Source organism: Apium graveolens, chromosome 2 (assembly GCF_009905375.1).
Source record: "Apium graveolens cultivar Ventura chromosome 2, ASM990537v1, whole genome shotgun sequence".
Classification (NCBI taxonomy): Eukaryota; Viridiplantae; Streptophyta; class Magnoliopsida; order Apiales; family Apiaceae; genus Apium; species Apium graveolens.
In genome coordinates, this window is record NC_133648.1 from 207215907 (window position 1) to 207287995 (window position 72089).

General features: G+C 33.4%; 1 protein-coding gene across 2 annotated transcripts; it reads left to right on the plus strand.

The window, feature by feature from the left end:
- Positions 1 to 13103: 13103 nt before the first annotated feature.
- On the plus strand, positions 13104 to 31825 carry LOC141708088 (uncharacterized). 2 transcript variants are annotated; one of them, XM_074511566.1, is made up of 19 exons: positions 13104 to 13706; positions 14658 to 14789; positions 16001 to 16072; positions 17810 to 17880; positions 18001 to 18100; positions 18227 to 18325; positions 19649 to 19775; positions 22000 to 22133; positions 22219 to 22278; positions 22557 to 22792; positions 24593 to 25022; positions 25469 to 25792; positions 25914 to 26480; positions 26579 to 26752; positions 29295 to 29525; positions 29606 to 29889; positions 30316 to 30567; positions 30906 to 31028; positions 31280 to 31419. In XM_074511566.1, the coding sequence occupies exons 1-19, from the start codon at positions 13557 to 13559 to the stop codon at positions 31311 to 31313; spliced, it is 3600 nt and encodes a 1199-aa protein (XP_074367667.1). In that variant the 5' UTR covers positions 13104 to 13556; the 3' UTR covers positions 31314 to 31419. The 2 variants fall into 2 exon arrangements, with proteins under 2 accessions (XP_074367667.1, XP_074367666.1); XM_074511565.1 differs by lacking the exon at positions 31280 to 31419 and adding an exon at positions 31434 to 31825 and having other exon boundaries at positions 13106 to 13706.
- Positions 31826 to 72089: the final 40264 nt, after the last annotated feature.

A 72089-nucleotide genomic window follows, 5' to 3' on the forward strand; every position in this document is an offset into this window, starting at 1 on the left:
AAGTTCATCACATAGATGAGACTACAAGATATGATTTGAATAGATTCAATCCTTGAAATATCATTCAAAAGAAATGAAGTTACGAGATACTTCATTAAGTCCCGATATATATATCCATATATATCCATATATATATATATATATCTCATACATTTCCTGAAAACCTCTGTCATGTAAAGTATGAACAGAGTTGTAATATCCAATGAATTTGGAAAGAAAAGAATTTTGGCATAAACCCGATATCTTGCTGATCAGGCAAAGATACCAATAAGTAACCTTTTTTGTTGTAGATGGATGAAATCCTCGCCGGTCATCACCCAGGCCGCATTAGGACCTCGCGCTAGACCGTTCCCCGGCCACTCACGCGTGGATGGACTGTCACCCAGCTTCTTACACCTTCATAGACCGTACCCCGGCCTGTCGCTTATGCCGACTCAATCAGATGGACTTACTTCCTGAACATTGGGCAAGTAATCGAATTGTTGTCTCAAAACAGCAATCACGTTGTGAATATAAAATACACCACAGAGCCGGATCCCTCGGGTTTTGAGCGAGTATTTAAATCCCCTTTGAAAGAAGATCTTAAATATAAAATGAGTTTTGGGATCCGCTCTAACTTTTAAAATCATTTTGAAGACTCGAAAACATTTTTAAGAATGTTTGGAGAAATGCTGATTTAATGAAATAAATCAGTCCCGATATATTAGAAAATATCTGAATATTATTATTGAAATAATATTCCCATAAGAATAATCTTTATAAAAATAATTGAAGTAAAAGTTTTAAAACTTATACTTGAAATTAATAATAAATAACCAAAGATATACTTATACGAAAGTACGATCTTTATTTGAATAATCGAAAATAAGTTTGATTATCGGAACATTATTCTTTAATAAAATAAAGAATATTATTTAATAAATAAGCGGAGTCATAAGTCCTCAAAAGAATATTCAAAATAATATTCATTAAATAAAATAAACGGAGTCTTAAGTCCTCAAATGAATATTCAAAATAATATTCATTAAATAAAATAAACGGAGTCTTAAGTCCTCGAATGAATATTCAAAATAATATTCATTAACTAAAATAAAGTTATCGAATAAACCTTATTCGATTAATAGTTTTGAAACTATATCAATATATATAAATATATAAATATATATATATATATATTATACTCGGGAACATCGACTCCCGGTTTAGAAATATGTTCACCTTTGGGTCCCCTATACTAAGGGTATACGCAACTACTGTTTATCTCTAGCATAGGTATTATGCAACTTATAAGCAATTGAATCAACAATATATAACAAGATTACGAAACAGACATGCATATATACCATATCACATGCTCCAATATATCGCAAGATTTGCTAATAACAAACATGCACTTATCACAAGATAATGCATATACATATATTTACATCACAATAACAGTGTAACGGGTAGAAAACTTGCCTGAGTGTTCCCGGATATACTTAAGCTTAGAGTGGGTCCGATAACCTATGAACAACAACATAAGTCGGAATTAAACCCCGGTCGCTTAAGAAACTAGACTTTAACCAATTAGACCCCTAACGCTCGCTTATGCGCTTAACGATTCACTTAAGTCGCTCGAGTACCCTCGGCTCCACCATTTTTAATAAATTAACCATTAAGAATTTTAAAGCGATTCTTTCACGAGTACCTTACCAACTGCCTAATCCACTTAACATAATTGTTTCATATCCCAATTAGTCATTTAAGGTCCTCTACCAAGGTTTCAAAGTAAGGCGAGGGGAAGTGTTTCGTTCGCGAAACGCCGTTACTTAAAACGGTCGTTTCTCCTAAACCGTACATCGAAATCAAACGAACCACATATCAAAACGAAGCTCGTAACATGAACTATTTAAAAATGGCAATGGTCAAAACATAACAGTGATTTCAAGGGTTCTGATGTTAAGAACAAAAACAGTCTAAGGTAAATCGGGCATTACGACGGCTATGTTTACGTGATTACCCAAATTTATACCACTCCAAATCAACCCACAATCAACCCACAATCAACATCACAACCAAACTCCATCCATACTTCACCATAACAGCCCCAACAACTCAATATTATCAACTTATACTACTTCCCAATCATGAACTAAAAGCTTACTTAAGTTCTTCAACTAATTATCAAGATTTACAACTCCAAACACATCATAACACCAACCCATCTCTAAATACACAATAACCAAGCATATTATGAACCATACAAAACACAAAACTCTAAATATACAAAAGTAGGGCTAGGGTATGAGGTTATACCTTCCTTGGTGAGTAAAAGTAACTAAGGAGCTTGGAATCACCCTTGAATGTCCTTACCAAAGCTTAATCTAAACAAAAACTTAAGAACAAAATTTTAAGTTCTTGAAAAACACTATTCACCCTCTTCTTCCATGATTTTTAGGAAGAGATTATGAAGGAAATTGAAGCTTAAACTTATAGGATATCTATATCTATACACAAGGAACCTTAGATAATTACCTTGCTAATTAACAAAGCTTGGATCTAGGATTTTGACTTTTTCTTTCTTTGAAGAAGAAGAAAGCCGAGAGCTTTGATGAAGAAAGTGAAATAAACTTTGTGTTTTTGTGTTTTGTGATTTGTTTGCTTGGTTGCTAGCTTTTGTTTTTGATTAATTACCTTTTTAACCATGAAAAATTGTGTGGTTATTAATCAACCACACCTCCTTCCCTTATGTCATGCTTAGGTCATCATGTGATGTCACCCTCCCACACTTGTCCTCTTCTTGTTGGTTTGATGACATCATCATCCCTAACCTCCTTGATTAACTCTTAATTGCTTGCCTAATGACCGCTGATCTGTTATACGGTTCGCTTAACTTTCATTCTCGTTTATCGTTTGAGGGATTATACCCGGGATCTTATTACTTGGGTTCCCTTAACCTTTCTCAATACATTATATTCCTTTTATGATCCTCTCTTAAAATCCTTGAATTTAAATCCTTTTTATCCTGTTACCTTATACTAAATTCTTTCGGTATCTGGTGGATTTTCGGGAAAAATCAAAGTGTTCGGATTTGGATTCTGACGATCTTTACATACACTTATATACCATATAGAGTACTAATAAAATCTCAGAATATCAATCAAAGAACCCCTACATAGTGTGGCAAGAAAAGTTTTCTTATTCAGCATAATCAGCAAAATCACTATTCATAAGGGTTACAAAAAGTTCAAAAATTTTGGGGTTATTACATTGTGGATTCTGACAGATTGCATGGAAAGTCAAGTTATGTCCCTTGTATTCTTGTAAAAAGCTCTTGTTGGATCCAAAGGACTCAAACTTGCCATTCTTTTCCTTCTGGAGTTCATATGAGTCTTCTTGTACGTCAGTTAGATACAAAGTAGGGACCACCCTTTGGTAGTCTGTTAGTTTCAATAATGCACAGAGGATGTTAAAGATATATAAGCATTGTATAAAACATTTGGTCACAGTACATCCAGCAGAATTGTTGTCTTTATATCAATTTAATGTAAGTTCATTAACTCTGAAAATTCTGCATAAAACATACAGTTTTAATTTCTGATTTTGCAAACATTTCTTCGAAGTATAAATCAGAAGTTACTAAGTAACACAAAATGGTAGATATGGCAGAGTACAATAAGACTGAATCTGACAAAATACGACTGACTCTTATACTAGCAGTTTTATTTCAATAAGACTAGAGAAACATGATAGTGTAAATATTGTTCCTGCATAGGATAGATGAAGACAGATTTGCAACAAAAAAAGTCATGATATATTACCAAAAGTGTTCTCAATAATCAGTGTGGTTCACTGATTATTTAGAACAAAATCCTGAACCTGTTTTAAGTTATTACAAACCAGAGAAGTGCATTCACTTCTGAAATTCAAAGATCAACAAGGTTTAAATATTACATACCCCAACACAGAATCCTTGCAAAGTACAAATACATCAGAAAATAGCAAAATAGGTACATAACAGCAAGTACCAGTACAACATCACATATCAGACTTCATCAAATAGCAGAATCAAGCAAACTTAACCAATCACATTTCCATCAGCATCATAGATATGAACCAAATCTGGAAAATTATCAATCAGTTGACCTTTAGCACCCATATTAACTTCTTCTAACTCATGAATCATAGCAGTGTTATCATGCATAGGGACTTGAAAGGAAGAGACAATGTCATGATCATTCATGCAAGGAGTTCCTAGAGTAGATGCAACCAAATGCTCTAAATATGCAATCCTATATTTGCAAGAGGCAGTGAAACTCTCTAGTGCTCCTACTTTTTCTTTAATCTTATTATTTTCTTCCTTAACCCTCTTAAGTTCAAGTTTTAGTTCATGAAACATGGTTTTGACAGACTCAAACTTAGACAGAAACACATCTTCCTCTCTAATGAATTGAGGAATAACTATGAGAGTTGCCTCTTGAGGCTCACAGTGCATCAGGGGTACCTGTGGCCTAATGTGTTCATTAGTGATTTGAGAATCAGCAAGATTAGAAAATGATTCAGGCATGTTAATGTTGCAAAGTGCAAAGAAAGATGAGATTAGCATACCATAAGGCATATAATCTACAAGATGTGCATTGATCATGTTTAGAAGAATGACATAAGATATGCTGAAATGGATTTTGTTTGTGCATAAAAGATACATGATTTTCATATCAAAGAAATCAAAGTACTTACTTTTATTTGGTTTTGGCATAACATTTTCCCTAATGATTAGAGCAATATGCTGAAAAGTGCCAGTGAAGTGTTTGAAATGAATACCACAGTTAACATCACATAAACCATCAGGAATGTCAGATTTACAAAAAGTGCCAAGCATTAGTTCAAATTTAGATTTGTTAAAAACAAAGAGAGAGAAGATATCTTCACAAGGCAAATCACACAAATGCAAAGGTAAATGTAGTGCCCTATTAATGCTTTTGTTATCAACACAAATGACCTTTTTGTTGACTGATGTAGTGAAATGTAATTTGCCATCTACCCTTTTTATGATATTCATGTTACAGTAGAACTCTCCCATGAGGTGTGTGCAGTAGTGCTTACCTAAGTTATACATGAGACCATCCCACCTAGCCCTTATAATTATGAACTCTACTTCACCCTTCACATCAACACAAGTGCCAGGTTGGACATTTTTGACAAGTTCAAGAAATTTTTTGGAGTTTGAAGGGTTTGACAGTTTTGGTGGAGGGGGCTTTAGTGTGTTCATAGAGGTGTTTGTATTTTGTTTTAGGTTAGCCTTTCTGGTGTATACTTTGGCTTGCAAAGGTTTAGGAGGTCTAGGATTAGGAGATTTAGGGTTTTGATATTTTCTGCTTTGATAGAAAGGGATGGTATGGTTCTTATATCCCTTTCTGAATTATCTTGGAGGGAAGTGTCTGTTATGATCGTGTTTAGGTTGTGCGGTTTGAACAGTTTTGAAAGCAGGGGTTTTGTGGTGATGAAACTAATTTTTCTCCATATCTTCAAGAAGATATGGGTTTTCAATCAGTGGTCTTGGTTTAGGGTAAAAAGGGTTAGCATTTGGGTTCATGTTTCAAGTGAAGTGGAGTTTATGCAACTAGTGTGTGTGAATGCAGCATACAAGATATGCATATATATAACCATTTAACACAGATGCGGTAAGAAAAGATTTTAAAAATTAAGATTTTTAGAAATTGTTTACTGTTCATGAATAGTGAAAAACATTTAATGCATGCATGGTTGTGTTACATAAAAGTCCAAGTTCTTTATTAATAGATACTAGGATGATGCATATGAATGAATGATGTAATGCAACACATATACACAGATTCATAAACTATTACAGCAGAGAATAAAGAATGTATTAATTCTTTGTCTTTGTGTCTACTTTAGAAAACAGCACAGTACATAAGTACAAATTTTGGAAACTGTGTGACATAAAGTTGATATCCTAGCTTACTCTATTACACAGGAACTGTACTTTTAGTGCAGAAGCATTTAAGGATGAGCTGTGTGTGAAGTGAGTTTGAAAGAAGAACTAATTTTTAATGCAAATAAAATCTGTTACATTTATTTCTCAAGAAATTATGTTATTAATGAGATGCAACCAAAGGAATATCATGCACATTAAACACAGAAGAGGGCATAAATAATCAGTTTTTTTATTTAATTCATCAAGCATTCAAGGCAATACAACACTCAGATCATTTATATCAGATATTAAAAAATGTCACCTAATTGTTCTAAGTGGCCAATAATCACAGCAGTGATCCAGATACAGGGATGCTCAAGGCTCCCCTTCCAGGTCTTACTGTGAAGGCTGGTGTGTGAGTGTATTCTTTTATTTTTATTACACAAACCAGTCTTCAATATACCTTATCTGATTCCTTATAACTGCTTAAGCACAAACACACACAGAATGGTAAACAGTGTTGCACTATAAGTCCACAGATTATATATATTCAAGCAAACATGATGCACAGACTCAGTACACTTATCAATTAGACAAGTAGAGATTGGAGACAACAAGACATTTTTTATCCAGATTCAATGTATTCAGCTTAAGACTGCAATCAAGACAACTTGCACATTCATTTGGTCACACATTTAAACAGACTTAACATTTCAATAATCTTAGATCAATTAGGTAGATTAAAAATAGACTAATACTAAGTAGTATGATCACAGATCACAAGCACATATACTTATAGTTCTAGAAGGATTAAACAGGTACTCAAAGCACAAATATATATAATTGTTGTTTTGCAAAACTCAGTCAGATAATTAGATCATAAATACAAATAGCAAAAAAACTTAATCCAACAAGACTTATACTTAGGTAACTCCAGCATTAGATAGATCATAATTCATGAAGTACAATGAGTTATCAAGGAACTTAAAGTCAAATCAACTAGGACACTGACTTACTTGGACTTAAATGAATCAACACTTAATCTGTAATTACTGAAATCTTATACCAAAAACTCCATAAATTATCAAGAAAATGGACCTTGTTTGAAATAAATTCACAGAGATTTTGAACCAAATAGATTCACGGATTTTAATTTTAATCAAGCATGTCATATAACAATTAACTCAACAAGTTTACATTTTACACTTATATTTATAGTCCAATTAAACTTCAAAGAAAGATTGTTCTTAACTTAACCAAGTGATCATTTTAAGCAATCATTGAAATATTATCCAGATTAATCAACAAACAGTCTTGACTGAATAACACAGCTAACAGGTAATCTCCAAACCAGCAGATAATCACACATTCAAAGTTAATCCCAAGTCTACCAGATAAACATTAATCCAACAGATAATCATAAATCCACCAGATTCATTCAACAGATACTCATGAATCCAACAATCACAAATCCAACATATAACAACCTCTACAACAATAATCCGAATTTCATACTTTTAATTCGATCGGCCATAGAGCAGAATCAAATCTCAGCTTCTTTAAACAAATATCACAGAACATTTCTTCTCACAAATATAAAAATTAATCAGATAAAGTTTGATTCAACTCAAGTCAAGTTCCCTTCACCATAAATTCACTCGAATGATACTAAAGCTAGACAAATGAAATCACCTGAGCCTAGAGTCTGGCCTGACTCATAGGTCTTACCTGGTTGACTCAGTCGCGGAATGAGTCAACATTCAATCCGTCGATTCAAGCCGCATGCATCTTTGTATCTTCTTCTCCGAATCGATTTTAAATCGATTTGGTCTTCTCCTGTTGTGAAACTAAAAGAAATGTTAGGGTTTCATAAAGTTTATCAACCAAAACTGTAGATATATATATATATATATATATATATTAATCAGTTTAATGTCCGATTTGATGATTCTCGTTCGATTTATATGCAAATCGTCGATTTTTATCACCGAAAATCGATTTGATTTTACCAACCCAATCACGATTATACATTAATCGTATGTTCCTAACTACGAATAATGAAGTATAAATATTGATGAATTTCATCGAGAATCGAAGAGAAAAACGAAGAAATCACTCTAGGGTTTTTCGAAAGAGGCGGAGAGAAGACCAAGAATCTTTTATATCCGTGGTTCCTTCATAGGTTACCACTAATTTGTTCCACATTTCTTGTGCCGACTTGCAATTATTTACTCTTTTATATTCTTTTTCTGCAAGTGCACTTGTGAGAACCATTTCCGCCTTTGCGGCTATATTCATTGTGGCTTCTTCCTTTAAGTTGTATTCACTAACCTTCTTTTCGACGATGATGTCATCGATAATTTTGGTAGGAATGCGAACACCGTCTTCGATAGCCATCCAAACTTTGACTCCTTGAGATCTAGCATAAATGCGAAACCTCATTTTCCATGTTACAAAGTTGGTGCCATCAAATAGAGGAGGTCGTGAGCTAGATAGACCTTCACCACATCCAACGGGATTAATATACGCCACTCCGGATCACTTTTTGTTGTGCCTGTAAATTTGCAAATCACTTAACAAACACGTTAAAAAGCATCACTCTGATACCAATTGTAAGGTCCTGTAAGAGGGCTATTTTAAGCTAGAAGGGGGGTTGAATAGCTTAATTACCAATTTAAAAATTGTTGTGGCGTTTTAAAAATATTTTATCCCTTTTTAAAACTTTACCGAGTGGTTATGCAGTTTATATGTGCGGAAAATAAAGTGCAAGGAAAGAAAATACCACACGGTGATTTTATACTGGTTCGCGATGGCGCAACCTCTAATAGGTTCGCTCACCCCTACTCTAGTCCCCGAGCTCCTCTCCCGGACTCGGGATTTTCCCTTATAATAAACTCGCTCCTTTAGTAGGCGGAGGAGCCTTTACACTCTTTAATATTTCGGCTATTACGGCCAGATGTCCGTTACCCCACACTTCAAAACCTCCATTATTTTAACACAAATTAATAATATAATAATTATTTTTAGTTCAATAATAAAATTAATTTATTTTAGCATCAAACCCGTTATATTAACGAGCTAATTATATTTAATTTGTTTTTAATTTTATTTTAACTATTGGTGAATGTCATTTTGTTTTAAACTGAATATATAATATATTATGTTTTAGCCTAATGACATTATATGGACCAACATATTACGTTTCAAATTTTATTTTATTTTAACCATGTTCAAGAAAATATTTTTTAGCCATATCGATAGCATTTATTATTTTATTTTAGCATGAGCCATTAGATAGCAAATCTTGGTTTTAGCCTCAGACACATTATATCAACCAAATCCCGCTAATTATTTATAGTTTTTTGTTTAAATTTATTTTACCCGGGTTGAATATTATTTTGGTTTGAACGGAATGGATAATATATATAATTTTATATTAGCCTGATGACACTATATAGATTAAACGAATTTCTTTTAAAATTTTATTTTGTTTTTAGGTGATGACATTATATCTACCAAATGAATTTATTTTCAAATCTTTATTAGTCTTCATTATTTTGTTTTAGTCCGAGATTACAAATCCGACTAACTGTAAGTAATTTTTTTTATTTAAGACTGGATAAATAATATAATTTTGTTTAACTCGGCCCAGTATTTTGTTTAATCCAAAATTTTAGAAATATTATAATTATATTTGTATAAATATTTTTTTTGTGAATATTAAGCAATTTATGAGACTGTTGTATTTAAAATATTACTATAATTCCGATGACCAGACCGACTACCAATCAAACTTTCATTATTTCGTCTTTAATATAATAGTATAGATTCACGACTTTTTTTCAAGAATTATAAGGAAAAATTGTAATTATTTCATTATTTAAACCGTTTTTAAGTTTCTTTTATTACGACTCTAATATATCTTCATATAATAATTTGATAACATTTTATACTATTCTCCTAAAATTAAATATTTTTCAATTCAATAAAATTTTATAAATATCAGTTGAACTAGTTAATTCCTTTAAATTATTGAACAATATAAATTTTTTCGTTAAATAGTATAAATTGAATAAAATGCTACAATATAGTATATATTTAACTTTTATTTGAATAATTCAAAATATTAAAATAATTCAAAATATTTGTACAATATTGTCTTGATCAATGAATATTACTTATCTAAAAAATATATTTCTAAAAGCTAGTTTTTTTAAAGTGAGAAATGAAAAATAAATCGATTTAAAATATCATTGCAGTTTTAACAAATCTCGTGAGATCTCATGTCAAATTTCAAATATTTTTAAGATCGGGACAAATCCTAAAAACAATGATACGCTACCACTGAAGTTAGTAATTTTAATACAAATAATCAATTGATTTGATCCTATAAAGAGCTCAAACGCATTAATTTATATTAACATTAGATATTAAAAAAATTCACATTATTGGTAAGATATTTTTGACGATCTTGTAATTTAAATTTACTAAACGTAGAATATGACGATATTTTTCGGCCGGGTCATGTAATCAAATTTCGAGTATTTTCTGAATAATGGACCAAGTTTTAATTTCAAATTTGTAATAATTGAAATGCATTTGCTCATTATAATTCGAACTTTTCTAAACATGTAATATCAATATAGATTATTTATATATAAGTGATTCTATTTTCAATATTTTTTTAAAAAATTATATATGTACATTTGAATTAGTTTTTATAATAAAAAATATGTTAAAATATATGAGATATATTTTTAAACTAAAAAATGAATAACAAATAAGATAATAATCCATTTATGTACTATGCGTAAATTTATATCTGAAATTCAATTTTTTAAAATTAACAGTACAAATATTCAAGTAACTATATTTTTTTTACGGAATTCAAGTAACTATCTTTAAAGTTAAATAAAATATATTTTAGCACACTTGTATATTATGTGTATGATAAAAACACACGTGACAATACGGTGGAGTGGTATGAGATTGTGTAGGTGAATGAATTATCTTGAATTCAATTCCCACAAACCACTTCTTTTATATAAATAAATATTAAAAAACAGGGAACATGGGTAGTTTAGTATTTTCAATATTATTACCATGTTCTTCTATTATATATACTAGCTTAAATTACGTGCGATGATTTTATTTATTTCATCATATTATAATTTTAAAATATTTATATAAATATACAATAATAATTATAAATTTATAGTAAAAATTATAGGATAACATAAAGTTATAGTTTGTAATTTAACCATATAGTAGTTTAGCGGATATATAAGACTATTTATTTAATTTTTAATAATAGAATAAGTTGTCATCGTAGTTTAGTAGCAAAGGTAGACTATGTTAATATTATTTATTTATTTTTCTAATCAAAATTAGAGGATAACCGTTGAACCATATTTGGGAGTGCTGTGAGAAAAAATTGCTGGTGGAAAAGTGCTGTCAGGAAAATTAGATGACCGTTTGGTAATTTTTTTAAATTTATGCATATTTTGAGATATAATATATAAAAACAATTTTTTTGACAATATTTGATGGTGAAACTGACAGCTATTTCTTGTAAAAGCTTTTTTCAAAAGTACGAGGGACATACTTTTGCTAACAGCAACTTTTCGACCTAAAGCGCTTTTCCCGACAACAGCTTTTAGAATTTAACAAACACCTTTTATGACAGTTTTTCAGCAAAAAGTTGTTGTAGTTGTCTGCAACACCAATACCAAACGAAGTCTATATTTGATTCTATTTATTATAGTATGGATTTGTTTCGCACATGCTAAGAAAGTGTAATTGATCAGTTATAAAAAATTTTGTGCATGTGCAGAGGGTTCATCATCTCCTTATATATATTAAAAGAAAACTATGGGCGAGACATTTTAATGGTTGCCTAATTACAATTTTACCCTTTTATTTTGGAAGATTATAAAAATGCCATCCTCGTATTGTATCTATAAAGAATCGAACCACAAACCTCCTACTCAAACATTTTATATCACTACCATTATGCTACTTCCATTCCTGAGTTAACTTTAAAATTTTTATTAGATAAACCACATCCTGATTTTTTATTAAATTTGTTTTTATTACTTTATTTTTTGAGTAAATAAAATGTTGGTTTATATTATTTATGTGCCTCCTTTTTATATAGTTTTTGTAGTTTTATTATAAAATTTTAAAAATGACACCACATCGTAGTTATTTCACTCACCTCATATTCACTTTCAATTTGTTTCACTCTTTTCACATTTATAAATTCTCTTAATCAACCCCGATTTGTATATATATATATATCAGAATGATGTATATATTTTTTATTTATTTTATTAAATAAAATTTTATAAAAAATAATATTTAAAAATTATAATAGTTATAAAATTATCTATAATTTTATTGATCTATTTTTTTACATTATAATGTAATATATATTTTAAATTTGTCATTTATTTACATTATAAATCAGTTTTAATATGATTTGATATTAAAAATATGAGATATTATCAATGTTTTTATATATTACGAATTAGTAGATTTTTTTATTAAAAAAATATAATAAAAATACAAAATTATTATTTTTTTAATTAATCCCGCATCCCTGTGGGAATCCCCGTTCTAGCAGAGATCGTTAATGAAAAAAATTCTCGTTTCAGATTCAAGGTATGTTCGGGGATTAAGAGCGGGGATAGTAATCCCGACCCCGAAGAGACCCGATGCATATCCCTATAAACAATTTCAAATATTTTTGTTATAATGATATAGTTTTAATTTTTTTAGTAATTAGGATCATATAGCTTTTAGTAAATATCTAATCTCAAAATTCTTGAGATAAGTTAAAATCGAACTGTATGATAAAAAATAGGTTTTCACCACTAAAGTTATCTAATACTGCTCTAATAGTATGTATGAAAATAAAAAAAACAAGACAATTCGATGAAAAAATAAAATAATTATTTATTGTCTTCAAAAATTATTTATGTATAGATGAAAACTGGTTTGAGATAATATATCAATAACATGGAATCCGGTGCCTTGCACAGGATTTTAGGCTAGTTATTAATGAGTTTTCCATGATTTTTTATTAACATGTGACCAAACTAGAAAAATGCTTATAATATAGAGTATAGATTTTATATATGATTTAGTTACAAATCCAACCAATCGAGCCTAAACATTTTGGGGAGCTGAACACCGAAACAGGTCTCAGCTAATCAAACCCCTATACTGTATGTTTCTTACTGCACGCAGTCATTTCACATATACAACTGGTGTAACTGTATTCTGTATATACAAAAACTAATTACAGATAGAGAGCTGGAGAGAAATTGAGAGAGAGGAGAGAGGAGTGTATTACAATCAATTGAGCTGGTGGTACAGGGAATATCCTGTTTGAAATTGTGAGATAAGGCGTCCCCCCACCATCTCCTCATATACAAACACACCTGGTCTGTGTCGTCTTCCATTCATCATCATCATCATCATCATCGTCTTGTATCTATTTGTTAAAATTTGGGCGGAGGTGCCTGTCTGTCTTTATCTGGACCGGCATTGCCTCTCATCACTTCCTTCATCGCCCCCTTTACTACTTTTCAATTCAATACGGAGAGAAAGGACAGAGAGAGATAATATAGAGAGGATGTCAATACCGGAGGAGCCAGATCAAGTGATAAAGCAAAGAGATGGATCGGTGCTGGGAAAGAAAACAATTCTGAAAAGCGACCATTTCCCTGGATGTCATAAAAAACATCTCTCTCCTCAAATTGACGGTGCCCCCAATTTTCGACAGGTATCCATAACGTTTCCTTTTTTCTTCCTACCTTCTTTTCAGCTCCATTTTCTTATTAAATTCAAATTAATTAAGTCGTTTCAATTTGTTTCGTTTTGTTGTTGCTACAATACTATCAACTAGATTACTTTGTTATTTAGGAACCATATTCATTTTCAAATGTTTCGTATTGTTATTATTGATAATCTTCAAAGTTTTAGCCAATGCAGATATCTTCACACTTAACGTTATTGGCACTCTTTTTAATTGCTAGCTTCTTGCATTATAAGATAGGAGGAATTTGGTTGTCGAACACACTTCCTCATCACATGCTTGCACAATTCCAACTTTGTTTTTTCTTTTTATTACTTTTACTTTAACTTGGTGTTTATTTACTTCCTAAACAAAAAACAAAGTATTGACTTTAGTAAACCAAAGGAAAAAACATTGATGATAATAAATATATACATCTACAAAATTGATATTTTCACCTTAGGTTCTTGTGTTTTACATACTTGGGTAATACATTGAATTAATTTCCATTAAATTTATAGTTTTATTTATGATTTTTTTCATACACAACATAGAACATAAATTTTCAATATTCTTATAGATGCTGTCCCCCCCATCCTACGCTGGTATCCTTCTTTTAAGATTATAATTTCTTAAAAGGGTTTCTCACAAAAGAATAGGAAAAAGAAGGAGAAAGAAGGGAATTGTTCCCTTTAATTTTTTTATTTAATTTTACTGTAATATGTTGTATCACCTAATCTGATAAATAAAAGATTTCGGTAGAATCCCATAGACTGATGATGGCTGTGTAGTTTCCTACAGATGTTATGTCTATTGATATGGTAGCTTTATAATAAATTTTGCTGTTACAAGGCATGTATTCTCGGTTCGAACTGCACATATTACATTCCTCTATGTGTGACTGATTTGCTCTGCTTTTTTATACCTGAATATTAATAGGCAGAATCATTTCATGTTTATGGCGTTGCAATTCCAACAACTGATGGAATCAGAAACCTTCTTGACCATATTGGGGCTCAAAGAAATGGGAAGCAAACACAAGTTCTCTGGATTAATCTCCGCGAGGAACCGGTATAGCCCATTACTTTATCTAATGAAATTATCAAGAAAGTAAATGCTAGCCGTATGTATAGACAAGGCACACACATAAGGAATACATGTAAACTGTATCTCTCTTTTATATATATTTGGAATTGAAATCAGAACTCCCCTGTTAATGTCACAATAGCTGAACCTAAATTCTGACAAGGTGGTGCAGAAGTTAGAGCAATTATCCTTTGGTGTCTGAGAATCGCAATGCTATTCATGATAACAGGAAAATAGTCCATGCTAAAATCCCCTGGTAATACTGTGCCAACTGTTGTAGAAAACGAGAACATCTGTCTAAAGTTGGCGTAATCATTAAATTTGAAGACATTTAGCAAGCCGTTTTTCCTGTGCAGTATGAATGCCGTTAACCTTAAAACAGGGGGTTTCAGTGGTAGCAAGATATTAAAAACGTATTCTAATTATTGAGATCCTTAATTGTTATCATTAAAATGACATTTATGAATGATATTACAAATAACGTGATTGATTCCCTGTCTTTCACATTGGAGTTAGTTTTTTGCAATGACTTGAAATTTCACTGACCCTCATACTTTTTTTTTATAGTTTCAATGTGCCCAGAAGATACATATTCGTCTCATATAACATTTCAGCCTTGTTATACCCACATCAAAATGAAAAAAACTTATAGGAAGTAGCCTTGTATAATTCCCAGAGGCGATCAACAGAAAACTGTCATTATTACAAAAACCAGGCAGTAACTAAAAGTTAAGTAATGATAATAATGAAGCATTTAAAATATTTAAATTAGATCATGAGACCATATGGAGGGATATATACAAGTCAATTGTGGTACATGTCAATTTTTTTATAAATCAGAAATGCTTACAAATTTTCTATTATTTGAAACAAAGTTTTAAAAATGAATCTTATTACGTATTTTAGCATCTTGCATCTTCTTTTTGTATTTGATTTTACCAGTTCCTGGTCCAATGGAGGAAACCTGGGATCTGAGGGCTAGCTTTCTTGTTTGTTTTGGAAAGAGGCGAATGTTACACATAGGCTAATCTGTTACTACCCTCATTACCCAGCATTGGCTAAAATTGGAGTAATCATTATCTTTTGGACAACCTTAAATTTTTCAGGCTACAACTTTTTTTTAAATTGTTTTCTTCTGAGAAGCTTCGCATCCAAAATTTATATTTTTTTACTCAATATCTTCATTTATATTGCAGGTGGTGTATATTAATGGACGTCCCTTTGTATTGCGCGATGTGGAAAGACCCTTCTCCAATCTGGAACACACGGTGTGTTTAATTCTTTAGGTGTTTTTGTTAACATATAATTATTGGACACTCTATAATGTTGCATTATTTATAGCATGGTTGTCACGTCGAGGAGTCGAAGCGAGTCGATGGACCTCCCGCTAGTCGACTAGTCGATAAAAAAATAATATATTATTATAAATTATATATCTGTGATTAAATATACACACGTATATATTTGCATTATGTAATTTAGATTTCTAAGTTATAACCTCTTCCATAATGTTTTTTTAGATTCCAAGGAATGCAGTAATTGTGCAGAATGGAGATTGCATAAAAACAGAAGAAAAACATAGCAGAAAATATAATCTATAGAAAAATAAGCAGAATTATAGAACAAAAAATACATGAAAATTAAACTGCAAAATTCAGAACTCAGAATGCAGTAAACACAAAAAGAGAAACAATTAACATAACATATTCTGCAGAGAATTAAATCCTGGAAAGTGGAAACAATAGAAAGACAGCGACAAACAGAAAGTCAGATGCTCAATCTGCAGAAAACAGGGCAGATTTCGAATAGTGTGATTAAAACAAGTTTAAACTTTAAACTTATCTATTATCAGTTATCACATATGTATAGATACATATATATATATATATATAATTATACATACAATATACATACATATATTCAAATGATGGTTTGTATATATAATTATACATACAAAATACATACATATATTAGACAGAGAAGAAGAAGAAGAAGAAGGTAGAATTAAAGATTTGTAGAAGGAAGAGAAGAAGAATTAGAGAAGAAGAAGATTTCTTACCCGTTAAAGAAGTAACCGGTGTTGGAATAGAGAGGAGGCTGTGGCTGGTGGGTAATAGGGTTTTATTAGACCCGTTTCTTTTTTATTAAAGATTGACCGGGTTTTGACCGGGTTTGGACCATTTTTAGTCCGGGTTTGGACCGGGTTATAAACCAGTCGGTGATCCGAACGACTTAGCAGCCCGACTAGTCGACTAGTCGACCGCTTAGTCGACTAGGCGACCGGAATATCAACATTCACCGAGTCGAGATGTTGAGTCGATAACTATTCACTGCTTGGTCGACTAGTTGACGACTAGTCGCGACTAGTCGACCGACATGACAACAATGATTCAAAGGATTATCTGTTGAATACGTGGAATGCTTTTGTTACTTCAAAAGTTTGTTGAATCGTCTGACGTTATCAGTGTTAGTCATTTGATTGGTCTCTTCTGGTTAGTACATACGTAATGAGGCACTGAGACAGGTGTCCTGGATTTTGTTTCCAAGTAGGCAAGTGTTTAAAATCATAGGGTTTTTTTTGGAAGTAATTTGGCACCTAAAACCTTGTACATATGTTATCCCTTACTTATCAATGATGCAGATGGACAAGGGAATCAGTTACAATCATTTTTAAGTACAACATGTGGGTCGTTTTGCAATACATGATTTTTGACATAAATCTATATGATGTTAGTCATACAGTATCAGGATATTAGGTGAAAACACCTGATTTATTCCGGATGTTTATGGCAACCATAACATAGCTTACAACATAACCCATTAACCGGAAATGCAAATCCAGTTGTATGCAACTGACCTTACAGGAAATACTGTAAGCTATATTTATGTTATATTTTGCTCCATCTGTACCTTGTTCTAATATTTGGGAATTTCATTGAATTTTCCAAATTTTTGGAGTTTCCAAGTCTAGCCTTCTAAAATATTTTCAATTTCGAATTGAGTAGGGTATTAACAGGCTTAGGCTTGAACAAATGGAGGATCGTCTTAGGGAAGATATCCTGCAAGAAGCGTCAAGGTTTTTACAAGCGATCTTTCTTGTCTGTGATTTCATTGAGCTGTTCAAATTTTGTCACATCTTTAAAAATTAATTGTATATGCTTTTATTCTGTACTTGTTTTCATATTGAACTGAATAGATATGGAAATATGATACTCGTAACTGATGAGCTACCAGATGGTCAGATGGTAGATCAGTGGGAGCCTGTGACTCATGAATCTGTGAAAACACCATTGGAGGTATAATATGACATTCAATTCTCATTTTGATGGTCTGATGATGATCTCTATTAACATTTATGTTCTAATATTAAGAAATCGTTATCACACCTCTTAAATGATTAATAGTAACTATATTCAATGTAGGTCTATTTGGAACTTCAGAACAGAAGTTATATGGTCGATTATGAGCGTGTTCCTATAACAGATGAAAAATCACCAAAGGAGCAGGATTTTGATATTCTGGTGAGTTCCTTGTTCAATCTCGAGATCATTTGTTATTACATCAAATTCTAGTTATATTCTGGTGAAACTAAGGTAGGAGTGCAGTCAGTTGCTATTAAGTTAAGTTATTATTTTTGGCCAAATTATTCTATTGATTTATCAAAGAGATGAAACAAGTCTACAATAACAAATTGGAGTATTTAACATTATTGATGGATGACATTGAAGCTAATGTAGAAGTGCAGTAGCTACTCAGTCGTTGCCATTTCCTTATGATTACAGTCATGTACTTTGAATAATCACTTAGTAGTCGAGCAGCATATTCTATCTGGTTTTGATCACTTTGACAAGTCTGTGAACTTTATGGCTGATGGTATTCAATTAGTTCAAAGGGTTCAGAGTAAAACTATTTTATGGTTTTATCTAGTTAAGAAATTTATAATCTTCTACGAAAATATGGGATTGTAGTATGACCCTGGTCCAGAACGTTAGAGATGCTATTATTAAGTTCATTTCAGCACCTATTGGGGTTAGGGCCTGAAGTTAATTTAATGCAGGTGTTTAGTGATGAACAAAGAGAGAACAGACAGATATTACTAAACTGCCACACCTAATGACTTATAGAATAGCAGGCAGGGTGGGGATTTTTTTCCACCTCCTTGTAAACAGTATCGAAATCCTTTTCAGAATTAGTAACTGTGGCAGACCAAACACAAATGACAAAAACTATGCTTATTGGTTGTAGAATGTGTATTATGGAAAATACGGTTAGTAGATAAAAGAGGGAAAGAGGTTGAATAGATGTGAGAAAAATTACAGTACAGATGATCTCCTGAGACCTATTACTGTCTTACTTATACTTACTGCAACAGTTTTATTGTCCTAAGTTTTATCTTCACCTAAACTCAATTTGGTGCGATGCTGTCGTAATTTATTTCATAAAATAGCAAGCTACTATGCTAAGCTCATTTGTAAACTTCTCCTTCTTTCACTTGTGTAGTACATAAATCATACAAGTCTTTAATATATTGTTCATCATTATAAATGTTGTTTGCCCTGTTATGAGCCGTAGAACCTTTTTTTAAGAAATTTTTAGGAGCATTCATTGTAAAAACATATATGCTTCAACTAGTATTCACTCAAAGCAGGAATCTGGCAAGTTATAGGTCAAAAGCTACAATAATTTGCAAAAACTAATGTTCTTTTGCTCCTATAAAGTTAAATTTCTTATTGCGCCCATGATGATGTACATGTGATATCTCAATATTTAGCACTTGACATACTTCATCAACACGTCAGATTTTCATTATCCAGTTATCATTTCGTTTCTCTTTGTAATTTTAGGTTCATAGAATTTCTCAAGCTGATATCGAGACACAGATAATTTTTAATTGTCAAATGGGACGTGGAAGAACGACAACTGGGATGGTGATTGCTACACTGGTTTATCTTAATCGGATAGGATCTTTTGGTAGTCATCTTCTTACTTGTGCTATCTGTGTACATGTTTTTAATATGATTTCGGTTCATGCACCTTCGCAGAGCACATTCATGTTTTTCCAATAATCCTAGGTTCTTCAAACGATAATTTTTACTAATATTTAGGATCCTATTTATGCAATATGTTGAAAACCGTTTTTTGTTACAAAACTGGAAATAATAACAAATAGGTTAGGATAATAAGTAGAATATGGTGTCCACCTTTTTCCCTCATTTTGAAAGAGTGAACTGTAAAATTTTACTATAAATTTAAAAAAAATTAAATGTGAGATATTAGGTAAGAAAAAGACGCTCCAAAAGTTACGCTTTGCCAACTGTTATTTTTTTTTTCTAATTACACAATGATATCAATTATTACATAATTTCCCCATATATCCGAGATAGATTATAGTAGCCAGCAATTATCTTTTTAAGTCACTCCCTTGATCAATAAAATGACATTTTTCTGACTGTTATCTTACAATTCACATAATAATGTCCCCATTCAGTTCTTAAGTGATGTCTATTTTGCTATATTTTGCTATTTATAAATGTTGTAGCTGTATAGTTTACCTCCCTATTTGTCATGAAGTCTATTACTAAAACTAAAAGCTAGCTGCACTTTTAATTTTTTAAAATCATATAATGATAATATAAAAAGGCAATATTAATGGAAGTTTGATCTTTTGTTCATGATATATAATGACCTATGATATGGTATAAGATAGTTGAACAAGATATTTTATAATGAAAAATACTGCAAAACATATTATTTTGCGATCGTTTTATATAAATATCACTATTCAAATAAAAAACTTGCAAATCTCATATATATTTTATAAGTAGAATATGTATCTTCTGCAATGTAAAGATGTATGTTCTGTAAACTAAACATGTTTTGTGTAATAATATGTTTTGCAATTTTCTACTCATAAATTGTATGTGTTATGCATAATTTTCATTAAAATGATGATGTTATGCAAGATTATTCACAAAATAATATCTTCTGCAATATTTTACGTAATATTTTAATTGCAGAACATAAGTGGACTCCAGGACTCTACAAAAAATGAGGACTCTATAGAACTTAACTCTCTCTCTCTCTGTATATATATATTCAATATCAGTATAGTGATTCTCGTACAAGCACCTTTTATAAGCACCAATGGTAGCTGAATTGTTCTAGAAATCCAAAAATTATATTATACTAGACCGTTTAGAATAAAAAATAAAATATTTTAATAGTCACCTCACTCCTTCAGAAAACTTGGATTTAGGGGAGTTATGAAATAATTATCTCATACAACCAAATGCAAGCCTTCCCTCACAAGCTAAGCAAGTGAATTCTCACCCTGGTAACAAATTCATTTTTTTTTGGGGAACTGAATGTCATTTTTATCATTACTGTTGATATCGAAAGAGTATGAAGATCTAATCTCAACACATTTGTATATACATAAACTTAAGAGAGCAAATTGAGAAACTTAATAAATTCTATTATCTATAGCATAGTGATAACTTGATAGGATTTTGGTGAAGTCATCTAAAATAGACTGGAGTCGCAACTACTTTCCTTTTACTTCAATGAAAGAGGAGTGGTAGAAATTTTGTGCCAGTAACTGTATACATTGGACTCGGTTGATCTACCTATAAAACCCTGACGAAATGTTTGATTTAATGAAATACCAGGTGGTCTTATTTTGAATGATGTGAAAGAATAATATTTACTTTCTAAAAATAAAAAGAATCTTTTACTTTTTATGATATAATTCCATGACGAGTTCCATCAGTCGGAAAACAATAGAAAACGAATTTCATAATAGGTAGTAAAAAGTGGAAAAGTACTTGCTAGCTATGGAAATTGAAAATCTTTGCAGTAACCCTTACTTTTAAGAATATGACAAAAACCTGAACATTGGAAATGGAAAAGATTGCTCTTACATGCTGTTTCCTGCCATCTTTTATTTTTTGAGATTTTGATTACTTAGATCAATATTATGGTCGGAAATTTGTTTTTAAACCTTATTTTATAAATTCTTAGCTGTATGGACCAGTAAAAGTAAGTTGTTTATGTTATTGTGTGTGATGACCATCACGATGGAAAATTAAATAGATCACAAAAGCGATCAAAATTAAATCACTCCTTTGACATTACTGAAAAGATATAGTATTTATTAGTAAATGCCGAAGACATCTCTGATGCATTTGTTTTCAAGGTATCGAGAGGACAAGTTCGCTTGGAAAAATTTCTGAGTATGGTTCTGATGTTGCTGATAAAATGCCGAATTCAGAGGAGGCCGTATCTAGAGGGGAATATACAGTAATTAGAAGTTTAATACGGGTTTTGGAGGTTTGAAGGAGGTTTCCTTAAATTATTTAATTCAAGAATTTAGAAAACAATTCTAATTTCTGTACCGGTTTGAAATGTGTTTCAGGGTGGTGTTGAGGGAAAAAGGCAAGTGGACAAAGTCATTGACAAGTGCTCCTCTATGCAGGTTATTTACATATTTTTTATGTCTTGATCTACTTAGGTGTCACTCAAGTTCTTATGTGGTTCTTGTGCAAGTTGCCCACTTTTATTTTGTTAGAGCGCATTTTTAAGAAAGGTAGTTACGCCTACTTTCTTCTTCCTATCTCAGTTGGAGGGGTTAGTACTTCCAGAAGTGAGATTTTCTGGTGTTCATAAGTTCTACAGTTTCATCTATGTTATCAAATCATGCTGGTTTACTTTATCCGGAAATAACATAAAATCTATATTAACTGTTATCTGCAGAACTTGCGTGAAGCTATTGCTACTTATCGCAACAGCATTTTGCGTCAGTCTGATGAGATGAAGAGGGCGGCGCTCCTGTCCTTTTTTGTGGAGTACTTGGAAAGATATTATTACCTTATATGCTTTTCGGTATATCTTCATACAGAGAGAGCAGCGCTTGATCCTGAATCCTCTAGTTACTGCAGCTTTTATGAATGGATGAAATCGAGGCCAGAACTATATACCATTATTCAAAGGTAAGTAATGTATTCTATTTATTTAGCATAGTTACGGTTTCCAGTCTGAACTAGAGGTGACTTGACAAAAGTAACACATTAAATACACATAATAGTGTCAACATATTATTGTTTCAGACTGTAATTGAGAAAACTATTTGTGCATTATTCAGATGGTGTTTAAAACTTTGATGACATTACTACTTGTTATAAACTCGGAGCAGTCACCCATCTGCATGTGTGCCTTCTGCGTCTATCTTTGTGATGGCCTAATTTCCTTCGTGGTTTTATCTTTTTATTTTCCTAGTGGCTCAATTAATGACATCTGTTTTTTTAAGGAGGCCCTAGATTTTTTTTAATTGTCTAATATGGAATCTCATGTGTGCTATTCATTTGGTATCCCTTTAATAGAGTGCTATTTAAAAGTTGTCCACAAAAGTTCTCTTTAATTTTTATCTTCACTAATTTTTCCAGATGGCACCATAATTCATTTAGCAACCATTAAATCATGAGTCGGAGGACACCTGCCATCCACAAGTAACTCTTACCATAAAAATGTGAATTAAGAGAGAAACCCAAATAGTGCACAAAAATACAAGCAATTACACGTGTCCAGGCTTGTCTTCTTGCCTTCTCAATAAAACTTTTAAGCATTCCCAAAAAGTTCGTACTCGAAGATTTTAGTATAAATATTGTGAATATAGGAGGAGCAAGTCGTCCATCCAACTCATTTTCTTCTTCATCCTATCATTCTCTTTAATGTGAAACAACAAGTCGTCTTCTTTTTTTCTTTTATCCTTTTTACTTATTCTAATAATCATCGGAGTTAGAAATGGGGGTGTGCGGAGATGACGAACTATAGCGTGGCCCACAATGATCTAGTTTGAGATCGACCCACTTTCTGGAAGGAACAAATCGGTTTGGTTCCATACTGCGACCCGTTAACTTGTGAAACACTTTTTCTAAGGTATGTACAGTAGAAGCCCTCTAAATTGATCCCCTCTCTAGAGTGAAAACTTTTCTAAATTGATGAAAGATCTTGATCCCGACTTGGGAGCTAGTATTAAAATTTTGTAACCACTATATCGTTGTTGTAGTCTCTTTTTTTTTAATAAATATGTAGTGCCGAATCTCAGCCGTAACTTTCACACAAAGTGATTAATAATTGCATATATATATATAAATATGTATATATATTAATATAATAATAATAATAATTTGTGTTTGGTTTTCTTGTCTAATAACTTCTATGGTATCTATAAATTGTCTTCAGTTGTTCATCGTGGTATTTGTCATTTTGTTTTTCTAGAAAACGTTCCTAAACTTAATGAATGTTACTGAATTTAGAAGTCTTTTTTTGGGGAGAAAGTGTTAACATTCATAAATGTGAGTATATTTTATTTAAAAAAAACAAATGATATGTATATAATATGTATTGGTGGCTAAAAATTAAAATTTAATTATTTTTGAAACAAAAAAAAACCATGCTCTCTTACAGGATAACCTCTCTAAACTTAAAAAAATTTCGATTCTAAAGATATCACCCTAGAGGGTTCTACTGTACATGGCCCTAGCCAGGATATAGTCTAGTGATATATATGCACTAGATTACATTATATTTAAAAGAATTGGAACAGCTAACATGTATTAGCACCCATTATTTTGGTTGATGTTATTAGCTTATATATACTCAACCAAGAATGCAATTAAACTACATTATCCTCAGTCCTCCTGTATGTGATTTAATGCTGCTGCATTTTGTTATAATGTTTTAAGAATATTATAATAACATCCTAGAACTTATCCTTGCATCTTTTGCAGGTTGCTAAGAAGAGACCCAATGGGTGCACTTGGTTATGCAAAAATGAAAGCATCTCCTCTGAAACTTACGGAATCTGCTGAAGGCCGTCCTTCTGATATGGAAACTATTGCAGGATCGAGGCATGGAGAGGTTCTAGGAAGTCAAACAGTTCTTAAAAGTGATCACTGTCCTGGCTGTCAACATCCTCCTTTACCAGAAAGAGTAGAGGGTGCCCCTAATTTTCGAGATATTCCTGGTTTTCCAGTTTATGGTGTTGCAAATCCAACCATTGATGGCATATTATCTGTTATCCATAGGATAGGTAGCTCGAAAGGGGGCCGTACGGTTTTCTGGCATAATATGAGGGAAGAACCTGTGATATACATCAATGGGAAACCATTTGTTCTCCGTGAGGTTGAAAGACCGTATAAAAACATGCTCGAGTACCGGGTATGCATTTTGCATCCTCCGAATCCAAAAGGATATCTATAAGTCAGAGTATGACATGTATATGTCCACTTATGTGTATATTGTGTGTTTATTACGTAATATTTGACTAGCTTTATAGTTTATAGATTTTAACATTTCTTTACTTTGTTAAAATACATTAAAATTATGAAACGACAATGTTTGATATATTCAATTATATGTATTGATTTACCTGTATCAAATCTGCAACTAGAAGAAGTATATATCTGGCTTTGGAACAATTATTTCACTTGTGTGGTCTTGGGGATAAAAACAGATGACAGGATTTCTACAGTATTTGCGCATCTTGCTATTTAGCCAGCTTCCTTGATTGCTCATATGCCATATTAGCTTCTCACTTCAGTAAAGTTTGAGTACCTTTTACTTTTCCATACTTCATGTGGCTATAATAGGATATTTACTTATAGGGAATTGATCGTGATAGAGTGGAGGGAATGGAAGCTCGATTAAAGGATGATATTCTGCGAGAAGCTGAACGCTACCATGGTGCTATAATGGTCATTCATGAAAGTGATGATGGGAAAATCTTTGATGCATGGGAACATGTAAGCTCTGAAGTAGTTAAGACCCCACTTGAGGTCTTCAAAGGTTTGGAGGCTGATGGTTTTCCAATCAAATATGCTAGGGTGCCTATCACTGATGGCAAAGCTCCAAAAAGTTCCGATTTTGACACATTGGCCATGAATATAGTATCCGCTCCCAGAGATGCAGCTTTGGTCTTCAATTGTCAGGTAAAACTTCTCCTTGGCTACCAACTTGAACTATATCTATACTTTCAAAGTAGGTTTAAATATCACTGAAAAGTGAAAAAGTATTGAATTCATGTGACAAATGCTACTTAGTATCTAACAGATGGGTCACGGAAGGACAACCACTGGTACTGTTATTGCTTGCCTTCTGAAACTTCGTATTGACTATGGGAGACCAGTTAGAATACTGCTCGATGATTTGTCTAACGAAGAGGCAGATGATAATTTATCAAGTGGTGAAGAAACTGGAGGCACGCCTCGGAAAGAAGCAAGTCATACTTTCGGGATAAATGACATCCTATTGTTGTGGAAGATAACAACATTGTTTGACAATGGTGTGAAATGTCGGGAGGCCTTAGATGCTATCATTGATAGATGTTCTGCTCTTCAGAACATACGTCAAGCAGTTTTGCATTACAATAAGATATTCAATAAACAGCAGGATGAGCCAAGGGAAAGGAGAGTAGCACTGAATCGTGGTGCTGAGTACCTTGAGCGTTATTTTCGCCTAATTGCTTTTGCTGCATATCTTGGAAGTGAAGCATTTGATGGATTTTGTGAAAAAGGGAAAGCGAAAATGACATTTAAGCACTGGCTCCATCAAAAACCGGAGGTTCAGGCAATGAAATGGTCAATTAGATTGCGGCCAGGACGATTCTTTACAGTCCCCGTATGTCTTTTTCCCCCTTTTTCCCTGTCATTTATTTTAGTGTAATAGGCATTCTTTTCATGTAACTTAACTGGATGTGTGTTTTCTTTTGGCGTCAGGAAAAGCTGAGAACGCCTCATGAATTTCAGCACGGCGATGCAGTTATGGAAGCAATTGTAAAAGACCGTAAGGGTTCTGTTCTAGGAAAAGGGTCTATTCTAAAGATGTACTTCTTTCCTGGTCAAAGAACTTCCAGCTCTATACAAATTCATGGTGCGCCTCATGTCTTCAAGGTGAGTAAATCTTACATGTTGCCAAAAAAGGGTGCCTCAATTTTTTTTTCTCTTTGTCAGTCTATTCCACTTATCCAGTGCAGCAAGCATGCTTTTGCCAGTTTTGGCAGGCCCTTGTCTGGTAAGTTCTTTTTCGTTATTCCTCTTGTTGCAGGAAACAAGCAGCCCATATATTCATTTGTCATTTTACAGATACTTGGATAATTATAGTTTTTTACATCATATGAAATGAAACTGAAGCAGCAAAAGCTTCTAATTGTTATCACCTTGGTCTGAAGTTTTATTTTAGTTAAAGTGAAAATCTCAATACTATATCACATTACTGTTTAGAAAGCTCCTGAGTCCTGTCTTATAGTATATTTGGCAACCCTACCCGTGGTTTATAGTTCCCTTGGTACCCCTTGAAGAGGGTTGACAATTCGTGTCTCAGGAGAGGCATTGAGTTATATGTGGTTCGTCAAGTTGACATTGTTACTCTTTGGACCATTAACTTTTACTGAGTTTAGAATTTTGGTTTATACAATAGCAAAACGCAAGAATAATAATAGTTATCTTATTTATTAAAATCTTGAATCATGCACCCTTTTATGGAAAGTCAAGGAAGTCATTTGGTTGTTGTTACTTTAATCTAAGTGTGTATTATAGTATGTCACACATGATTCAACAGGAACGTGCTCTAGTGTGATCTTATGTCCAATGCTAAGTTGATGAAAATACGATCTTTTTAACCAAGTATACAGATCTCTTTTACGTGCCAAAGCAACACATTTAAGCTCTTTTCTTCAGTTAAAAGAGCTCACACATATTAGGATTTAAGTTTTAAACAAGGCATGCTATCTTATATATAAAATTTCTATCATATTTGCCTTTGGGGTCTCTTCATACAAACACATAGTTACATAGCTAAAGAGTTGACTTGCAATCTTCAGTCTAGCCTTGATATTACTTTTCATTTTATACTTGCTACCTGAGAAGTCTGAAATTGGGTGATGCGCCGGCTATTTTAATATATTCTAAAATGTTGGTATCTATTTCGTTGAAGATATCATAATGGGTAAAACTATGAATGATATTTATAGTAAAACTTAATTTATGGTATAATTCAGTTTATATCTCATAACATGTAGTGTTTTTACTATAATTTAGAATTGTATGCAACAGATATGGTTTTTGTGACATTGTTTTTTTTAGTAATATGTGTGTATATATATATATATGTATACCATATTAGCTTATATCATGTGCACTGGGCAGGTTATTTTTAATATTTGTTTTTAACTTTTTTTTCTTACTTAAATGTGTTAAAATTATAATTAATATGTGTGGTTTAATTAGAATAACTTTTTAAATAAGTGGACCCGTTAAAATTGGTATCTTAAAAAATTAGCTCCTAGAAATGTATTTAAAATAGAGCAGTTATATGAGTTATATTCAGAATAAGTTTTGAATATAGTTAGATCCATAAAAATAGGATTTTAATCATGAACCCGTTAACTTAGGTTGGGCCAAGAGATTTGATTAAATTACAATATTAATGTGTTTTTTTTTAAAAATAGGCCCGTTAAAATAAGTTGTTAAATTAATAGGATCGTAGACTGTTCCAGTTACCGACGAACCGAGACTTTTAATATTTCGACTTTTATACTATAGTATCTATATTTTTTCTTATCTATATTTGCTTTTCTGTTAGAGGTGCGATTTAATTAGAATAGTTTTTAAAATAATTCCGTTAAAATAGGTTTTTTAAAATAAGTAGGCTCTATAGTTGCACAGGAATTAGTTTGTCATATGAGTTATAATTAGAATAAATTTTAAATATAATTAGACCCGTTAAAGTAGTGTTCTAATAATTAGGTTCATTAAATTAGGTTTTTAAAATAGGCCGGCGTAGAGATGTGATTAAATTAGAATACATGTTAAAATATGTTTTAAGATAAATAGGCCCGTAGACTGGTCCAATTACTGATAGACTATCGAACAACCAAAACTTTTAATTCGGCTTTAATAATATAGTTCTAGATATGTTTGCGTTATAGATAAATATGTTAAGAATTGTAACTGATATGGAAACAAACATGATCCTTTGTAATTTAAAATTGCACATCGGGAAAAGTAATATCTTTCTTGTAGATTTATCGAGGAGAGGTTGTAATTTGATTTTCCTTGCATTATGATTCTTAATAGAAAGTTGATCGTGACTCCATATGAAGAAAAATGACTTTGTCAAATTTTGTTTCACATTCTTGAGCTACACAAGTATTGATCACTCCAAACTTGGATTTTACTACAATAATTTCTGGAGTAGTTAGGAGAGAGGGACTTAATAAACTTTCTAATCAATGCTAACTCAATGGATGACATTTTTTGTTTTTTATAGCTAGAGTACAATATAATTAGTTTTGGGCACTTCAGACAAATTAAGACTAAGCTAAGTTATATTGTGAAGCAAAACGAGTTCTCAATATTCTTAGATACATTAATGGGGTGATATTAGATACTGTTGTACTTGCGAGAATGTAAAAGGTCTCCCTTTTTCTTTCAGGTGGATGGACATCCAGTGTATAGCATGGCAACTCCGACAATCGCTGGCGCAAAAGAAATGTTAGCTTACTTGGGTGCCAAACCCTCTGTGAATGGAAGTAATGTGGCAAGAGTAATTCTGACCGACCTGAGAGAAGAAGCTGTTGTTTACATTAATGGCACGCCTTTTGTCCTCAGAGAACTGAATAAACCTGTTCATACTCTCAAGCATGTGGGAATCACTGGTCCCGTGGTCTGTCACAATTTATCATAGCATTCATGTTATTTGTCACGGCGGATATATTCTCAACATCTTTTGTATTTAATCTATAGGTGAAACATATGGAGGCCAGGCTAAAAGAAGATATAATATCTGAAATCAGACGTTGTGGTGGTCGTATGCTTTTACACCGTGAAGAATATAATCCCACATTAAATCAAGCCAGTGTAATAGGATATTGGGAAAATATCTTCTTAGATGACGTAAAGACACCTAGCGAGGTGTATGCTTCTCTAACAGATGATGGTTTTAATATTGCATACAAAAGAATACCATTAACTAGAGAAAGAGAAGCCTTGGCGTCTGATATTGATGCAGTGCAAGACTGTATGGACGAGTAAGTATATTGTATATCATCAATCATTTAAAAACACATGAAATAGCAACACAACTATCTTGAATTTTAGAAGCATTTATCGTAATAAATTTTTGGATGAATGCAAGTAAAGTATTAATGTTTAAAAGTTGAGAAGGATGAAAATGTTGCAGCAACCTTAGTAACATCTATTTGTTCAGAAAGCAAAAATCTGAAAGTAAGGTTGGATATGGTCTTTGAGCTAATTATTGAAGACATGATTTGGTCTCATTGTGCCCTATTGTAGCAAACATAAGCAACAAACAGCTCCAGCGTAACTGTACCATATAATTGTCTATTCTATGATTGGACACATTTAATAGTACATGTTATTTTTTCCTTTTCTTGTGCTGTCTTAAACAGAGAATTATTTCCAAATCTTAGTACTGGTACTGCCCTTTTTTGCAGCTCTGCAGAAGCCTATCTTTTTGTATCACACACAGGTTTTGGGGGTGTTGCTTATGCAATGGCCATCATATGTATAAGGCTTGAAGCTGAAGGCAAGTTAGCATATAATATTCCCAGACCACTTGTTGGAAATTCACATCTTTCTGCTGAGGAAGCACTCAGGATGGGTGATTATCGTGACATATTAAGTGTGACTAGAGTTCTGATGCATGGTCCAGAGAGCAAAGCAGATGTTGATGCTGTTATAGACAGGTATCTAACTCATTGGCCCAACCTGCTTTCTAAGTCTCACGAGAAAAATAAATAAAAGCCTGCATAAATGTGTGACTACAAATTAGTGAAAAATGTGATTCGAAGTCCAGAGATTTTGCCATCATACCCTTTTGTTATCTGTTTGGTATCTTTCCATATTAGGAGTCAAATGCTTCCGGAGATGCTATGTCTATAGTATCTTGATGCAAATTAAGTTACTATAATTAAAATTTACCGACAACTATCTGAAAACTGAACTTCTGTACAAAGAAGGACCTCCCTTTTTATGTTTGTTCTGTCAATTTAGGCAGATATTCTAAATTGGTCCCTCTCTATAGGTGTGCAGGTGCTGGGAATTTGCATGATGATATTCTCTATTATATTAAAGAACTCGAAAAGTTATCAGTGGGTGATGATGAACACAGAGCTTACCTAATGGATGAGGGTCTTAAAGCATTAAGGTTAGATTAATTTTTGGTTTTTGCGATCTGCTTGAAGTCTTAAACTGTTAAACATAGATTCCCGAGTGAATGATGAATATTGCATCAATTTTCGTATTCTCTTGATTTATATTAATTATATGTTAATTACGGGCATGTCATGCATGCATTCGTTTGAATTAGTTCTCAATAAAGTAGTGAAATTACAAAAGTTCTTACCAAGAGATTAACATATCTGACATCGTAGTCCTTGGAATGTCTCATTTGTTCAGAAAACTGCCCAAGCCAATCATATGCATGCCCTAGATCCTAATTTGACGTGACGTGTGCATAAAAAAGGAACGATTATCTGCCTTTGTTTTAGTGTAAGCCTGGGAAAAGATCCTATTCAATCATGACAATTTTTCCCACAACCTTGTTTTGCAGACGCTATTTTTTTCTTATTACGTTCAGATCCTACCTTTACTGCAATTCAGTAGCTAAGATGAGCTTCAGCACCTGGATGGATGGAAGGCCAGAACTCGGTCATCTTTGCAGTAACCTTAAAATTGTGTAGATGCTGTAAAAATGAGGTGTACAGCTTCATAGGTTTCGACTTCCTTTTGCATGAGCAAAGCCTACATCTTCTCAGGTATATGTGGCCAAATGTACAGCTGGAAAAGTTTGCACTCTCTCACAGAAACTACAGTTCAGTGTTGTAACTATATATGTAAATTCATAGTTTACATGACATGGTGATGCATGAAAGATGAAATATGTAGTAAATAAATTAGTGGCATCGAAAGTATATTAAAGTAAATTCTTTTGCCTGGGGTTTAGATTACATGTGAATAATATGATACAATCCCAACATAAATTCTGTTTTTGAAGCTTGATTTTGATAAGAAACTGATGTTATGGGATATCGAGTTTTCCAAGTTCTGAACTCTTGCCAAGTGAAAAAGAGCCTACTTGAAAACACTTTCAAGCCCGTTCAGGTGCAACTAAAAAGATTTCGTATGATTTACAGTTATTATGAAAACTATAATTTTGAATTAGTATGTTATTATCTGTAACTTATCAGTTATTAATAGTCTTAAAAATAAAAACATATCGTACCCACTAAGGACTCGTCAAAAATATAATTTTCATCCAGGCATAACTCATGCCCCAGCCAAAAAGGGTGTTCAATTCTAAAGCCTAGCAAAAAAAAGCAGTTCATTTTTTAACTGATCTTTTCTTACTTTGTGAGTTTGTGTTTGTATTACAGCCCCTCATAATTTGAACTCAGTTTTTTCCCGCCCACCCATTTCACCACCACAAAGCACCGGAAATATCATGCCTTGCCGTATATAGAGGTGGCAAAACGGGTGGGTCGGCTCGCCCCGACTCGTCTTTTTACTCGTATAAAATCGGTTCGTCTCGGGTCGGTTCGAACTCGACATAGACCGTAAAAATTAATGAGGCGTTCACGAATTCAAGTACTATGCATCGTGGATCCACGACACGACTCGAAAATTCGGCACGACACGTACTCGTCTCGACTCACATGATCAGCTCGGCACAACCCGCCTATTTCGTATGAATCTACTATCTAACTAATATAGCGTTGCCAAACTTTCTTTTCCAAAGAATATGTAATAGTAGTCCATTTGTCTAAATTTTGAAATTTCAAAGATATTTATTTTATTTTTAAAATTTTTATGTGTGGTTTTCACAAAATTATTTTTTAAAAACAACGATAAACATCTAAAAAAATTCTTTTCTGTTAAGATTTATTTTCTAAATTGATTTTTAATCCATTTTTCATAATATTTTTATTGTAATCAAATAAGAAAATACTTTTTCCAAAATAATTTTTCAACAAATAAATAAAGAAATCAAATTATTTTTTCAAATGTATACGAGTTTTTTTTTTGCTAAATAAAAGAAGCATACGTGAGTTCAAAGAAAAAAAAGCATATATTAGCATATGGAAACTCATTCAAAATTAAGAATAATCAAACAGCTCCATATTGAACTCTTTTTATTCAGGACTCGCCTCGGCCCGCTCGGCATGCGGCTCGCTCAGGCAAGTGAATTTTCACACGCGATTACATATCTGTACATTCAGCCGCCTAACTCGTATAACTCGTCCAACTCGCGGGCCGTACACGAGCTCAATTATTTTGAATCGGCATGAACTTGGCACGGCTCGCCTATTTACACGTGTCGTTCACGAGTTCTGAGGTAGCCAAACCGGCTCGCTGGCAAACCGGCACGGCTCACTGGCGAACCGACACGGCTCGCCCGACCCGTTCGTTTGGCCACTTCTAGCCATATCTATGTTGGGTTTCGAGCACATAAACGCAACGGAAACGGTAATTAAAAACGTAAAAAATCAGAATTTTCGAAACTCACCGCAGGATCCATGCGAAAAACATATATTTAATTCGTAGATCAGATTGTTTACCTTAAGAAGTTTTACCAATTGGATGACTAATGGAGATCCAAAGCTCGTTCAATCACCACGCATCCCGCTCTCGCGATCTACGCTCTATCGGTATCAACAAGAATGTTTGAACTCAAAGATTGAATGTGTACTAGCACAAACTTGTTTCTTCTTTCTCTCTCCATCTTCTCCCTTGGTGGCTAGGGTTTTAGTAAAAGTCTTGCACACAAAATCAGCCACACAAGAGATATTACATAAAGAGTAGAAAAACGAATTATAACTCTGAACTAATTAGGAGTTATTATTAATTCGAAATTTCTATTTGTATTATATAATTAAGTCTCACTTAATTATTTAACAAATAAATTTCATAATTTATATTAGTAAGTTCAAATATCAATATTTATCTAATTAATTAAGTCACACTTAATCAGTGTTCCAGAAATCGCTAGGCGTGCCAGGGCGGTGAGGTTACCTTCGAGAGATTAATCGTCAAGTCGGAGATTAATCAGACCAATTAATCAAAACATTAATCGGAAGAATATAAATATTATTTTTAATTTTTATAATTATATAATGATCAATCTGTCAAATATTTGTTTGAAAAAAGAAATTAAAATGATATTAAACAATATCTACACATTTGAGATATATTATGTACTAATTATTGAGTTTACAATATTAACTATATTTTAATTCACACTTTTAAATTAATTAAAATATGTTATTTTTATATTTTAAGTGAGAAAATAAATATATTAGATTACTTGTTACTTCTTACCAATACTTTATATTTGAAATTGACATGATATTGTGTGAAATTATGAGATTAATGAATTAAAATTATAAAAACATAAAAAATATATTTTTTTAATTATTTTCCGCCTAGACCACCTAGGACCGATTTTTGACCGCCTAGCCTGCCTAATCCCGATTTTTACCCGATTTTTTGAAAAAACGCCTAAATCACCGCCTAGGTCCGAGTCGGGGCGTTTTACAACCGCCTAGCGCCTAGGCGCCGCCTAGACCAATTTTTAGAACACTGCACTTAATTAATATTATAAATAATTTGAATTACTTTAATATAATTTAAATCCAATTTAAATTAAATAATCCTTCAAGCATTCTTAGTGTGTGACCCTATAGGTTAGTATTGCGTTGGCAACGAATTTTAAATCTAATTTAAAATCGTAAACAATGAGCGGCATCTAGTAATACATCATTGTTACCCAAGTAATAATAATTGAATCGGTGATCGATTAAACCTTTTGTGAATAATGTACAATGTAATATAATCCTTTAACCAAATATTATTGATTAAACTAGAGGCATGTAATGTGTTATACTCATCATAGTTTAATCCAAGTTTCCTTGATCAATGAGTAGACTATCATATCAAATTAACATTTGAGCGTGGCCACGCATTTCATAGTCTAGCTCACACAAGAGGCCAATAATATCACTCCTAAAATAGGAGGGTTAAATCCCATCCAGATCATTCATATTTCTCATACGATTCATAATATACCCAATATCCACTTTTATCATTACCCGGTCAAGGATAACTTTTAATGGAATCAATGTACATTAATTCTCGTATAGAAATATAATGACTTCAGGTCTAAGAACCATTACATCATTATCACTATGAGAGTTACTTATGACACAACAGACATGTAGAATCTCACATTGGGTCTGTCCAGCACCATGTACATATACATCTGCCTGTGTTTTTGACTTTAGTATCACTATACCTATGATCAATGAGATGTGATCGTCAGTCAACAAACACACCAATCTTAATGCATTATTATTGTTCATTAATAATAATACTCGACTATGGACCTTTAGGAATATTGATACTATTCTCATAATCTCAATTCTAAGTCACGTACTTAGAGATATAGAATTGCATATCATATTCCAAGGACATTTATTAATCTAACATTTATATCGCAGTAAATTAAGAATTAATAAATTATAAAGAGAATAATCGATAGAACATAAACATTAATAATCCTAATGTCTTAAACTTAAACATCATAGTGGTGTCTGTAGGGCACAAACACTAACAATCTCCCACTTGCACTAGAGCCAATCACCTATGTATCTAATACTCATGGAACTCGTATGACCATCGTACTTCTGCTGCGACAAAGCCTTAGTCAGTGGGTCTATAACACTATCATTACTATGTATTTTATATTTATATCTCCTTAATCATTAATGTAACACCCCAAATCCGGGGTCAAGATTTGGTGTCACTAAACAATCCTTACATATAATAAAGAAATAAATAAATAACCCCTTGAATCCGGATCGTTTACAGGTTATGGTATGAAACAAGAATCTAATCTTCTACAACTTACAACAACTAATATACAATTGTAAATACCTCTGAACTAATGCTCGAATCATATTCTTCTAACTTCTTCAACCTCTCGCAGCGGAGATTTCTCGATCTTCTGCTGTCTATCTAAGCTATTCATTTGTATCCTTATCTGTTTCTGGCAGAAATAAGAATTGACAAAGCAAGAGTGAGCCAAAAATGCTCAGCAAGTATATAATTTGAGTCTTAAACATTAATTTCAAAGAAAACTTTCAGACAAAATCTCGGAAATATTTTGAAGAGCGAAACACGAAATCATTTAAAGGATATACTTTATCAACTTAAAATCAATTTGATTTGCATTGCTATAAATCACATAGGACATAATGACATTTTTGTCAGAGCTTTTAGAGATCGCATGTTTTCAAAATAGCTTCTGGTATCATTTCATAATTGAGCAATGGATGCAATAACTATTCATAAAACGACGTTCAAGAAATTCATAACTATTCAGTATCCATCATTATCGACTAAGTTTCCATAGACTTAGCCTGCTAAACCAGCCTGATAAGGACGGGTTGAATAATTAAGAAGATCTCAATTCATTCGAGATCCTAACTATCACTGAACAACTAATGCTGCAGCAACAATCTGAACCTCGGATATATTTAGAAACATTGTAATTTCCCAAAACTGAGTGCTAAGAAAGAATAACTTTAACCCATAATCACATTTTATTTCAAGAGGGAATGCCATTAATGGCGATCAACAACAAATTGGACTGAACACTAGAAACCAACATATGCACTATAACCTGCTGATCAGTTAGGAGATAGTGCGGATCTATACCCAACTGCATAGACCCAACCAACATATGGGGCACCCAGGCAACTATGGCCTAAAGGGTCCGGTCCATCTCCGGCCCATAGGATCCAGCTCATCACTGGTCCTCATAATAATCGTCCAGCCCGTAGAGTATTTTGATATCAAATCATTCTGATTTCAAAACATCCCAAATTAGGGTTCGCAAATAACCCGAACGAATGGGTATTTGCTCAAAAGAGCAATTTAATTATAGGAACAAGAATTAAAAGAACTGGCATAATAAGAGTAATTGCAGCGAAATATAGAACAGTTAACTATTCTGAACTTAGAATAGGAGCGAATAAATATTTACAGTATTTAAGGAGAAAGGTTAGGAATACTTGCAGTATTTAAAAGAAACTCACGAATACTTGCATAAACAGAATTATTTAATTCAGCGATATGTTTATCGATTCTAAACTGAGAATAGGGAAAACAATACTTGCATGATAAAATTTAAAATAAATATCACTTGAACAATAAGTGATGATAGAGATACTTGCCTCAATTGAGAATCCCTCTGATCTTTAACTAGCTGCCATATCACTCAGTCATGTCGCATCTGTACTACCCTTGACGGCTACTTAACCTTTCTTATTATTTACCTTCTTAGGTTTATCTTTATTCTGAATCCACTCGTTTCAAGTCTACACGCAATCAGGCTTTACCTTCTACCATGTCTATCTGGCTTTGAACGTCTCGCACTATATGCATTTATCACAAATAATACTATTCAATGAACTGACAATATATAATTGACTAGTCTATACAATTATCCCTATCGTCTACCCGTCCGATAATAATAATATATAAGAATCACATCTCATTCAGATAACATTCAAAAGACATGCTGACTCATTATTTGCATAATACATACACATAGGGCAGTTAATCATATTATCCAGATAACACATAATCACGTAATTCACGTAACCTATAAGTTGAATCGTCAAAAGATAGGTCTCGATATGTTTAGAGTTGAAATTGGGTCAAAAAGAACATTTTATCAATCAATTATCGACTAAGGATGATTCGTGAAATAAACATCCTTTTAATACAAAAGAATTTAGGTCTCGAAAATATTTTTAATAAAAGCAGAATATTTTTCTGAGTCTAGAGGCGTTCGTTTCGTATCAAACGGACGAACGGTTGATTTATTATGAATTTTTGAACATTTTTCGGAATTAAAACGAGTCGTTGGATCAATTTCGGAATAATAAACAGGGCTCGGTTGGCCAATTCTTGCTCCGAAACATTTTTAGAATAATTATCGAGCCTTAAAAATAATTTAGAATAATATTTTAAAGCTCAAAACTATTTTTCGGAATTTTTAAATCATTTTTAAATAATTAAATCTAATTAAATAATTAATTAAAATCAATTAATAATTAAGTAAATCAATTAATCAATTAATTTTCGAATTAATTGACCAACTAAATAAAAATTAACTGAATTAATTAACTAATTAATTCAGATTTATTAAAAATAATTTTTGGAATTAAAATAAATGATTTTTAAAGTTTTAAAATAATTAAAACTATTTTCAAAAATCATTTTATAAAAAGAAATCTTGTTTTTGAAAATATTTAAAACAGAAATCCTAATTCTGAAAGTTTTGTAAACAGAAATCACATTTTTAAAACTTATAGAAAATACAGGGACTGATTTGTAAGGTTGATCAAACTACAGGGGTCAAACTGTAGTTTGACCATCTCCTTCACCAGGTCGCCGGCATCGCCATTGCCGGCGACACCGAGCTCGCCGGAAAGCTTCAATCGAGGTCAGAACTCGATCAAACTTACAGGAAACCATCTACACCTTTCCAGAAATCTATTTATGCAATCAAATCGTCCTAACGATTAACAAAACGGCCGGAAAACCAACGGGAAAAACCCGTCACCGTCGTGGCTTCAGTTTTCCGATCTGCTAAACTATGACTCCTTAAATCAATTAAAAATCATGAATCGATTCCTCTCATCACGTTAAACATACTGATAACCTTCAAATATTCCCAGAATTAACAGAATAGAAATTCCCAAATCGAGCATAAACCCTAAATTTATGAATTTAAAAATTACCAATCCTCAGTTGATTTTGATGCTAAAATCAGATAGAACAGATTGAGGGATTCACATCGGTTACAAATACTTGTGATTTGGTGTTCAATAACACCTCCAAAATTGCCTTTGATTTTCAGAATTCTCCAAGAACACCAAGAACACATATTCAAATAATTTCCAGAAAATTCAAACCTTAATTTCTATATGATATTGAACTCTATTTCTGAAGTATAATATACCAAATCGACCAGAAAAAACATGCTCTACAACATGGAAGCATCAAATCACATCAACAACATCAAAAACAAATTTTCATAATTTAATTATCAAATAATTCGAATGTAAATAAATAAATAAGAAAATTACCATGATTTCTGGGCAGAAACTGATGATTGATTCAGAAAAAAGATTTCGAGAGTTTTGTTTTGATATGCTGCACGCCCGAATCGGAGTTCGATAACGCCTTCGTTCGTGTGTTTGATTCTCGGAAACGTATCGGTTTTCTCGGGTTTTTCTCTGTATTTACGGTGTTTTAACTGGTTGCAAATGAATAAACGGAATAAACGAAATAAGAAATAGGCTATTTATATTTATGGAATATTGGATCGTTCAGGATCATTTTGGATCGTTTTGGATCGTTAAATTAGTTACTTAGCCGCTAAGTAATTGCAATAACGATCCGATTTGATATCAGTTTTGGATAATTATCCCAACTGGGCTTTTTATAAAATACTTTATACGGAAATAATGTAATAATATCCCGTCTTTTGAAAATACGGGTTTCGTTGGTTCACCGAAATGACTATCATATCGAAAATATTGCGCTGGGCCGCGCACGGGTCAAACCGTAATCCGGATCGAAAAAGTCAAAACACGGAAAATGTCCGGAATTACCAGATTAGGTTAGGAAGGAGTTTTCGGAAGAGTTTCGGGTTATAAAAACATAAAAATGATTGAAGTCGGCTGATTCCCGGCTTTATAAAATAATTTTGTAATTATTCAGAAAATAATTAATAATTTCATAAATTATTATAAAATCATCTAACACTCCAAAAATTACCAGAAAAATACCTTAATTATCTATATTTTATTCTGAACATATTAAAATTAACATACTCACATTTTATTACATACAAACATTCAAATATTATTATCAAACACCAGATAATTCACCAAAAATTCATATAATATTCACATAATAATCATATATTGATATAAATAATTATACGATATTTCCCAGATGTTACATCCTTCCCCCCTTAAAAGGATTCTGTCCTCAGAATAACGCTAAGGAATAATACCATTATTTTTCAAATATATAACTTTCATTTTCTCAGGTTAATCTCTCAACCTCATAATTTTTTTTTTATAACTTTAACGTATAACACCAACCTTTCCTTTATAGCCTCTTGCTAACATCATATTTTATTTATTGCTTGCATAACTCAATTCAACTCTCTATCTCCTATATATATTGGAGCTAACCTACTCCTTACGAATATCTACAGATAAACGCCTTATGAATACGCTGTATGGGTAACGGTGAAGCCAACTCACTTCTACTTATCATGTCTATTTACTACTTAGGAGGAGCAACATAACACATCTTAATTCTCTTTTTCTTTCTAATTCTAGTAACTCGTGCCTACATGCATTTCCCATTGTTACTCGGTGTTGAATCTCGTCCTCATATGTTTCTTCGTTCAAATAATCTAATTTGTAATCACTTCCTATCACACTGGAGGTAACCGTTCCTGTAATCTTCTTCTTCATTTGTAAATGATACACGGGAACCGGGGCGCATTGGCTTTCTGACGTTAACTATGATATTCCCCAAGTACCTTTCCTATAATTCCTCGGTCTCATTATTTTAATCACAATTTAGCGGTCTTTCACTGACATTAAATCTGTCAGTTACTCACATAACCTGAATCACCCTTCATTTTTATACGTAGGGAACGAAATTACCTTTCTCAGCCATATATATTTAAATATCTTATGAACTCGTTATGCCTATAACAAAAGGGTCAGCTCATTCGTAACCGTTCTATCTATCTCATTGTCTTGATGGATTAACTTGAGTTATACCAATCTGATTTTCTTTCTAATTTTAACAATTTGCGATTATGCACCTTCTATTTTCCTGACTGTTCAACTTTACTTCTCGCGTCTCCTTCTGTTTGGTTAATCTGGCCTATAATTGTTTTTAATCGTATTCGAGAACCTTTAGTTGGTTTCTTGTACTTTCACCCCGTGTCCGCCCGATATACTAAACTCATGGCGTTTAATGCTTAGAAATGTTTTGAATATATTAAAACTAACAATTAAAAAGGCAATCTCGACCATCGCATTTAACTCACCATTTTGTAGTATTTTTCAATTTTTTTTTTTAAAACAAATAGATTCATCAAGTGAAATCTTTTACTCTTTAAATAGAATATTAATTTGGAATAGAATGAACCATAACTTTATTCAAAACCGAACTCTTGGTACTAATACTAATTTTATTGTCATATTAAATTAGATATAAATATGAACTTTGATGCTAACAACGTTCCATACTGAAGTCAACACCAATCATCTATATTAATACCACCTTTGATATTTAACAACAAAATAAGTATCAGTATATTCCAGAAGTCGGATCAAACCTGCTCTCAATTTCTAACTTTTCATATCCCTTTATTCATTCCCCTGCTTACATGCATTCTTGGAACGAACTCCTATTTTCAACTATCGACGTTCCATCTTATTCTCTTAATAGTTCTGGCACAACCGACGTTCCCAACTTATATATTTTCTGGATTATTTTATAAAATTTCTTTATCATCCTTTTGATTTCACTTCTTGTCTTGATTAGTTCTTTGTTTTCATTATTCATTATCTTTTTTTATACATAACAAATTTCTTTTTCTTAGTAATATTACTCTGTTTATTACTGGATAGGTCATTTCTGAAGTTCACACTGGAATGAAGGCTTCTATATGTACTATTTAAATTCTTACTAATAGAATTATCGAATTTCCTCGGTAGATAATTTCTTATCCTTGCTTGGTGTATCACAAATCGCGTGTTTGACTTCTCTTCATTGACTATCATCTCTTTTCCTGAGTTCACCTACGGACTTCATCAATCTCCGTCTTTCATTGGATGCTTGAATTTGCGAGCTTTCCATTATTCTACAGCAACTTCTATTCAACCGCCGTTCAAAAGAAGTGTACATTCAAATATTTTATTAATTCGTCATTCGATATGGGTACACACCCAAGTTTTTCCTGGAACGCTATTGCATATGATATAATTTCTTGGTTTTATCTCATACCTTCCGGTCTTGAAATATTCTTCTTACTAGCATGAACCAATAACTTCCTATTCCTTTTTATTCATCAAAAAGAGCATATTCTTCTGGATCACACCTTACCCCTGATTACAATAACATCACGTTAATTGAACTAGGCCTTTTAATTTACGTTAACGCCATTACTTTCTCCAAATTTCTTATCACTCTAATTTCGGATCTGGAAATCATGTTAGAGTTTGACTCAATCTAATTGGAATCGATTTCCATTTAACTAACCATTAGTTGGCAAAGTGGATCAATCAACTCCTTTAAATGATCACTTAAACCAAGTGCTGACTAGCTAATTGGAATCAAAGACCAATTACATAAAGTCGGTTTTGGTCATAACAACTTTCTCAAGCACCGAGATTGCAATTATTTGAAGTACTGACGAGAATGATAATATATTTCTTTGTTCTTAACTATAGGATAATTTCTGAAAATTTGGGCAGCACTTCCCCAATACCATTGACTACCAGTCGGATTCAAGCCGACATCATCAATCAACCAGATCATCCACATTCATATCCACCCACTTTTATTAACCAAAATCATCAATTTTTCCACAATTCACATTTTATCATCTTGATCAGCACCTGTCTGGCATATCATATATCTTTTAAAATAAGACTTAAGGTCTTAAATCAACAAGGATTAACATAACCACTCCCTTTCCAGTTCTTTCAAAATCTTATAAAATTTTATTAGTAAACTTTAAAATTTGTCTCGTTTTTCAAAATTTTATTTCGCGAGTATCTTAACTTATTTCTTATCATTACCCATTGTGTACAGTTACTTTTAAGAATTAAGCTGCGTCATTCCATCTTGAATCTTCACGATAGGTATCTTTCAGCGACGAAGAGATGTTTCACGTCGTAATTGCATGTCTGAGTCATTGTTCAGAATTTCCTTGATTTTTTTGATCGTCGTCCCGATACTCGTTTGCTCCGTTTGACGCACACAACTTTACTTCCTTATTTTATAATTGATCTAATTATTACGGTTCACTAACGATTCGTTCCTTATCAAAATTTTCCAATTCGAAGTGTATCGCATTAACGTAATCTACCGTACTCATGAGATCCTTGTAACACGAACAACTTTCTTACTTGATATCTTTGTCATGTCCACATTTATCGGTGCATACATTTTTCCTCGTTCGCAGATGTCCACCATTCATCGATTTGCAGTCGTATCTATGTTCGTTGTATGGTTCCACGTATCACTCTATTTCATTTCTTTTGAAATCGTCAGAGAACAGACTCTACGCAAGAGGAGAGTTTGTGAATATGATTTTGATTGAAAATTGAATAAGAAATAACAATGCCACAGATAATCGGGAGAACTGGTAAATCAGAAAATTGAAAGAAGAAAAATGAGTGAAGAATGAGACAACCATATTCGTACTTAAGATGGCCAGTATTTCATACTATATGGCATGCAACACATGATTAGGTGGCGTCCCACCCGACTTTTCGTCATTTCGACAAAACGTCATATCACAGCACTGTTGTCTCAATCAGAAATCAAGGATTCGAAAAGAGAAACAATTCAGAAGGAATACAATAAATTTTCTTTCATTTTCGCCTCATATAATTTATCAACAGAAGAAACTCAGTCGTATTCACGAATCAAGAGAAACATATACTATCGTATTAGAAGAAAGAATATTAGTGTTGATCACCTTCCATGCTTCACCTATATCTGTCTTCAGGATCGTGCGAGTACAGGTTCACGATTCAAGTCACATCATTGCTTCGAAGTGCTATCTGGAAATGCCTTTACATCAAATGCTTCAATAATTTGATCTTAATCGCGTCCTCCCGAAATTTATAATCACGGCTTCAGATTTCATCTATGTCGCGTAAAATACCCATCGATCACGCAATGCCTCAATTTCGTCGATAATATACGATTCTTCTCTAATCATCTAGAAGATTCTGCCATTTCCTTCAATCATCCTCCGTCCATTCGAATCACGAATCTCGTTAAATTTTAATAATTTCATGAATTGGGGTAAATAATATTTTAATATGTTGATTTAATTATTGATTTTATTAAACAACGTTTACTTTCATTTTTCACAGCAAACCTTAAGCCTTCTCCCTGCTGGTGGGTCTACTTGGTCCTTTGAATTAACAACACTGAGTCTAATTCCATTCTTCTTTTTAGGTCATTTTCTGTTTATAATAACAAGAACATAAGCATTAATTTGACAACCAATTTGTAAAACTCATTTCATGCAAAAATCTTCTGAAAGTTGATTAAGAAAATCTTTTCTGAAATCTCATTTTAAAGTTTTGGAAATCAAATATTTGGTCGTCATTACTATATACATTACTTGCTATTTTTTTTATGGTTTACCAATGACATGTCTAATTAAAATAATGTCCATATAAGGGTCTCTTCACTTTGGTACCTCTTCTATATTTCCTCGGATTCAGCTCGCACTGATTAGTCGCCGAAACTTCATTCGCCATCGTAAATCATTGTATTCACAATTCTATCGCAACACTGACGTTTAGTACTATCTTTGACATTCCTGTCGTCGTCCTTGACGTTATGCTCACAACCACTCATGCGATTCGATGTTCTGTCTGTAGATAAGGGCGCATCTTCTTGCTAGTTGTACCTATACCTAGTAAGGTAAATATTGTTCCGTGCGCAGCTTCCGATAAGTGATAAGAATCTTCTCGCAATGGTGGTGCCTTCGAAACGCGCAATGTTGGTTCTTCATCAGCTTCCATCAACTGGTTACCTTCGGCGTGGAGCTCGTCTTACTACCTAATTCTAAGTTAAATCGTACTGAAACTCACGAAGTTCTCACAAGACTCAATCGCATTTTCCTTAAAACCACATGAAAGTAGGGTAACCTACCCAGTCTCCGTCGATCTGTCGATTTCTCATTACTATAGAATCTGAGAACTCAATATACCTATAATGTTGTGATATTCGCCTTACACTTTCTCAGCAATCCTATCTTACCATCTCCTTATTGGATCTGCTAACCCTAATTCGTACTCAACTCAATTTATCCTGAATATGCCTAGGATCTTTCCTATCTTGTACGACCTATCATTCCTATCTTACTCTAACCTATTCTTATTTCAGTGACCAATAACCTGCAGCTCTGATGCCAAACTGTAACACCCCAAATCCGGGGTCAAGATTTGGTGTCACTAAACAATCCTTACATATAATAAAGAAATAAATAAATAACCCCTTGAATCCGGATCATTTACAGGGTATGGTATGAAACAAGAATCTAATCTTCTACAACTTACAACAACTAATATACAATTGTAAATACCTCTGAACTAATGCTCGAATCATATTCTTCTAACTTCTTCAACCTCTCGCAGCGGAGATTTCTCGATCTTCTGCTGTCTATCTAAGCTATTCATTTGTATCCTTATCTATTTCTGGCAGAAATAAGAATTGACAAAGCAAGAGTGAGCCAAAAATGCCCAGCAAGTATATAATTTGAGTCTTAAACATTAATTTCAAAGAAAACTTTCAGACAACATCTCGGAAATATTTTGAAGAGCGAAACACGAAATCATTTAAAGGATATACTTTATCAACTTAAAATCAATTTGATTTGCATTGCTATAAATCACATAGGACATAATGACATTTTTGTCAGAGCTTTTAGAGATCGCGTGTTTTCAAAATAGCTTCTGGTATCATTTCATAATTGAGCAATGTATGCAATAACTATTCATAAAACGACGTTCAAGAAATTCATAACTATTCAGTATCCATCATTATCGACTAAGTTTCCATAGACTTAGCCTGCTAAACCAGCCTGATAAGGACGGGTTGAATAATTAAGAAGATCTCAATTCATTCGAGATCCTAACTATCACTGAGCAACTAATGCTGCAGCAACAATCTGAACCTCGAATATATTTAGAAACATTGTAATTTCCCAAAACTGAGTGCTAAGAAAGAATAACTTTAACCCATAATCACATTTTATTTCAAGAGGGAATGCCATTAATGGCGATCAACAACAAATTGGACTGAACACTAGAAACCAACATATGCACTATAACCTGCTGATCAGTCAGGAGATAGTGCAGATCTATACCCAACTGCATAGACCCAACCAACATATGGGGCACCCAGGCAACTATGGCCTAAAGGGTCCGGTCCATCTCCGGCCCATAGGATCCAGCTCATCACTGGTCCTCATAATAATCGTCCAGCCCGTAGAGTATTTTGATATCAAATCATTCTGATTTCAAAACATCCCAAATTAGGGTTCGCAAATAACCCGAACGAATGGGTATTTGCTCAAAAGAGCAATTTAATTATAGGAACAAGAATTAAAAGAACTGGCATAATAAGAGTAATTGCAGCGAAATATAGAACAGTTAACTATTCTGAACTTAGAATAGGAGCGAATAAATATTTGCAGTATTTAAGGAGAAAGGTTAGGAATACTTGCAGTATTTAAAAGAAACTCACGAATACTTGCATAAACAGAATTATTTAATTCAGCGATATGTTTATCGATTCTAAACTGAGAATAGGGAAAGCAATACTTGCATGATAAAATTTAAAATAAATATCACTTGAACAATAAGTGATGATAGAGATACTTGCCTCAATTGAGAATCCCTCTGATCTTTAACTAGCTGCCATATCACTCAGTCATGTCGCATCTGTACTACCCTTGACGGCTACTTAACCTTTCTTATTATTTACCTTCTTAGGTTTATCTTTATTCTGAATCCACTCGTTTCAAGTCTACACGCAATCAGGCTTTACCTTCTACCATGTCTATCTGGCTTTGAACGTCTCGCACTATATGCATTTATCACAAATAATACTATTCAATGAACTGACAGTATATAATTGACTAGTCTATACAATTATCCCTATCATCTACCCGTCCGATAATAATAATATATAAGAATCACATCTCATTCAGATAACATTCAAAAGACATGCTGACTCATTATTTGCATAATACATACACATAGGGCAGTTAATCATATTATCCAGATAACACATAATCACGTAATTCACGTAACCTATAAGTTGAATCGTCAAAAGATAGGTCTCGATATGTTTAGAGTTGAAATTGGGTCAAAAAGAACATTTTATCAATCAATTATCGACTAAAGATCATTCGTGAAACAAACATCCTTTTAATACAAAAGAATTTAGGTCTCGAAAATATTTTTAATAAAAGCAGAATATTTTTCTGAGTCTAGAGGCGTTCGTTTCGTATCAAACGGACGAACGGTTGATTTATTATGAATTTTTGAACATTTTTCGGAATTAAAACGAGTCGTTGGATCAATTTCGGAATAATAAACAGGGTTCGGTTGGCCAATTCTTGCTCCGAAACATTTTTAGAATAATTATCGAGCCTTAAAAATAATTTAGAATAATATTTTAAAGCTCAAAACTATTTTTCAGAATTTTTAAATCATTTTTAAATAATTAAATCTAATTAAATAATTAATTAAAATCAATTAATAATTAAGTAAATCAATTAATCAATTAATTTTCGAATTAATTGACCAACTAAATAAAAATTAACTGAATTAATTAACTAATTAATTCAGATTTATTAAAAATAATTTTTTGAATTAAAATAAATGATTTTTAAAGTTTTAAAATAATTAAAACTATTTTCAAAAATCATTTTATAAAAAGAAATCTTGTTTTTGAAAATATTTAAAACAGAAATCCTAATTCTGAAAGTTTTGTAAACAGAAATCATATTTTTAAAACTTATAGAAAATACAGGGACTGATTTGTAAGGTTGATCAAACTACAGGGGTCAAACTGTAGTTTGACCATCTCCTTCACCAGGTCGCCGGCGTCGCCATTGCCGGCGACACCGAGCTCGCCGGAAAGCTTCAATCGAGGTCAGAACTCGATCAAACTTACAGGAAACCATCTACACCTTTCCAGAAATCTATTTATGCAATCAAATCGTCCTAACGATTAACAAAACGGCCGGAAAACCAACGGGAAAAACCCGTCACCGTCGTGGCTTCAGTTTTCCGATCTGCTAAACTATGACTCCTTAAATCAATTAAAAATCATGAATCGATTCCTCTCATCACGTTAAACATACTGATAACCTTCAAATATTCCCAGAATTAACAGAATAGAAATTCCCAAATCGAGCATAAACCCTAAATTTATGAATTTAAAAATTACCAATCCTCAGTTGATTTTGATGCTAAAATCAGATAGAACAGATTGAGGGATTCACATCGGTTACAAATACTTGTGATTTGGTGTTCAATAACACCTCCAAAATTGCCTTTGATTTTCAGAATTCTCCAAGAACACCAAGAACACATATTCAAATAATTTCCAGAAAATTCAAACCTTAATTTCTATATGGTATTGAACTCTATTTCTGAAGTATAATATACCAAATCGACCAGAAAAAACATGCTCTACAACATGGAAGCATCAAATCACATCAACAACATCAAAAACAAATTTTCATAATTTAATTATCAAATAATTCGAATGTAAATAAATAAATAAGAAAATTGCCATGATTTCTGGGCAGAAACTGATGATTGATTCAGAAAGAAGATTTCGAGAGTTTCGTTTTGATATGCTGCACGCCCGAATCGGAGCTCGATAACGCCTTCGTTCATGTGTTTGATTCTCGGAAACGTATCGGTTTTCTCGGGTTTTTCTCTGTATTTACGGTGTTTTAACTGGTTGCAAATGAATAAACGGAATAAACGAAATAAGAAATAGGCTATTTATATTTATGGAATATTGGATCGTTCAGGATCATTTTGGATCGTTTTGGATCGTTAAATTAGTTACTTAGCCGCTAAGTAATTGCAATAACGATCCGATTTGATATCAGTTTTGGATAATTATCCCAACTGGGATTTTTATAAAATACTTTATACGGAAATAATGTAATAATATCCCGTCTTTTGAAAATACGGGTTTCGTTGGTTCACCGAAATGACTATCATATCGAAAATATTGCGCTGGGCCGCGCACGGGTCAAACCGTAATCCGGATCGAAAAAGTCAAAACACGGAAAATGTCCGGAATTACCAGATTAGGTTAGGAAGGAGTTTTCGGAAGAGTTTCGGGTTATAAAAACGTAAAAATGATTGAAGTCGGCTGATTCCCGGCTTTATAAAATAATTTTGTAATTATTCAGAAAATAATTAATAATTTCATAAATTATTATAAAATCATCTAACACTCCAAAAATTACCAGAAAAATACCTTAATTATCTATATTTTATTCTGAACATATTAAAATTAACATACTCACATTTTATTACATACGAACATTCAAATATTATTATCAAACACCAGATAATTCACCAAAAATTCATATAATATTCACATAATAATCATATATTGATATAAATAATTATACGATATTTCCCAGATATTACAATTAATCTCATTAATAAGGCGATATTGCCTAAGGACATGCCTAAACAGTCTCCATGGCTGTTTCAAAAAATATCAATATATTCGGCTTTCATAGAATCATCAATGTTCTTGCTGTGAACTATTGAAGCTAACATCAAATATATTTGGACAAAACACAAAAGAGACATAAACTCGTAATCATCCTTGTCTGTCCAAAAATTAGGTTAAGAAACTAGTATTAGTGTAACCTTTTACAACCAGTTCCCTATTTTCTCCATACACCAAAAATAAATCTTTAGTCCTATTTAAGTACTTAAGAATATTCTTGAAAACTATCAAGTGACCCTCACCTGGATTAGACTGGTATCTGATCGGCATGCTCAAAGCATACGAAACATCAGGATAAATACATATCATTGTACACATTATAGATCCAATTGCTGATGCATCTGGAATTTTCTTAAACGGCCCTTATCATCTAATGATTTAGGGGCAATTATCTTTTGAGATCACTATCTCATGAGACATCGAAACATATCCTTTCTTTGTCTCTTGCATATTAAAATGATGTAATACTTTATCAATGTATGTACTCCGACTAGGTCGATTAATCTTTTCAATCTATCTCTATAGATATTGATCCCTAATATATAGGTAGCATCGCCTAAGTCTTTCACCGAGAAATTATTTCTCAACCAAGTTTTAACAGTCTGTAGAGAAGGTATGACATTCCTTATTTGTTATATGTCATCTACATATAATACTAGGAATTTCATATGACTCCCACTAACCTTCTTGAAAACACATGGTTCATCTTCATTTTGAATAAAGCCAAACTCTTTGACCGTTTCATCAAAATGAATATTCATTCTCCTTGAGGCTTGCTTCAATCTATAAATAGATAGAAGCAATTTACAAACTATCTTAGCAAACTTTGGATCGACAAAACCCTCAGGTTGTATCATATATACATCATCTTCAAGGCTCCCATATAAGAAAGCAGTTTTGACATCCATTTGCCAAATCTCATAGTCAAAGTAAGCAACTATTGCTAACAAAATCCTGATAAACTTGACCATAGTAACCGATGTAAAAGTCTCATCATAGTCTATACCATGAATTTGTTTGAAACTTTTTGCCACTAGTCGCTTCTTATAAGTCTGTACTTTATAAAGTAGTATAAGCCACCCATTGTCATCATACGCATTCAACCACATACATCATTATGTATAAGTCATAATCATTCAGTGGCCCTTTCACCTGATCAGGTAAAAGAAGCTTCAGTCATTTTGCCAATGAGACAAAGTTCGCATCTTTCGTATGATTCAAAATCAAACTTATCTAAGTATCCATATATATAAAACTCAGAAATGCGTTTCTCATTAATATGGCTTAACGACAATGCTAGAGGTAATGTTTGATTTGAGTCAACTTAGAACATATAAATTATTAACTAATTGTGCAATATTATAAGTCTTATAATTGAAATAGAATAAACAACTATTATTTATCTACTTAAAATGAAAACCTTTCTTGTACTGACAAGAAATTGACTTAATGTATCCGTTAAAGGAAGGCACGTAATAACATTTTATCAAGTTCTCAATCTCGCCTTATGGGCAACATTAGGTATCGAGTTCCTTCAACTAGAGCAACAACTTTTGCTCCAATTCTAACCCTATACCTGAAGTTTGACCATTGCTAGTCTTCTTCTTTAGATCTTCCAAATAAGCTGGACAATTTAACTTCCATTCATCCAGTTATTTTCACAGAAATGACAATCATCTCATTTAGCAACACCACTATTAGGCTTCAAAATCCCTTTGGGATTGGACTTTGGTTTGGCACCAAATAAGATCAAATCTTCACCTTGCTTGTCCACTTTCCTTTCCCATTTGCATTTGATAAGTGGCATTTTATACCACTTAGAACGTCTTATAATAGCTTAAATTGGTGTCTTGAAATCAAGTATTTTGTGTATTTGATGCGTTTTTCTAGTGTTTGTGCATTTCAGGGTATTAGTTGTATTTCGGGGGAGAATTCATCAAGAATAAGCCTTGGCATGTGTCTAGCATTGCAAGAGGGAAGAGAGGAGCAGATTACAGCGAAGAAATGGAGCAAAAACAGACCATTTTCCAGTAGGGGTCTGAGCGCCCGCTCAGCTATGCTGAGCGGCCGCGCAGGAAGCTGAGCGCCCGCTCAGCTATGCTGAGCGGCCGCGCAGGGTCGTGAATTCAGAATAAATATTTTAGACTTCTATTTCTGTTTGGCTTCCAACTTCTGAGTAATTTGAGTTTTATGGGACTCCTATATAAGTAGATTTCAGAGACGTTTCACGTGTGTTGGATTGTTATATTAATCAAGGAGCGAAGGAGATAAGGAAGAAGACCGTTTTAGCACACCGCAACGAAGAGGAAGCATATTTTCTTGTGATTCTTTATTTCGTTGTAATGTTGGATGCTAGTTTTCTTTGCTTTGAACCTATTTACTCTTGTGACGTACTCTGGTTTAATATAATTAGTTTAGTTATTATTCTTTTGTGTTTATTTATCATGTTTTCATATGAACCCATGATGACGATAAGTGCTAACATGGGCTAATCGTGATCATGAGGTCGTAACGGATTTACTATGGAATTCTTTAGTTAGTTGTTTAATACCTTAGTGTGTGATGATTGTATGATATCTAGTATTGGTTGTGCGTATTCGTCTTATGTGCGTCGCGAACATATAAGATAGGGTGTTAATCTCTTGTGAAGCGATGGTGGATCTCAAGATTTAGAACTTGCCATGCTAGCATAGGTTCATGTACGAGTCTGCATGATTAGTGGGTAACTCTAACCATTTTATTCGCCCTATGTAATCAAAAGGAATAACTTGTTCTTAAATCATTATGTTGTCAATTTCTGTAGACATATAGGGACTCAAGATAATTGATGCCTATTCAACTTCTATCTTAATTGTGGATGTTTGGTAGGATGGTATTAGTACAATGAAAGTTGGCTTTTATCAGTTTCGTGTTATTCGATTAATATCATCACTGTTGCATGCTAAGGGTAATAACAATGACTATTGAAGGAAGTAGTAATGAAGTTGTGATCTCATGAGTGTTTTAATATTGTTAATTCGAAGTGTTAATTAAGTGATTAATTTTAGTAGTTAATTGTAGTTAATAATTAGTTACTTAAATCTAAGTGTTATTGTCTTAGCATTGAGAAGTAATCATACATTGGTGAGTGACTTTAATTGAACATAATTAGTCTGAGTCTCTGTGGGAATGAACTAAAAAGTATTCTATATTACTTGCGAACGCGTATACTTGCGTGAATATTAGCGCGTGTTTTCGCCCTAACAGCATTCCATGTGTACATCATCAATATGGACGTAATTCATGCCTTTACCGTGTTATTTTCAGCAGTTCTAAACATGCTTAACAACTCAGTGAGTGTTCTGTCTATCTCATTCCTTTTGTTCTTACCAAACTGAGAATATAAGTTGTTCAAAGATCGTTTGATTAAATCAAGCTGAGTCTGTAGACCATTCTTGAAACCCAAAATATCAAGGTACATATGCCTATCACCTTTAGAACATGTGGTCCAGCCATATATGATTCTCCCATTAATGCAAAAGTATGGTGCCTTATTATTGTCAAATCTTTCTGACGAGCCTATCCTTCAAACATCTTTTGAAGGTGCTCAATCATATCATAAGCATCATTATGCTCTTGTTGCTTCTAAAGCTCAGCACTCATAATTACAAGCATGAGACATGAAACATCAGTTGCATAATTAATTTTCTTCTGGTAAGCATTTTATTCTGCACATGTTTCATTCTCAGCTAGAAGAAATAAGAGAGGGGTTTGAGTGACATCCTTAAATCCGAGGACAATCCTCAAGTTCCCATGTCAATCGAGGAAATTATTTCATGTCAGCTTGTCCTTCTCAAGGACTATTACATAGAGAAGTTATTTGTGTTATTTGTCATTTGACATCTACAATATTAAAGTGCATAAAATGACTTAGTCTATAGATGATCATTAAATTATGTTCAAGTAATTATTCATATATATATTCACAATATATATCTCCCACTATTTTTATCAAATCAATAGCCCTAACTTTTAATTCGAAAAAAATATCTTCTATATCCTTTCTAGTGAGCCAAGATCCATATTTCACCACGTGTTAGGTCAGCTTTGGCTTTTCTCCTAAAACATGATTATTTAGGTAGACAACATTTGTCAATTATATCAACTATATAACTCTTGGATAGCTTGGTGGAACAACATTTGTTCATATTTATCTAATAAATCTCTCCAAACTCTATGCCTCTAAGTTCACAATCCTATTGTGTTAACTTAGTTAAGTCAAACCCAATAGTCAAAAAGTATCAATATACTTCAACACATCTCCCACGATAGATAGGAGTACTTCGCTTTGGAAACGCACTCCTGGTCGATCCAGGGGTTAACGCATTGGAATCATTAGAAGGCATCTGATCAACTTTATATTAACTTTAGGGTTTTGTTAATTTTAAAACGATCATGATCCCATCATAAATAGATTCCCAATTTTTCCTTGAATAAAATATTTCAAATCAATATTCGTCAATGGTTTGATTTCCAGGTAGTGAGGGAGTCACAATGGTCTCGCTTAAAACCCACAACCTTACAAGTTCAATGAACTCGCTTTTGACAAAATCGCCCCATGTCAGAAACAAAGAAAATTTGTATTTTATTCCGTGTTTCATAAACACGAAAATCTCATAATCGTTTGTTCATTTTAAAATCTTGAATCGTTACAGATTTTATCTTGTTTAGCAAGCATGGCATGGGTGTCGTATCTAATACATACATCCTTAATCTAATTAAGCATGTATCTTTATAAACTACTCTACACATACATTCATCATATGCGCATATATATGTAAAGTGCAATAAATAAACGTGGTTGGTTATGGCTTCATCCTATGTGATCTTTATCAAGCTTGTTAGATATATTTGAGATGTCACGTCTAATATGTTTCATGTTTAGTTTTCAGATCTTAACAAACAGGAAATATCAATACTTACTGGAATCAGTACTTACCGGAAGTCAGAACTTAAGGATATCATTACTTAGATTATCAGAAGATAAATATCAGAAGATGAATATCAGAACTTAAGTATTGGAGGACTAACAATTAAGGAATGATGCTGATTTATAGGAAAGAAGATCGAGACTAATACAAAAAGAAGATATGCATGGAAAGAGTTAGAGGACTTAAAGAATTATATAAGATATCTGATTGATATATTTTAGAAGACAGAATTATATTTCATATCAATTAGAAGTTATCTTATAACTGTGTACTATATAAACACAGACATAGGTTTACACTATATGTGTTATCATTATCGAGAAGATCATACATTGTAACCTAGAAGCTCTCGTGATATTTGTTTATCACCGAGAGAGAACAGTTCCATTGCAATAGAGTTTATTATATCGAATATATCTGTTTACTGTTACTTGTGTTCGAAATCGATTTGACTGTATTCTACACTGTATTCAACCCCCTTCTACAGTGTTGTGTGACCTAACAAGTGGTATCAGAGCCTATCTGTTAACACACATACAGTAAAGATCCAAAACAATCATGTCTGAAGAAGCAGAAAATCCAACCAAGCCCGCCAAAACTGAAGAAACTCAAAATACTCAAATTCACAGTCGATATGAGACTATTAGGGTTCCCATACTGAGACTTCTGAGTACCCCATATGGAAAGTGAAGATGGCTATATTTCTGGAAGCTACTGATCTAGAATACCTTGACAGAATTAATGAAGCACCGCATAAGCCAACCAAGCTATCTGTTGTAGTTGCAGATCAGCTAGCAAAAACCATGCCAAAGGAGAAAAGTGAGTACACAGCTGAAGATATCTCATCCATTGCCAAGGATGCAAAGGTAAGGCATTTGCTGCATAGTGCCATTGATAATGTCATGCCAAACAGGGTAATTCACTGCAAGACTGCAAATGAGATATGGGATGCTTTGGAGATAAGATGCCAGGGAACTGATGCAATCAAGAAAAACAGGAGGACTATACTCACTCAAGAGTATGAGCACTTTGACTCAAAAAGTGATGAGTCATTAACTGACTTATATGACAGATTTGTCAAACTCTTGAATGATCTGTCATTGGTGGACAAGGAATATGATCTTGAAGATTCAAATCTAAAATTCCTTTTAGCTCTTCCTGAAAGTTGGGATTTGAAGGCTACTATTATAAGAGAAAACTATGCTCTTGATGAAACCACTCTTGATGAAATTTATGGTATGCTCAAGACTTATGAACTTGAGATGGATCAAAGAAGCAATAGATAAGGGAGAAAGTCAAGGAAAGTTGCTCTTAAGGCTGAGGAGGAATTTCCCAAAGTGGCTATCTCAAAAAAAGGCAAAGAGAAGGCTCTCATCATAAAGTCTGACTCAGAATCATCAATTTCTGATGATGATGATTCAGAAACTGAAAGTTTACCTGAAATAGATGCTGATGAAGAGATGATGAAATTGTGTGCTCTTATGGTGAAGGTGAAGGGTTTTTAGCACATAAACGCAGCGAAAACATAAATTTAAATCTTAAAAAAAACCCGAAACCCTCCGCAGGATCCATGCGAAAAATAATATTTAATTCGTAGTTCAGTATATTTACCTTAAGAAGCTTTAAGTTAATGGAAAGATGGAGGTCTTTAATGGCGATCCAAAAATGATGAACGGAGATCCTTAGCAGCCGCTCCTCAAGTGTGAAGCACTCCACCGGTATGCACCAAGAAAACAATATAATGAAGGAGGAGGAGATGGAGAGAATTAGGGTTTTGTAAATCTTTTTGGTTGAGGCAAAAATAAGGTCTATAATAGTATAATTATAGGCAAAATTTTCAGCTGAAAATTTTCCCATAAAATATTATTATTATTAACCCTTTATTATTCTCACTAATAATTAAAACACCTTTTAATTATTAATCCTTTTTTCTAAATTCTTTAGAAATAATTCTCTCACTTGATTTAATTTCCAAAAATTAAATTCTTAATTAATAATATTAAGAACCTTTTCTTAATTAATTTATAATTAATTAAATCTCATTTAACCAATTATTTAATTTTCCAATTAATTATTTATTTCATAAATAAATAATTATCAGCCATTATTAATTAATTCATCCACCATTAAATCATTCTCTTTAATGGTGTGACCCTGTAGGTTCAATATTAAGCCGGTAGTAGAAATAAATAATAATAAAACTATTTTATCATTATATATATAAATTCTCTAATTCATTAAATATGATTAATTAATTAATCATATTTATTCTACATCGTGAGGGATACTTCTCAGCATATCGCGACTATCAGGATAATATGAATTCACTGCTTAGAATACCAAGAACCTATTCAGTGAGTAGTTACCGTACAATCAATTCCTTCTACCCTGCAATGTCACGATTAAATACAAGGCATGAAACTTGTGTCAAGGCTATCTTATTTAATCACTTGCCTTTCCATTCACTATGCTTAGTTCTATTTAATGTAAATTAGAAACTCCTTTCTAATTTCATTCACTCTGGCCAGAGATTCCTGAACTAACATAAGTGGATCATCATTGAACATTCTCTTCCTACACTGGAAGGGGTAGATCCTTTATTGATCATACACTATCTTCGTGTACAAATTCCTATACACAGTAGAGCCCTTATAATTGTCCCTTGAGACTAAGAACTAAACCAAAGCATAGTTCAGTGTACACAAGATGACTATGATGACCTCAAGTCTAAGGATACTTGTACAACTATCACTATGTGAACAACTGCTGACACGTGAGTGAACTCCATTAGTTGTTCAGCTGTGTGAGTCATGTTCGGTGAACTTATTCTATAATAAGCACCTACATACTAGCTATAGTGTCACCACACAAATGTCTATGAGAATAGACATCCTTCATAATAAAGCAAGCATAGTATGTACCGATCTTTGCGGATTATTAATTACCAGTTAGTAATCCTACGACCAGGAACTATTTAAGTTTAGAGTTATCATCTTTTAGGTCTCATTATTATGATCTCTTCATAATCCATAAAAATCTTTATTTTAAACTGTGGTATATCTTATTTAAACATTTAAATAGATAGAGCCCGCAATAAAAACAAAACAAGCCTTTTATTAATATCAATGAAATCAAAACAGATTATATAAAAGTTATTCGTGAATCCTCATACATGATTGGACTTAGGACATATCTCTTTCAATCTCCCACTTGTACTAAAGCCAATCACTCTGGTATCTAATACCCATCTTGTCTTTATGATGATCTAAGTGACTCTGAGAAAGTGGCTTTGTTAGTGGGTTTGCTACGTTGTTATGTGTGTCAACTCTCTCGACGTTGACATCTCCTCTTTCAACAATCTGAATTGCACCACCATTCAGAGTAAACACGTACCCTGACATGGATTTGCTATCACTTTTTGATTGAAAACTAGAGTCAGTATAACCCTCTATTTTCAACTCAGATTCACCACCAAAAACAAGAAAAATGTCCCGAGTCCTTCGCAAGTACTTAAGGATGTTTTTCACTGCTTTCCAGTGGTCTTCACCTGGATTGGACTGATATCTGCTCATCACACTAATTGAATAAGCAACATCTTGTACACAACATCGCGTACATGATAGATCCTATTGCTGAAGCATAAGGAATCTTATTCATACGCTCTCTTTCCTCAGGTGTCTTAGGAGACATTTTTTCGGAAAGGGACACTCCATGGCTCAACGGTATGAGACCTCTTTTGGAGTTTTCCATCCTAAACCTTTTAAGCACTTTCTGGATGTATGTACCCTGGGTAAGACCTATCATTCTTCTAGATCTATCTCTATAGATCTTCATACCGAGAATATAGGATGCTTCTCCCAAGTCCTTCATGGTGAAGTTCTTTGATAGCCATACTTTAACTGATTGTAGCATCAGTATATCATTTCCTATAAGAAGTATGTCATCCACATACAATAGAAGAAATATTACCGCGCTCCCACTAACCTTCTTGTAGACACTTGGTTCATCTATATTTTTGATAAAACCAAACTCTTTGATTGTCTCATCAAAACGGATGTTCCATCTACGAGAAGCTTGCCTTAAACCATATATGGTTCGCAGCAGCTTACACACTAGGTGTTCATTTCCCTTGGAAAGAAAACTCTCTGGCTGTGTCATATACACTTCCTCCTCAGGTTCCCCATTGAGGAAGGCCATTTTCACGTCCATTTTCTAGATCTCATAGTCGTAGTAAGCAGCAATCGCAGGCAAAATCCGAATTGATTTTAACAGGGCTACATGCGAAAAAGTTTCATCAAAGTCAATCCCTTGCCTTTGTTTGAATCCTTTTGCCACGAGCCTGGCCTTATAGGTCTCCACCTGGCCATCTGCTCCAATCTTTCTTTTGTATACCCACTTGCACCCAATAGGCTTAACACCTTTAGGCGCCTCAACCAGAGTCCATACTTGGTTGGTATACATAGATTCCATTTCGGATTTCATGGCACTATGCCATTTCTCTGAGTCAACACTACTCATAGCCTTATTATAGGTCACAGGGTCGTCATCATCAATGATTGACAACTCATTGTCATTCTCAATGACAAGGCCATAATACCTCTCAGGTTGGCGAGACACTCTCCCTGTCCTACAAATGGGCTGTTCCACAGAAGGTTGTTCAGTCTGAACAGGTGTTTCCACTTGATCCGTAGTAATTTGTGCTTCTTGAACTTCATCAAGTTCAATTTTGCTCCCACTGTTTCCTTCAAGGATAAACTCCTTTTCAAAGAAGGTAGCATGTCTGGAGACAAACACCCGATGATCGGTGTAAAAGTAATACCCCAAAGTCTCTTTAGGATATCCCACAAAATTAAATTTTACGGATCAAGATTCCAGCTTATCTGGGTCAACTTTCTTGACATAAGCTGGACATCCCCAAATCTTAACGTGTTTAAGACTCGGTTTCCTTTCTTTCCATATCTCATATGGTGTTTGAGGAACAGATTTGGAAGGCACCTTATTCAGTAAATATGCTGAGGTTTCCAATGCATAACCCCATAGGAATACTGGAAGATTCGCATATCTCATCATGGACCGAACCATGTCTAATAAAGTTCGATTTCTCCTTTCAGATACCCCATTTAACTGTGGAGTATATGGAGGAGTCCACTGGGAGACTATACCATTTTCTTTGAGATAATCTAGAAACTCTCCATTCAAGTATTCACCACCTCGATCTGATCGAAGAGTTATAATACTGTGTTTGGTTTGTTTCTCCACTTCATGTTTATATTCTTTGAACTTTTCAAAGGCTTCAGACTTGTATTTCATCAAATACACATATCCGAATCTAGATCTATCATCTATGAAAGTAATGAAGTATGAAAATCCACCCATGGCTTGCGTAGACATTGGTCCACATACATCTGTGTGTACCAATCCTAGCAAATCTGCAGCCCTCTCTCCATGTCCACTAAATGGAGATTTGGTCATTTTATCCAATAGACAAGACTCGCATGTAGGATATGATTCAAAATCAAAGGGGTCAAGTAACCCTTCCTTATGCAATGGCCGCAGTCTATTTTCACTAATATGACCTAGCCTACAGTGCCATAAATAGGTCAGATTTTCATCATCTCGTTTTCTTTTATTAGTTTGTTCAATCTGAAGTAAATCATGCTCTACGTCACATACATACAGACCATTATTTAAAATGCCACATCCAAAAAGAACATTATCTCTAAGGATAGAACATTCATTATTATTAATAATAAATGAAAAACCATCCACATCCAACATAGGAATAGAAACAATATTCCTCACAATAGAGGGAACGTAATAACAATTATTCAAAATAATAGTCTTGCCCGTAGGCATATGTAAACTAAATGATCCTACAGATATGGCCGCAACCCTTGCTCCATTGCCCATACGTAGAATCACCTCATCCTTTTCAAGAGTCCTACTTCCCTTTAGTCCTTGCAACGAATTGCAAATATGAGAACCACATGCGGTATCTAATACCCAAGTAGAAATTTGACCTAGTGACATATTAACTTCGATCATGAACATGCCTGAATCAGACGCGGTAGTCTTACTACCCTTCTTCTTCTTCAATTCTGCAAGGTAAACCTTGCAGTTCCTCTTCCAGTGCCCCAACTTGTTACAGTGAAAACAAACAGCTAAATTATAACTAGTCAACTTGTGAGCATCTAGTATACTCCGGAGTGATAGTGCAGAAGACATGACGAATATAGTAAATCTGTAAATGATAAAAACATAACAACACTTAGAAAATATTCAATTTCATTTCAAAACACTATATGAATCGGGTCTTTATTCATAAGTGTCTCCCACTAGTTTATCTAATTTTTTCAACCCCCTAAATGAAAATTAAGCATTCATAATGCTAGTGGGAATAGGGATCCTACATTCCATCACACAACCTCGGCTGTGGCATGAAACGTCATGTGATGTTCAATAGGCAGACAACTCTTGTCAATTACATCTTATGTTATTCTCTAATATAAGTTTAGCCTCTTGAATAATTGAGTCACGGCTGTGGCACGAAAAACTCAATATTCTAAGTCAAGTCTAATCCAATATTTCGTACAATTGAATCAGTCTCCAACGGCCCACGGCTGTAGCACGTACCGACCTTTAGTTCTAATTCAATGTACACATCTCTATGTAATAGACAAGTATTTCCTATTTCGAAATCAAAGCCCTTGGTTGTAGCACAGAACGACAATGATTTAAAAATAAGAACCACTTTCTACCATGTTGGAAGGCTATGACCGACACAAGCCCGTTGTGTCATTGGCCAATTACTACTTGATATTATTTAATTTTAGAGGGATTATATTACGTTACAATCATAATCATATTATAAAGAGATTCTTCCTTTTAAATTAAATATTTCAAATCAATAATCGATAATCAGATGATTCCCAGATCTGGTGGAGCATTGTCAAGAGGCGTCACTTAATAACCCTTTCTTACAGATAGAAATCTGTTGTTGACAGAATCATCCTTTCTCTCAATATTGAAAATTCATATTCAATTACGTGTTTCATAAACACAAGAATCTCATGATCGTATTCATAATATTTATTGTTAAGGCAAGAAACGATTCACTATTCTAGATATTCTAGAGCACGCCTTATATTGATTTAAGTTCACCTAAATCTATCATCGCATAGTAAACATAGGCATATATCTCATATATAAAATTAAATAAACAAGTAAATGTAAAGTGCAATAAAGTAAATGTGTTTGGTTATGGCCCCATCCTATGTGATCTTTATCAAGCTCATGATAAAGATCAAGGTCAATCTAATATGGTGATGGAAATAAATACAACTACTTATTACATAAGTCTTCTTCTTTGTTTAGACTTCTTGTATGCCTCGTCTTCTTCTTTGTATCACCTCCATTGGATAGCCTTCTTGAGTCTTCAATTACATTACATGATTGAAAGTAAAACTAATCTAATGAACTTACAAGAATAACTCGAGTTACATTTGAGATTTATGATTACAAAGATTGACGACATGCAAGTCGTATTTAAAACCAAAACCAAAACCATTACACTAAGGTCGAAAGGCCATAACCATCCACCATGCTCATACAACACATAAAAGCATGTTAAAACACATAATCTGATCTTAACATATCATATTATCCATGATCTAATCATAAAAAGAAAATATGACAAAAATCAGAAAAATCAGATTCAAATCAGAAAAACAAGAATCACTGTTTACGGGCAGTAAACGACATCAAACACCTTACAGACGAGTCGTTGATAGCTTATACTATCAGTTTTATTCAGACACTCGTTTACCTATGAAATAGGGTATTCGTTTGCGTAAATCGGACACCAGACCCAGGTTTCAGCAAATCTGCAGCAGCCAATTCAGAATCCGTATCTAATATGATTCTTATAATTAGAAAAAACATAAATCATGTATATATCAGTATATATACAGATTACATAATCATCTTATGATTATACAACTCACATGAATATCATATATTCAAAACCATACATATATAAGCATATTATATCAACATCAAATAATGGCGAATCACGTACATGCTCATATATCGAAAACAGTTAAACACATAAATGAATTAAAAACTTTTCGCAAGTAGCTCTGATGCCATTGAAGGGTTTTTAGCAGATAAACGCAGCGAAAATGTAAATTTAATCTTAAAAAAATGAAACCCTCCGCAGGATCTATGCGAAAAATAATATTTAATTCGTAATTCAGTATGTTTACCTTAAGAACCTTTACGTTAATGGAAAGATGGAGGTCTTTAATAGCGATCCAAGAACGATGAACGGAGATCCTTAGCAGCTGCTCCTCAAGTGTGAAGCACTCCACCGGTATCCACCAAGAAAACGATGTAATGAAGGAGGAGGAGATGGAGAGAATTAGGGTTTTGTAAATCTATTTTATCATTATTAAGCCGGTAGTAGAAATAAATAATAATAAAACTATTTTATCATTATTTATATAAATTCTCTAATTCATTAAATATGATTAATTAATTAATCATATTTATTCTACATCGTGAAGGATACTTCTCAGCAAATCGTGACTATCCGGATAATACGAATTCACTGCTTAGAATACCAAGAATCTATTCAGTGAGTAGTTACCGTACAATCAATTCCTTCTACCTTGTAATGTCACGATTAAATACAAGGCATGGAACTTGTGTCAAGCCTATCTTATTTAATCACTTGCTTTCCCATTCACTATGCTTTGTTCTATTTAATGTAAATTAGAAACTCCTTTCTAATTTCATTCACTCTGGCCAGAGATTCCTGAACTAACATAAGTGGATCAGCATTGAACATTCTCTTCCTACACTGGAAGGGGTAGATCCTTTATTGATCATACACTATCTTCGTGTACAAATTCCTATACCCAGTAGAGCCCTTATAATTGTCCCTTGAGACTAAGAACTAAACCAAAGCATAGTTCAGTGTACACAAGATGACTATGATGACCTCAAGTCTAAGGATACTTGTACAACTATCACTATGTGAACAACTACTGACACGTGAGTGAACTCTATCAGTTGTTCCGCTGTGTGAGTCATGTTCAGTGAACTTATTCTATAATAAGCACCTACATACTAGCTATAATGTCACCACACAAATGTCTATGAGAACAGACATCCTTCTCAATGAAGCAAGCATAGTATGTACCGATCTTTGCGGATTATTAATTACCAGTTAGTAATCCTACGACCAGGAACTATTTAAGTTTAAAGTTATCATCTTTTAGGTCTCATTATTATGATCTCATCACAATCCATAATAAGCTTTACTCTAAACTGTGGCATATCTTATTTAAACATTTAAATAGATAGAGCCCACAATAAAAACAAAACAAGCCAAATCATTAATATCAATGAAATCAAAACAGATTATATAAAAGTTATTCCTAAATCCTCATACATGATTGGGCTTAGGACATAATTCTTTCAGAAGGGCATCACAAAGATAGCCTACAAGAAATTCAGAAGGGGAAAGAAGTTTTTCAAGAAAGGTGGAAGTACTGATAAGAAAGGTTTCATAAAATCTGAAGGCAAAGGTGCAATGTCTGACCGAGGAGACAACTCAAAAGTCAAATGCTACAATTGTGGTGAAAGAGGCCACATATCTCCTGACTGCAAGAAAGGAAAGAGTGACAAAGGCAAGGCACTTGTCACAAAGAAGAAAAGCTGGACAGACTCTTCAGATTTTTAAAGATGAGGTATACTATGCTTTAATGGAAAATATGGATGGCAGCCCTGAAACTGCTGAATTAAAGGCACCTCAAACAACTTATGCCTTTCATACTGATGATATTACTGAGTTGAGATTATATCTTAAAACCATGTTTATTAGCTATAGAGATCAAACTTTAACTTCTAAAAATCTTGCTTATAAGAAAAGGAATGATTATTTAGAAAAAGAGTTAGTTATGTTCCATCAAACTCAAAAAGAGAGAGAGATGATGCTTTTTATGTTAGAGATGAATTGCTAAAATTGAATAAATCTCTCAAAACTGAGTTAGAAAAAGAAAGAGAGATTATCAGGACTTGGACTAACTCTGGCAGAACAACTCAGAATTTATTAAGTAGTGGAAACTGGAAAGAGGGCTTAGGTTATGGAGATGACAAAAGTGAAAAATGAAGCTGAACAAATTGAGCCAATTGTTGTTAAACAAACTGTTAAGCCAAAGGTAAATCCTGTTAAGTTTGTAGCTAAAACTGTAAAGTCTGATTCTGAAAAGATGAAAGAGTCTGTGACAGAAGTTAAGGAGAAGTGAACTTCTGACAAATTAGAACAGGATAAACCAGCTGAAGTCAACATAGGCTTAGTGACAAAGAAGCAGCTTAAGCATAAGCTGAAAGAAATAAGGAATGTCAACAAGGTTAAGGCAGCTAGGAAAAATAGGAATGGAAAGGAAGGTGTGAATAAAAGAAATAATTTTATGCCTGTTCCTAATGCTCCTAGAAAGAAATGTTATAATTGTGGAAACTCTAACCATTTTGCTTCTTTTTGCAGGAAGAATAAGAATATAAACTCTTTACCTCCTAAGTCAGGAGTTAAGAGTCGGTCTGTTAGGTTTAATCCATAAAATCCTTTTTTTTCATTGTGGTAGTTTATGGCATTTCATTTATACTTGTAAGGAATATCATAGTTTATACTATGATTATTATCAAATATAACCTTCTTTGAAGAAAGTTGCTTTAATTCCTTCTAGTGTAAAGTCTGATGCAAAGTCTGATATAAGTTCTGATAAACAGCATGTTAGCATAAACTCTGATATTAAATCCGCTGCAAATGCTAATAAACTTAAAAGGCCAAAGGATCCAAGCAAGTCTGGGTCCTTAAAACTAACCATTAGTGGTCTTTGTGATTGCAGGGCAACATGAGAAACATCCTAGTATTGGATAGTGGATGTTCAGGACATATGACTGGAAATAAAGCCCTGCTCTCAGACTTTGTGGAGAAAGCTGGCCCAGAAGTTTCTTATGGAGATGGCAACATGGGAAAAACTCTGGGATATGGAAATATTAATCTTGGGAATGTCATCATTGAAACAGTAGCTCTTGTCTCAGGACTTAAACACAATCTGCTAAGTGTGAGTCAAATCTGTGACAGAGGTTATCATGTGTATTTCTTTGAAGAACACTGTGAAGTTGTAAGCAATTCTACAGGCAAAGTGGTTCTGAAAGATTACAGGCATGGTAACATTTATGAAGCCAGACTTTCAACAAGTTCTGATGGTTCTGCAATCTGTCTGTTGAGTAGAGCATCAATTGAAGAAAGCTGGAATCGGAACAAAAGACTCTCTCATTTAAACTTCAATAACATAAATGAGCTTGTAAAGAAAGATCTTGTGAGAGGATTTCCAAAATCAGTATTTGCTCCTGATGGCCTTTTTGATTCATGTCAAAAGGCAAAACAAAGAAAATCTTCCTTCAAGAGCAAAACCGAGTCATCAATTCTTGAGCCTTATCACCTACTATATGTTAATCTATTTGGTCTAGTCAATGTCATGTCTATTACAAAGAAGAAATATGCTATGGTTATAGTGGATGAGTTCACAAGGTACACCAGGGTGTACTTCTTGCACAAGAAGAATGAAACTACATTTACTTTAACTGATCATGTCAGACAGCTGGATAAGTTGGTCAAAGATTCTGTTAAAATTATAAGAAGTGATAATGGCACTGAGTTCAAGAATTCAATCATGGAAGAGTTCTGCAAAGAGCATGGAATCAAACAGGAATTTTCTGCACCTGGAACTCCACAACAAAATGGAATTGTAGAAAGAAGGAACATGACTCTCATTGAAGCTGCACGAACTATGCTTGATGAAGCAAAGCTGCCAACCTACTTTTGGGCTGAAGCTGTGCAGACTGCTTGTTTTACACAAAATGCAACACTCATAAACAAGCATGGAAAAACACCATATGAGATGGTGAAGAAAAAGAATCCAAATCTGAAATACTTTCATGTATTTGGTTGCAAGTGTTTTGTTCTTAAGACTCATCATGAACAACTGTCAAAATTTGATCTAAAAGCTGATGAAGGAATTTTTGTTGGATATCCACTTTCCACAAAAGCCTTCAGAATCTACAATTTAAGAACAAGAGTTGTCATGGAATCTATCAATGTATCTTTTGATGACAAGAAGATTACTGGAATTGAAGATTTCAATGATCACGATCAGCTGAGATTTAAAAATGAAGACTTAAATTCTGATTCTGTAAATTCTGATGACTTAAACTCTGAACCTGTAAGTACTGAAGTTATTGAATCTGTGGTAACAACTCCAAAGGAAAATGCACCTGTCCAGGGGGAGCAAGCTGAAGATCCTACCACATCTCAAGACTCTCAAGAAGCATCAGAACTTGTCACTGGATGAGCCAAATTCTGATAATTCTGGAAGCTCTGATACTTCAAATCCTGAAGGATCCAAGTCAAACTCTGAAGTCTCAGAGAGCATAACTACAGGGGAGCATCAGAAAATGCTGATGGAGACAACATGGATCATGGGGAGGATCCAGTTCTAGAAGTCAACTTCAATCTGCAAGGAAGTGGACCAAATCATATACACCTGACTTAATTATTGGAGATCCTGAAGCAGGTGTCAGAACTAGAACTGCAACATCAAATGAATGTCTCTATCATTTTTTTCTATCTCAGACTGAACCAAAGAAAGTGGAAGAGGCTCTTCAAGATGCTGATTGGGTGCAAACAAAGCAGGAAGAGTTAAATGAATTTGAAAGAAATAAAGTCTGGACCCTAGTGCCAAGACCAAAGAACAGATTAGTTGTTGGCACAAAATGGGTGTTTAGAGGAATAAAGCAAGGCTGGTTGCCAAAGGATACTCTCAAAAGGAGGGTATTGATTATGATGAAATATTTGCACCAGTTGCTAGATTAGAAGCCATAAGGATCTTTTTGGCTTATGCTGCTCACAAAAAGTTCAAAGTCTTTTAAATGGATATGAAAAGTGCTTTTCTTAATGGAGAATTGGAAGAAGAGGTCTATGTTGAACAACCTCCAGGCTTTGTAAATTCAAAATTTCCAAATCATGTCTACAGGCTGGACAAAGCACTTTATGGCCTTAAGCAAGCTCCTAGAGCATGGTATGAGAATTTAGCTCAATTCCTTCTGGAAAGTGGATTTCACAGAGGTACAATTGATAAAACACTGTTCTACCTCAACCATAGAAATGACTTACTTTTGGTACATATATATGTTGATGATATCATATTTGGTTCTACAAATGCCAAACTCCGTGAGAGGTTTGCAATGCTAATGCAGTTAAGATATCAAATGAGTATGATGGGAGAACTCAACTATTTTCTGGGCCTTCAAGTCAAGCAAAATGAAGAAGGTACTTTTATCTGTCAATCCAAGTACACCAGAAACTTACTGAAGAAGTTTGGAATGCAAGATAGTTTAACAACATCTACTCCCATGGCCACTGCAACCAAGTTATATAAAGATACTTGTAATATCCGGGATATATCGTGTAATTATTTTTGCTATTATATAATTATTATGTGTGTTCAGTATCTATTCTGTGAGCTAATTGTTAAGTGTTATATGTACTTGAATATTCGAAAATAATATTAATTGAGTATTTTAATTTTTATATGTCCAAAATAAAATATAGATAATTGTCATATCTTTCTAATTATTTTTATGTTGGTTTATGGATTTATAAGAATCATATGAAATTTCTAAAATCTTTTTCCGGGTAATTAAAATCTATTTTATAAAAACGGGAACCAACCGACGTCAACCGTTGTTACGTTTTTGGAACCCGAAACTCTTTCGAGAACTCCTTCCTAACCTAATTGTAATATTCCGAGCATATTCCATGTTTCGACTTTTTCGATCCGGCTTACGGTTTGTCCTGCACGGGTCCCGGCGCAACATTTTCGATACAATATTCGTTTTGGTAAATCAATAATTCGATAAACGGGAGCTTTTTATTAAACTATCCCAATTATCACTTTGTAATACGTGTAACCAGGCACTGAGACCAAGACCGCAGTACAAATTGTACTGATTTGGATAATTATCCCGAAAACCGATACCGTTTGGATTAGTTTTTACAAATAAACGTACCGTTTTATATCGGGAATGATCCAACGGGATACTAATTTTCCGTAATTATAAATAGTCTTTTACCGTATTTTATTTCGTATCAAAATCATTTGCACATAGTTAATTATATAATTTTCAGAGAAAAGCCCTAATTTCTTAAAACTGTTCTAAGAATCAAACAGCAAAACGAAGGCGTTACCGATCTCTGTTTTCAAAGCTTGAGTAACCAAAATGAAGGATTTGAAGTGTTCTGTCAGATTCTGAGCTTTGTTTCATTGCAGAAATCAAGGTTATTTTTCTAAAAATTTATTTATTTTTGAATTTATTTTATTAAAAATATGAATTTTTGTTCGGATGATTGTTTGTATGATTTGATGATTGCATGTTGTAGAGCTTGTTTTCCTGATGATTTTCATATGTCATACGTCTGATTTGGAGTTCAATAACATGTTCAAATTTCAGTTTGATTTTCGAATTTCAAAATTAGGGTTTATAACCCGTATGAATGTTCTTAATTGAAATTTCGGGGTTTCTTATTCTGTGATAGATTGATGTTGTGTTATAGTGGGTTGTGTTCTCTGTGAAATTTGTAATCTAGTCGTATAAGTTTCATGAACCAACGAGGTCTGTAGAGAAGGGAGTTGTGTTTTGAAGTTTTCCGATGTTCGCCGGAAACTGGAAAACTTCATGGCCAAATTCCGGCCAACTCAGGGATTGTTAGGTTGTTTTGATTGCATGATTGTATTCCTGGTGTTGTGTAGATGTGATCTGGAGGTGTTGGTGGAGTGAGGACGCCGGGAACGTGTTCTCCGGCCACCTCTGTGTTTTCCGGCGACGGGGTGTAAAAATTACAGTTTAGTACCCCAACTTTTGAAAATGATGCAGTTTGGTCCCTGTAGTTTCCAGAGTTTGCAAAAGTTGGATTCCTGTTTTAAAAATGTTTAAATATCATATTTCCTATTTATTTTTATTATAAAAATTCGTTTTTAATTTTTGAAAATTCTAAAAATTATTATTTTAATTCTGAAAATTATTTTTAATTCACAAATAAATCTAAATTAATTAGTTAAATAATTTCAGTTAATTTATAATTGATTAATTGGTCAATTAATTCGAAAATTAATTGATTAATTGATTTAATTAATTATTAATTGATTTTAATTAGTTATTTAATTAGATTTAATTATTTAAAAATGATTTAAAAATTCTGAAAAATAGTTTCGAGCTTTAAAATATTATTCTAAATTATTTCCAAGGCTCGATAATTATTCTAAAATTATTTTGGAGCCAGAATGGGCCAACCGAACCCTGTTTATTAACCCGAAATTGATCCAACGACCCGTTTAAATTCCGAAAAATGTTTTAAAAATCATTTTAAATACCAGAAAGCCTATTTATGACCCGAGACTTCTTTATAAATAATATATCATTGATTACGTGATGTATTATGTGCTACATGTGACTTGTTAATTGACTATCGTTCTATATATTGGCTGTTTACTGGATTATTGCATAACTTTCAATCCGTTAATCGGATTTGGGTAAAACGAAAGGTAGATAGAAGTATGTGTTGAATAGAATTCCATAAGTAAATTATTGATAGATGCTTATGATATGTGAGCAGAAGAGGCAAGACGTAGGAAAGGGAAACAGGTAGTTGAGGAGTAAAACGGTTGTGATTGGAAGCGAGTGCAGTGTAGTAAGCTAATACCAGGAAAGTGTTCTGAACTTTCTCGAGATATTGTAGTACTTGATAATCCTGTGATATTACAAGTGCTTTGAAGCACGGAAACCTAAATCCTGATTTCAGTTATTGTCCTTGAGCCATGAATTATATTCTTTCTAATCCATTGATTATTGTATACCCCAAACAAGAACCACAAATCTACGATACTACTCTACAAATACATACAAACTAAATACCAAACACTGAAATGAACTATTATATACTCAACCCATGGTATCTTATACTTTGAAAGATCGAATCCTTGAAACCTTGAAACGTTGATTCCTTTGTTATCCAATTCTTTCATTACCCAGCATCCAAGCTTTTAAATTGCCTTATTGATCCTTACAAGGATTGAAACCCTTTCATTGTTAAACATTTATTGTTGTTAATGATTTCGGTTATTGTTTACTATTGCATATTCTGTTATTATGTTAGAATTGGATTGTTTTTATAAAATTGTGGACCAGATTCGTGGTCAGAACATATAATGGTCAAGTTAGGCCAATGTGTGCCTTGGATCCAGTAGTTAGAGCAATGCTGTGTGCCTTGCTCGGGGTTAGTGCGTGACTGATCAGCAGCCTAACCTTGGTTTTTAAATTAAAAGTATAATATCCAATTCTAAATCATAATCCATTGTTCACTTGATATCATAAACATATTCACCTGATGATCACTATTCTCAGTTTTGTCATTGTGACTTGCTGAGCTAGTTAGCTCATTCGTGCGATGTTGTTTATATTCTTTCCAGTTAAAAAGGAACCAGTTGGTAAAGAGGATCCCCAGTCCAGCGCGAGAGCTAGGGGTTCAAGTTGAGAAAGCTGAGCTAGTAGACTTCTTTTGGAATAATTTAAGTTTGTAAAAGTTTGTAATAATGTTTAATACTCAGTTTGAATTTGAAATAGTTGGGATTTGAACGGTTTGTAATATATTAGTGTGTTTGGCTTGTGTGCATACTTTAACCTGTTGCGGTCCGTGGTGATTGGTAAGTAGGGTCATTGTATATATTATTATTATCTTTATTATTGTTATAAGCAGGTTATAATTAAGGTGTGTGTGTGGACCCCAAACTCCTGACCCGGGTTTGGAGGGTGCCACAGGTTTGGTATCAGAGCCACATGTTATAAGTCACTGACACAAGCCTAGGTTGACGGGAATGGGTAGAGGGATAGGATTAGAAGTAAGGTATAGGATGATAGAACGTCGAGAGGTTGAGTGTTATGGTATAACCGGTATTAGTATAGTTTGCGTCGTGGTACGAGATTCTTATATTACGATATGATTTCAGATAGCAGAGATGGCCGACTCTTTTATTCCCGTATCAGCTGATCACTCGGAGCCTTCAGTTGGAGCACCAGCATCGGATCCACGTCCTGTTATTCCACCAGCATTGGCTATTCTACCTCCACCGGTGTTGCAGCCCGTACCATTGCAGGCTATTCCACCTCCAGGCATGAGGCCACCTGTTAGAGGACCCCCACCTGCTGATTCAGGCTTTACTAGTCATTCAGTCACAGGAGTACCTGTCCAGTTTTCTTCCTATCCTGTTCCATATCATCAGTTTGAGGCTTGCCTTATGGAGCAGCGATTCCTACAGGGTCAGATCCAGGAGTTATTGCATATCATGCGTACCAGAGAGATGGGGAGTGGTGAGAGGCGACTTAGGGAGAGGCTTCAGGAGTTTCGCAGAACAGCTGCTGTGAGGATTGCTGAGGCTACACATGAGGATATCACCCCTGATTTCCTAGTGGAGTGGGCTAAGTGG

Bases quoted from the DNA above. Each gene is read 5' to 3' on its own strand.
- LOC141708088 (XM_074511565.1), top strand. From the start codon at position 13,557: ATGTCAATACCGGAGGAGCCAGATCAAGTGATAAAGCAAAGAGATGGA. The intron at 19,776-21,999 runs GTAGTCATCTTC...TTTGTTTTCAAG, and splicing joins TAATCGGATAGGATCTTTTG to GTATCGAGAGGACAAGTTCG. The intron at 25,023-25,468 runs GTATGCATTTTG...ATTTACTTATAG, and splicing joins AAAACATGCTCGAGTACCGG to GGAATTGATCGTGATAGAGT.